This window comes from Epinephelus fuscoguttatus, linkage group LG3 (assembly GCF_011397635.1).
Source record: "Epinephelus fuscoguttatus linkage group LG3, E.fuscoguttatus.final_Chr_v1".
In the NCBI taxonomy this organism is placed as follows: Eukaryota; Metazoa; Chordata; class Actinopteri; order Perciformes; family Serranidae; genus Epinephelus; species Epinephelus fuscoguttatus.
In genome coordinates, this window is record NC_064754.1 from 32,199,077 (window position 1) to 32,271,165 (window position 72,089).

Sequence of the window (72,089 nt, forward strand, 5' to 3'; positions counted from 1 at the left end):
TCCTGTCCAATGCTAGCATGGCTGTAGACCAGCATGGTTGTCCGTGTGTGGAAATCTAAGACAGCTAGAACATACATCTGTCAACAGACTGTTAGTAAGTCTGTACTGGATTGTTGAAAAAGACAGAATGCGTATAAGAACGTGAATTCACTTTTATGTATGCAGACAATCCACCTGCCTTTTTTCAAAATCAATTAATGGGTTGTATTTTTGTTTTGTTTCCCACAGATGTGTGAAAGACACACACACAATGAATTCTATTGCTCTATCATTATTTGTTTCTGTGTGCCTTGTAAGCTCATATGGGCTGAGCATCTTGATGTAACATAGGGCTCTCAGTTGCTTTTAATGGCACTAATATGTCCAAATTATGAAACCCAATTAGCTGCAACATGCCTCTGGTGACTGCACCAACTGGAATGTTGTTTGGTAAGGAGTTCCCCAAACTTTTCCGTGCTAAGGACGCTCAAATAGATGGAACAGAAACCTTTTGGTTTGAGTCATAGAAAATGTTCATTGCTTTAATGTTGCAGATGGCAGGCCAAAATGAGCGTATGATATACATTACTTTATATTGTACTGCTGGATAAAGCCTGACTGATATTATAACTTAATTTGATTATATTTTGTATTGTTCTGATTCTGCAAAGTAACTAGCAACAAACACCAACTTTCACCCAGGCTAGTGGTATTCATGTCCTGTGAGATTCTAAAGCCAGACCCTCTTCTTTTTTCCCTAACCTTAACCACATGCTTTTGTTGCCTAAACCCAACCACATTTGTTGTTGGAGGTAAAAAAAAGTCAACTTGCAGTGTTGTACCAACGTAGGGCGATTATTTTTAAAGAGACTGTATGTAAACAGTAGATTTTCTGTGAAAACGGTAGTGTCTTTTGGAAGAAGATAATGCATGTAACAGGCATAACCACCCGGTGTCCCAGAATGTCAGGAACCAACACAACCAGGGCACCTTGCACGTCATATCTGGATGTGGAAAGTCCATGCCTAAACATCAAGATGTGACGAGGTTGGAGTGAGAATGTGTTGAGTTATGGGGCTGACTAACCAATTTTGTGCATTCTCTCTCAACCAGTTTATTCAGCCAGTTTTCATTTAGTTGTGGCACTAATTAGTTAGAAATAAAAAATACAAACAAAACCAAACTTTTCATTCCAGGTTTTTTGAAGCCCCACTGTCTCATTTTGGCCCTGGATAATCAGTCTCATTTTTCTCCCAACTACGACACCCCTGGGACCATGAACAAAATTTCATGGCAATCCATCCAACTGTTATAGATATTTCAGTCTGGACCAAAGTGGTGGACCAACTGTCCAACACTGCCATCCCGAGAGCCACTTGTCTGGCTGAAAATGCCAAATATTCCCTGGTTCCAGATTCTTCAGTGTGAGGATTCACTGCTTTTCTCTATTTTGTATTATTTTAAATTGAATACTTTGGGGTTTTAAACGACGAGTTGGACAAAGAAAGCTTTTGATGACATCACCTTGGGCTCTGGGAATTTGTGCACATTCTTACTATTATTTTCAAAAGTATATTATCAACAGATTAAACAATAATTAAATTAGTTGCAGTCCCATGTTTTTCCTGATGATCAAAGGACATTACAGTCAATGGGCAATCTGCATCATTTAATTTCCATTTGGAAGACATTAGCATTCGTTTTGCCATTTAGCTGCCCCCCTTTAACATACAGAGGAGCGGGTGGTTGTTGTGGTTTGCCCCCCAGGCTCAGATAAATGAGCTTGTCTTATTAGAAATGTTTGACCTCTGTCCTCGTCTCTCTTCTGGAAGCCTGAGCTCTCCATGGCTTTATGACCAAGGTTGTCTCCTTGTTTTGACATGGGTGTTGCCTTTTAATTCCTTTAATTGGAAAGATTGCGTGAAGAGTAATGGTCTGACCTGTCAGTGTAGGGGGAGGCTACGAACAATGTGTCTGTAGGACATCCATACCCCTGAGCTATAGTCTCTCTGAAGTCTTTACTTGCATACTGTGACCGGTGTTGCCTACTGGGACACATCACTCCCTCCTGCATTCCTCTCGTCTCCCTCGCTGCTGCACGTGACCTGACTGGTCCAGTGGCATGTGACCTGTTGGGCTTGTGTGATCCTCACTGAGAATGAAAACATGCTCAAGCCTTAATAACTTACAATTCTACACGTTAAATCTCTTGTGTTGCCTTAAATGTCTGTGCTATGAAGGAAAGTTGCCCCATGCACTACAGGGGGGCAAATGCAACCTAAAAAGCACAGCCTACAAAACTGCACACAGTAACCTAAACTGGGGAATCTGGGCTACCATTCTGAAGAGGATGAGGCTGGGCACATTTCAAAATCCACTCATTTTTGTCAATTTGATAGCGGTGGCACCTTCCAAACTCCAAATGGGACTGCTCTTAAATGGGTTTCCTTCCTCTACAGCTACTGTGCCCCTCACCGAGGGTGGAGAGGTGGGGCAGGGGCGGGAGGGACCTTCAGAGATTCCCTTGTGCGTTGGACTTGAAAGTTTCTGTCTCTGTGAACTTTACATCAAACGGTCATAGGCTGCTGATGGCTCTTTGAAGTGGCAGAGAGGGGGTATCTGAGCTGAATACAGGCCTGTGCCTCGACATGTTCCGGTTTAAAATGGACTCTGCAGCAATGTAAAAACAGCTCAGCTAAAGGTCTACTGAGAATGGCACAAGATCAAGGCTAAGGACTTATCTGTCAGTTACCATTCCTGTCACACAATGAAGGATCTATGGACTCACTATAGAGTTATCACTGTAGTTATTTAAGTTCCTCACTCTTGCCCCTTTCTCTAAGATCAGGGTTATTTACTGAGAGGCCATCTTGGGTTTAATGTCTTTCAGGGATAAAATATCAAAATAAACAAACAACTACTACTACTACTACTACTACTACTACTGATACTACTGATACTTCAGCAATCGCCTACCACTGATAAGCCTCTGTGGGCAAGGGCCAATATTTTGGGAGATCCGATGTAGCCAGCAGATATCTGGGCCAAGACTTCCTCTTCCATGCTCCAGTCATTTTGGCTAATCTTTATTAACAGATATCTGCATATGAATGCAGAAAATGCAGAGAAAATCAGATATCACTGTATTTTTGACTCAATACGTCAATATTGATGAGACGATACCTAGTGTTGTATTATGTTATCAAAATGTCAATAAATTGCCCAGCTCTGGTTCCTAGATTGCATTTCGGCCAATGCGTTCTGCTTCTCCACATGAACTGTGGACAATCAAACATGATTGGTCAATACTACTCAGCCTACAAACAGAAACCATTACACCTCTGAATCTTGTCCCATTGCCTATAGATTTTGCATACATATGGAGAATCTATTTATAGAGATTACTACTTTGGTAAATTTATTGTTTCTTCTAAGAGCAACCCAAGTGACAGAACAAACATTTTATGTTTCTGCAAACCTTGGGTAAGTTACATTTCACATGTAGCAAACATGTTGAAACTTAACATTTCTTAACATTTCAGTTTTTAATTTTATGTTGTCATAATGCTGTGGTTAATGTGTGGTCAGAAAAAAACCACTTGTTTAGCATTAGGAAAACATGTTTTGGCTTAAAATACTGGGTTTGGTTGCCACAAACACGGCTGGAAATGTCACTGGTCTCAACCGTCTGCTGGTTGCCAGCCGTCTCGCCAAGGTCTCACGCCATCCACCATCCCGTCCTCCTCTTGATGAGAGACTCACCTCATGTATATGTCCTCTGAACTATGTCACTTTAGAATTGTTGATATGATACATATGAAACGTACAAATGTAAAACATGCAATGCCAATGTTATTCTGGCTACTGGGCTGCTACTAATTACTGCTGCTATAATACTAGCATTACTACCAGGCCTACTGCCGTTACTGATACATCAGTTGGCCACTTTAAAGGTCTAGTGTGTAGGATTTAGTGTGATCTAGCAGTGAGGTTGCAGATTGCAACCAAATGAAGCTCTAGCAAAAGTTCAGTCAGGCAGGCAATACATTTTATGCTCAGGTTGTAAGTTTCTTTCTCACCCTGCTATTCACTCTTTGCACGTATGCTCACTCACTATCTCTAGTTGTCTTTGTCTCGGTAGGTCAATTGAGTCATCAGCTGATTCACAATCAACCAATAGCACAACCTCACGCCTTCTCTGTCATTCTATCATCTTACTTCTCCTCATTTCAAATATGGTTCTTTCTCTGCTGTAGTTCTTTCTTGCTGCTGTCGTGCGCGCCCTCCACCTCCCCATCACCACCTAGTCTTTATGGGTTCATCAGCCTCATATGCCTCAGCAGTCGGCAGCCTCAGAGTCATCAGCCACCACCAACATGTCTGGACTCCATAGGAAGATTTATCCTGCTGCTGCTCAGATGTCTCTCGATCATGAGCGCCAAAGACTTCTTTTAAATCTTAATCAGCACAAATCATTTGTTAATCTGTACACTCATATTCTGTATTAAATATTATCTTTACTTCATTCTTCTGTTCTCCTTGATTGACATGAAACTTCTTCATTGTGCCAAGTGTGTCGGAGTATTACGGTGGCCGACAATAAAATTGCAAAGCGCAAATGACCCATCCAGAGCAAGTGCTTGGTTTGTCCTCTCTGGGCTACTGTAGAAACAAACATGGCGGACTCCATGGAAGAGGATCCACTCTGTATGTAGATATAAACAGCTCATTATAAGGTAACAAAAACACGAAGAACACGGTGATTACAAACTAATAAAAACATAGTTATGAATATTAAATTCCATTTATGCCAATATATCCCACACACTGGCCCTTTAAATAACATGTCAGTATTTAAGTTATGTTTCTAGTAAAGTAACATGTCTCATGAGAATTAGAAACTGGGAATCAGTAGAGCTATTTGCAGTCAGTGCTCAATCAACAATAGAGGGTGTTGATGGCTTCACTTCCAAAGGTAATTTCTAGTTTTTCCACTTCAAACAATTTAGTCATTATGTCCACTCATCTTCCTGGTGTCATACAGGTCACACCCATCATTGTTATTTTCACTTTCTTTTACTGTGTTACTGCACTTCTTTCTATGAAGAGGACTTGTGGTGATAATAATATACCATGCCTGTTGTACCATATCAATAAAACATGATGAAGACATAATGTGATTCAGATTTTATTTCTTTACATTTAAAACCAATTTTTGAGCACCACTGAGAATCATGTGTGCAGATTTTTTTTATCAGTTGCCTGCTTTGAGTAAGATTAAATTTCAGTAACAGTACTTAAACTTTAAATAGTATAATACTGCTATAACTGATAGCATAGCTTTTTCTGTCACTCTTCTGCTACTCACACCATCATTACGTTGTATTTCCTAATAGACAAAAGTATATCAAACTCAGATTGTGTATAAAATAACATATTAGACTATGTGATTATAATGACACGTTGAAATATAAATGTGCCTATTTCTTTCTTTCCTTTTTTCTGTATAGGTAGAAAGTATTCCACTGACGGGCACAAGGACCACGCAGACTCCTCAGACAGAGGGGGGCCGGGCTCTCTGTTTTCCCATGCACCACCATCTACTGACATTGGCCACTGCTCCACATTAAACACCCCGCATTCATAAAAAAGAAAAAAGAACAGAGGAACCATCTGACAAGAGCAGCATCCCCTCGTAGCTGCCTCACTGTTTATTGCGCTCAGCACGTCGCCAGAGCAGAAGCCACACAAACTTAACAGAGGGACAAAATGGCCAAAAGTGAGATGCAGAGAAGAAGTTTGAAGAGTGAGGAGTTCTTTTTCGATTCCGAGGCGTCTCTCTTGGATCAGCAAGATTTCGAGATGTCTTGCCCTTTCAATGACGTCTTCAACTCCAAAGACTCCCACATGGAGCAGATCAACACTTTTCTGAAAAACGTACAAGTTTTGCTGGAGGCTGCTCGGTTTCTTGAGAGCGCCGAGAGGAAGGACGGAAGTGAGTTTATATGTGCTGCGTTTGATCCTTGTCATTTGCCTCTGAATTTCAGGAAAACAAGACTTCATTGACAATAGACTCAGACAACAAAGGGCTGAGTTCATTCAACTAAGCACCACTGCCTGCCATAAGCACAGCCTGCACCAGACTAAAACCAGTGATATACACATTGCACTTATAAGACAATATAAACACGTATGCTTTTATTATTATCTGGACTATTTGTATCTGCATTGTCTGCATGTTTTTGGCACTGTGCATCGCTTTGCGCCTGCACAACTCTCAGCCAAGGATTCTGTAATTTTTCCCTACAGCACCAAAAAAAAGCAATATGACATAATGAGTGTGTGTGGGTGTGCATGTTGGCTACCATTCCGATATGATAAATCTGACCACATTGCAGCGCCCTCCAACTCAGTTTCAGATGATGTCATTGTGTGCCCCCGCAGACTCGATCGAAAAAAAGCGACAACTTTATACATAAAACGAAAACGACACAACTGAATTATGAATCGGACATATGTAACACATAGAAATGCCTCGCCTGGCTGTTTTATTTCTTTGTTACTAACTTCTATCGTGCAAGAAATTAAGTCGATATCGGTTTGATTGCAATTGCTCTCTCACATTGCAAATACAACCTGGCCTACGTATAATTCAATGCAGATTATTTGTAATAAATGCAGTATTAATAGCGATTTTAAAAAATGAATTATTAATGATGTCCTCGTTTCCTTTTAACAAGTCATGATTTAAAGACACTGAGAAATTAGATGTTTTTCCGTCGCTTCCGCATGCGTCTGTCCGTACACGGTTGTTTCGTGCAGCAAAGCCGAGCATACGTGCTGATGCGCGTTGCAAAACTCCTCTGAGTAATATAAGCTATTACAAGATAACGTGGGAATTTTGCAGCAGCACATCGCAGCGGCTCAGCTCTTCTCTCGATTGTTTGCTTCCTGCTATTTGGGGGCGTGTCGCACTGGTTTCCACATGGCGCAAAGCTCCTCTACGATTGGTTAAAAGCGAGCTCAACCCTCGACGCCTGTCAAAGCCATCCGCCAATCAGACGCCCGGTCGGTGGCGACGTCATGTGTTGCTGGGCCTGGCTTCAGCTGGCAAGTACACCCCCACGGTCCTGGTGAATCATGGGATTTGTAGGGCTTTATTTTTTCTTTTGAGGAGAGAGGATTGGGAATAGTGGTGTGGGAGGAATTAATGACACACAATGAGTATTTGTTATTAGTCAGTGACACATCAAACAATCGATTTATAAATGATTGATGTCCTAAAGTAATTACTTTGTATGCTTTTATTTTTTATATAAAAAAAGTACCCATGAACAGTATTATAGGCCTGTCATCCAAAATAATGGTGATTTTTCTTTATAATAATCATTTATTCCAACATTCTGTTTCGTCATTGTCATCAGTAGCAGCAATAACCTTGATTAAACTTTGCAAGAATAATAATCACCACATAAACTTCAAATAATTTCTGATGACCTGTGGACTGTAACATGGTCACACAGACATATTTACTCATTATACTGGCCTGCCATAGTTACAGTTAAATCATAAAGTTCTAACGGACATGTTTTACTCGATTAATCGCAGTACATGCATGCTAAATTGTGAAAATGGCGAATTTCATGCATGTTTGACTCTATTTTCTAAACGCACCGAAAGACTCAGTTTCCCATAATGCATCGCGCACAGACCGGCCTTTCCTCCGCCCGGTCTCCGCCTCTCAGCTGTGCAGCTAGGTAAACAAACAGGAGAGGAGAGGAAACGAGTGGCAGCAGGCAGTTTGCTGGCGCTGGGCTTCCTCGGGGGGAAATTTTATATTGTTTGTATCCGTTTTTGTAAAAATTTAATACCATGTTTCCTAGGAACTTTTAATACTTTGATACGCTGGTTTTGACATTTTCTAACAACGGAAACTGGCAAGGATTGGCTGTAGCTTGCCAGCTTGGAAACACTGGATATTTTTTTCCTCTTCTTTTCGACAACGGCTGCTGATGAGCCAGCGGAGACACTGAACAAAATAATAATAATAACACGACGTTTTTTTTTTTAAATGAAATATCACTCAGTGTAGTTGTAACCGATGCACTGTCTTCCCTGTATTTAAAAGCGACCTGCCGTTGCTGCTGCCAGCGAAGCTAACGGTCCGTTAACCTGAGTATAGCCAAGCTAACGTTAACGGCAGCCAGCCTTAGGAGAGGATGACGGCTGTTCAGCTAATGAATATCCAAAGGTTATTGGAAGCTGCGGAATATCTAGAAAGGAGAGAAAGAGGTAATTGTGTGTTTAAATGTGTGTAAACGACGTTAACGTCTGCTTTGTTGACTGCTTTTGAAATAGCTAACGATTACTGCTGTCTAACTGTCCAAGTGTTGGCGTGTTACCTGTATGTTCACGTCGACCTGTCGCGAAAAAAGTGTCCAAACTCGGGCTGGTTTGCCAACTGTTAACCACATTAACCACAATTTTTCTTTCAACAGAGTGTGAACACGGATATGCTTCGACATTTCCGTCAAATCAGAACACAAACTACCAGAGGCAAAGAAAATTCCGGAATAAGAAGTTCAGCAGTAACCACAATAGGTAAGAAACTACTTTATTCTCTTGTGTTATCCCTGGTCAGTGTCAGCGCTGCATGTATTTGCGTTTACTGATAGTTGTTTGTAATTTAAACTGTCTTTTAGCTACATGTGATGTGTTGCAGACAGCATGTGATGATAACTTACACTCCCTGCCAACGCTTTATCGCAACGTTTGGTAAACAGGAGGCGAGCTGTCACCACAGGGTGAATACAGATGCTGGCAGCATGTTCACCGTCCAGAAAACAGACTTTATTCGATATAATAAGTTTGTATGGGTGTTTCCCAAACTTGTAGAAACGTATTTAATGCATACGTGTACGTATGGACGTCCACACCGCTCTTTGCCTGGCTTGGGGGGAGGGAGTAGCACCAACGACTCTACTGGCTTTTCATCAGCTGATTGTCAAACGGACTGCAGTGGATGAGGTTAGGGATCGTGGCGAAAGTGACGGTTCGAAAACGAAAAGACACGTTTGTAATGTTGTGCATTCCTCACAGTTCTAGCTAAATAAAGCCGCAGGCTTTGCTTTATTTTAAATGGAGTTATTTTGTAGATTTCGATGGCAGTCATGATTTTTTTCCCCGATGACAAATGTATTCTACACTGTGGGAAAGAGGGATAGCTTTGCCTTCTGCCCTTAAGGCGAGAAATGGCTATTTATGGCCGCTGTTGTTTGCAGACTTCCTAAGGTGAATGTGTAGAGTCCTTTTCAGGAATAATGATCTTTAGGGTAATCAGTAATTTTCTGTTTCACCTTTTTTTTATATACAATTAATTCCTACAAAGAAAAGCACGTTTGCAACATCCACATTTTCTCTCTTTTTGTATGCAACACAAAATCTAGCTGTTGATGCATGTTGTGAATCATATATTTAACAGTGTATTTTATTGTGTAGCTGGATGTAACACTGTCTGATAATCACATCATCGGCTGCCACAAAAAGATAAAAGGTCATCCCCAGCACAGTGTGCCCACTGATGACAGAAACTTGCGTTTAGTAGTAGGAGAACCAGGCGAGAATTTCCCAAGTTAACACCCATTGGTATTGTGTGTTTTTCTTGGTGATAGGCTGCTTACATTAATCTGTCCATTGACAGTCATACATCAAACGCAGCTCCACTCTCTCTCTCTCTCTCTCTCTCTCGCTCTCTCTGAGCCTTTTAATATTAATGTAAGAGCGGGCCACAAACAGGAACTGCGCATTACTCATCATGAGCGCACAACGCTGCCTAGTTCTGCATGGCAACAGTCATGATCAGATATAGGTCTGAGGCGGTTTTTACAAAGCTTCCAAAGAGTTGCCCCTAATATGGAAATTCTTCACGAGTTAACAGATTCCTCAGAACAACATTATTTTCAGTGTAAAATGAAATCCTCTGAAACCGAAAAGCTTTTCATGATGCATCTTGGCCCTTAATATAGCCTCTAAGGTGAACAACTCTCGAGGAGTAGGAGGGTGCACTTTTAGAAAGATTTTCACAAGCTTGAAAGAAAAAGGCACCAAGAAGCACAGAGAAGAGAAATCTTCTGCCAGTGCCCTGTACCGAGGCGTAAGTACAGTTACACATAAAAGGCTGTGCAGGAATGATGTTAGGTCTTGCTCTCCACAGAGACACATTCACAACTCACTCAGTGAGGTAACACCATTTAGCATTTAACACCGTTTCTCAGCCTCGTGATGTGATGCAGTTTATTTCATTCCCACTGGAACTACACACCTTTCAAACCAACAAAACAGCATTATTTGTATGTTCCCAGTGCTGTAAGGGTGGCTGATGGGGCACATGTGTGCGTCATTAGTGGTCTTATTTATCCAACAGTCCTATTTATGGCCTGCTGACATAGGAAGAGGAGAAATCTTGCTAATTAGTCGTGAACCATTTTCACTTCCTCGCAATGTCAGATTGCAGTGTCCGCAGAAGCCAGAGAGGTTTGAACAAAACACCTACAACTCACATCTAGGGCAATATATCAATATTACAAGTACACTGATATCGTGATATGAGACTAGATATTATTTGGATTTCATAATATAGTAAGTGTTGTATTTTCCTGGTTTTAGAGGCTGCATTAAAGTAAAGTGATGTAATTTGATTAACTTCCCAGACTGTTCTAGCTGTTCCATTATTTGCCTTTACCCACTTAGTCATTATATCCACCTTACTGATGATTATTTATCAGAAATCTCACTGTGTAAATATCTTGTGAAAGCACCAATACTTAACCCTACACTATTGTCACAATATTGACATTGAGGTATTTGTTCAAAAATATCATGACATTTAATTTTCTCCATATTGCCCAGCCCTGTTCACTCCTCATATATATTTACTTTGAGGGCATTCAAAAATGCATGTTAAAATGACTTATGTGAAATATGACAATATAATGATTACAATTACTAACAGTACTTTTTCTTTAAACCCAGTTTGCTGTAAGGCACGAGCCTGCCGCAGCCATACAGTAGCTACCTTCTCAGTAGCGTGTTGAGGCTTAAAGCGATGGGCTTATCTGACTCTGTCCTCTCCTGCCTACCGTTTATAGCAGGGCTGCTTTATCTCATTGACCCACTCTGTGTGTGCATGTATGTGTGTGTGTGTGTTTGTGTGTGTGTGTGTGTGTGTGTGTGTGTGTGTGTGTGTGTGTGTGTGTGTATGCACATGCACACATATGTGTGCATGCCTACAGAAGGAAGTGTGCTGCAGTTGTGTGTGGCCTTGAGCCAGTTTATAATCATTGTTGTTGAGCTCCAGACATGGAGATATCTGATTCAGGCAACAGGGAAAGCGGTCTGTGGTGATAAAAGCCAACGCGAAAACAAGCTGACTTTTTAACAAGAGGCCACACTAAGATGGAGTGTGTGTGTGTTGCTTGATTATGGGAGGCTTGTACCAGGGCTGACCTAAGGCCTCTCCCATTTCAGAGTAAAGGGACATTAGTGTTGCCCTGAAATAGGCTTCCACTTCTAGGTAGTTATTTAGGTATGGGAAAATCAATTTTAACTTTCTTCATCACTGTCTGTAATATCACCAGCTTTTAAAACTTGTGTGTTTTTACCATGTTTCTATCTGTTATGACACTGTCCTTTGATTCTCTGCAGTCATTTTGCATAAAACACTTAACACACTGCTTGACACGGCCACAATTGTAACAGTACCCCAAAATACATTGTCCATCATTCCTAAAGAGTGATAATTGGCAAAAACAAAAAAAGACAAAACAAAACAAAACAGCCCTGACGTAATTACACACTACACTGAATCAGATTGTGGCAAAATGCTCAAAAATTTGGAAGAGATTACAAATCGTGATGAGGGTTTCCAAGCAACAAAGGCACAGTGCAAGCACAGTGACAGCTGATGACGCAAATTATGCACTCCAAAGTATTCATCTTCTGCTAGCAAAACTATTGCTCTGACTCACACAGTTTCAGAAATCGGTGGACTCACTGCCATTAGAAAATAATTATATAGTCATGTAAAAGCTTGCATTGTACACAAGACCATGACTAATTATTTTCCCAACAAAGAAATCATTTTGCAACTGTGAGTCCATTTTTGAGGTAACATTTAAGAGGGTAGTAGTAGCTGAGCAGAAGAGATAAAGCTGGTTTTAAATTTATGTGTTTTGTGATTTTTTTATGTGTGACTGGTTGGCTGATGCAGAGCACAGTCATGCATGACTACTACAGGGTTGTAGAATATGTAAGTTGAATCCTGTCAAGTCAAGAGTGTGCGTGTGAGCACTTAGGCTCTGACAGGTTTTCAGGAAGTGGCCCGGGCCAGCTTACATGTGAGCCCTATGTTTTGCTGTGATAGCCAGCCTGGCCATACACCTTGTCATGCTAAATCAAATACACCGCCACAGTTGACTTCACATTCAGTCTTGCATACCCAACTACATGAAATCTAATGTATTAAAATGGAGACATATGGTGTTTTTATTGGTGTAAATAATTAAACTTTGAAAAAAATAATTTCCTCTCAGGCAGGGCCAGTTTGTACAGACTGGACTACAGCCCTGGACTGGTCCCTCTGTCTTATCCCTCTCTACTTCCCTTCCTACCCCTTTTTTATCTCCTGTTTTCTCCATATTTCCTGCCAAGACGACAGTTTTGTCAGCTCTGTGTTAAGAGAAAAAATAGACGAGGAAAGCGTATTGCAGTATTGATAACCCACAATATAGAGGAGTGCTGTGAACATGACTCAGGAGAGGTTGAGTCCATCATCCCTTTCCCTAAAACCGGTCCCGCTTGAGGCGAGGGGGAGTGCAGTTTGTGTGGATGGGAACTCGGGCCATTTAAGCATCAGGAGGAGGACTTGTCTCCCTTCAGTATGTTGCCACACAAAGAGACTCTTAGGGACCAGCTGATTCACTTTACATTATTAACAGAGCAATGAACCCTGACTGCTGCATGCACAGTGTGTGTGTGTGTGTGTGTGTGTGTGTGTGTGTGTCTGTGTGTGTCTGTGTGTGTCTGTGTGTGTGTGCGTGCATGTTCGCACTTGCCCAGCAGCACATGCACGCACGCACATGCTCAGTGTGAACTTTGGTGGCTGCTGTTACACACACACACACACACACACACACACACAGAGTAGTGCTGTGCATTATTGAGGAATAGGCTGTATAATGCCACAGTGAATGCCTGGCTGTCACGCTGACGTTTGTTGGCATAAAGGCTCCAGTGCAGTGGGCCTAGAGTTGGTCTCCTTTGGGATTAATTAATAAATTCATAAATCAAATTTGACAAGGTAATTCACTGTGCCTCTCTCGGCCCCTGTTGGTCTAGCTCGGAAAGTTATTATCTTAATGTTATGTCTTATTTCCCCAAACAGAGTGCATTGCCTTATTTAGGAGGAACAGACTGCCCTGTCCTCGTTGCAAAAGTCTACGTTTGCTCTTTATTTGACAACTTTTCTTTCCCGTCTTTGCAGGTCCACACACAATGAGCTGGAGAAGAATAGGTGAGTCTGCATTAATTTTTCAAAACATTTCACATTTAAATCATAAGAGCCCAGCCTGCAGGCACATGCACACCCTGCATTACATGTGAATAAGTCCATCATGTCCTACTTTCATTTTGCCCCGCTAAGTTTTTGCCCTTCCTCAAAAAAGCACTGCCTCTTCAACAGGTCCTTAAAACCAAAAGTAAAGGGTGACCCAGTTGTGTTCAGTAAAAGGCATTCCCTCTTCTCTGTCTTTGCACCTTTTTAGAGTTATGCAACAGTGTGGTTGCCAGGCTAAGGGCTTCAAGTTACAGGGGCAGGCAAGGGTGCATGCAGGCAGAGCTGGAGCTGAAGTCAAAAGTTCAGTGCTTGTATTGATGCAAAAGTGTTTTTTGATTGGTTTGTAGTAGCGGCAACAACATCAGCAGCCCTATATCCGAACAAAATGTCCTTTCAGTAGCTCTCAAGCCTGATCATAGTTCTGTTCTGAGTTGTATCTCTAAATTCAAGATAGTATCTACAGTGGAAGAAATGTGGGGTATTCAGGGAGACCTTGGCTTGTGGTAGTTTACCGCACCGTCTCTTCTGAAGAGACCAGAACACTCGTTTCTTAGAAGCCCTTATCAGATTGAGTTCACCACCCACATAGGGTGCTCGCTGGTGTTTATGCTCTATGACTTTGCAGGCTTCAGGAGTCAAGCCGTTAAGGGTTTTTCTTTGACACCATAAATAAGAGCGGCTAGACTTGCAGGATTTATGGTAAATGGGGAAAAAAGCTTGCCTTCCATTTCATTATCTCTGAGGGTGTGGGTACAATGAAAAGATGTGGGAGGCTGGATCCATTCAGTGTAATTACATATCACCTCGGCCTGTTTTTCTCACCATTCTCCCTGGCAGCCTCTTCTAAAAGGATGGGAACATTGGAAGGAGAGGCGTCCAGTGAGTTAAATATAGACGAGAGTTGATGTGTCATCTTGGTGCTCATACGCGATGCCACACAAGGCCAGCCGGTCGGTTGACTGGCCTCGGCAGATTGCGGCACTCATGCGGGGTCGCATTTTTCCAGTGTTCCACCCACACAAATACATTTTCAAAAAAAAAAGAAAAAGGTGCCAGCTCAGATGTTTGTTCCTACAACAGTGTGAAGGCTTTTTTTTTCGTCACTCCTTCTACATTCACAGAGCCAGACACTTTGTAGTATGGCCTGTTCCTATGGCCATTTATGGGCTACAGCCATCTCTGCCAATCAGAACAGACTAGTGTAAAGCCTGTAGATGGCAGAACAGAAGGGATCACTGCTGGCTTGGTTCAGAACTGAATTATAGTGACTGCAGTTATAAACCATTAGATAGATAATTTAATTTAGGTGAAATGAAACTCTGTGCATAATAAAACTATTTGGTTTTTTTGCTGATTTACTCACTCAAGTGCATTTGACAGCATCAGTTTCAAAGTTTTGCATCAGTGTGCTTTCATTCTTGTTATGAGTACAACATCCATTAAAACTTGCATCCTCTCCCTCCTCCCTTTCCTGGCTCCACCTTGCTGGTCCATGCAGACCCAGAGAGAGAGAGAGAGCGCTGCAGCAGAACACAGTGGACTTGGGAACAGGCCGTCCTGTACCACACCACTGTACCAAATCCAGATACTGACACTCTGTTCTTTCTTCCCCCTTCTTGTCTTCGTTTGCAGTGTGGTGTTGTTGCTTAGTAGTTGAACAGCACAAGACTAATTCAAATTTCCATTAGCAGAGAAAGAGGGTAAAAATTGAAATGGTAATCCATCTTTTTAGAAGCACACTTAAAGTCAGAATCGTTTATAATCCCCCTCCTTTTTTGCCAGCAGTTAATCCAATTCCCTTTAAGCACATGCCTCACTGTAAGCTATATGTATCAGGCATAGTTGTTCACCCAAGTGTGTCAGGCTTATACCATGATTCTACAACAGCAGCAGCAGCAGCAGATTTGGTTCCATCTCAGCAAACTTCCAAGTCGTGTAAATTGGAGCAAGCTCCTTTATGGTCCAGACTTACTGGGGCCCGTTTTTTTGCCTTTACACTTATCAACCCTGTGTATCTGCCGCCAGCGAGACAATTTGCCTTGCATGGCTACCACAGGTCCTGATAACCTCTGTGACGAGTAGTCTCGCTTTGACAGTGGAGACCACAGGACGTGGTTAAAAGGGACCGAAAGAGAGGAGGAAAAAAACCCCCACCACATTCCAGATGCTTACACTGTGCGGCGGGACCAGATAACGTGGTGGCTCTGCCGCTTTGATCATGTACCTCCTAACAGCCCTATTTCACTTCCTCATGTCACTACTAAATTACATTGCCTCAGTAAGGTTTAACAGTAAAAGGCTTGTATGCCCGCACGTCGCAGTTCCAGCGCTTTGATCTCACAGCCTTCCGCCTATTAGTTCCTTTTCTTCTAAACATGTTGGTAACAAATTCCCCAGCTCAGGTTAGATGTTGGGTGATCCTTGTTTGTTATACAGAAAAACGCAAAGGTATTCCATGGCCCAGAGTCGAATCTGTTATTCAATCTGTTGGTTTTTTTTCTTCCCTTTTTGGATGATGACTCTGTTTATGGATAATCAATACTACAGGCTTTTACTCGCTACAATAAATCCACAAGAACCATCGCTTATCATTTACCCTCCTCGTCCACAGCGACCTATTCATTTTAATATTCTTTATCAAGGCCAGGGTTATAATACACAAGGCAAATAATTTTTTCCCACAGCACAATATTGGCTTTTCCGCTTGATTCTTTACGAGGGGAGTTGGGCAAACAGTGTGGGTTAAACACCTTTTCAGCATGTGCCTGTGGAATATTAAAAAGGCTCAGTCTTGCCCATTAGAGGTGGGAGCAGGGTGTCCTTGGGTGGCATGTAAGTAGCATCCGTGAGGTCTGCCCTCTCGGGATTTGTTTTGGCTCAGTGGTATGTGAAATAGTAAATGAAGATAGTCACGCCTCATTTGCCATCAACTGTGGATCGGTGTGGGTGTTTTGGACAGTCGCTGTTTTTATTTTTTGTATGCGTGTGAGGGTTTTGAAGTGTATGAGCTTATCAGGATATATGGTTAGATTTTAGAGCTTACTTCTCCTACTTAACTTAAAATATCCCACTGAATGTAACTGCAGTAACTACAGGCCTATAGTGATAGAGAGTAGTTTTAGTAACATGTACTCCAGGCAGTAAAACTCAGCACTGAATATCATTGAATAGGTGTCACATTTTTCAAATGGTACATGACCCTGTTGGGATTGAAGCCCTTCATGTATTTCCATTCTTTTTAACCAGTGGGCTATAGACCCAGCACTGTTGTTCCAGCCTTTGGGGTTGGATGAGCAGTCAAACATGAATAAGCCTGGGCTACATTTTCTCTGGCTGTGCTGATGCTCCACGAAGAAAGCCAAACTGCTTCACCAGTCTTTCTGTTGTCTGCCCAGTGAGTGCAGCCTATTCTCAGGCCCTGCTGCAGGGCCTAAAACTGGGACCATTTGTTCTGACCAACGTGACGACTTGTAAGCTTTTCTTGGCTCAGAAAAGCAGCTTAAGGGACTTGATCTTTGGTCTGGTGAGCCCAGCTAGAGCACGCGCACGTGCTGGGGCACGTCCCCCCTCCCCTTCCACCCGGTGCTAGTCCTTAATAGCCTACCTTGGCTTTGGCTTAGCTAACAACAGTGTCAGAGGACGAGGAAGTAATTGACAGGCTGATGGGATGAGTAGAGGGATAGGTCAAACACACCTGACTAAGGGAAGCCGTGAGCATCACGCAAGCCTGATCCACACTCCCACTGTGTCAGCGTGCGCACAGTGAGTATTTCCGACCTGTAATTAACACAATGAGACATGAGCCAGTATCAGGGTGGTACTAGTAACTGCAAACAGTCTGAAGGTGACAAATTGTGGCTGTGGCTACGCGTCTGCTTCCTCTACCAACCAGTGTCGCAGGTGCCCAGCTGTTATGAGGTCGTATCCTTCCCCTAAAGTTAAGTCGGCTCATACGATAGTGAAAGTTCCTTGTTTAAGATGTAGTTCCTTGTTTAAGCCATGTACTTCACCACAGGAAAGCACCAACTCACTTCAACGTACTTGCATTTTCACTTGTGTCGTGTGGGTGTGTAGCTCTGAGTTGAGGTTGAGGAGGAGTGAATTACCCTGCATTGATTTCCCTTTCAATCGCACCTACATACTGGGTTGCCAGGTTTCTGACAGTAAAAGGTTCTCTTTTTTTGGATTTGCTCTCTCAGGGGGCCAGTCACATACCTTATTAAGAGAGGCACTTGCCTTTAACATCAAGAAATTGAAAAATCCATACCCCTAAAGAGAAACAGTGTAGATCAAATACACCCAGTTTTCTCACTTCCTAATACGCCTATTTGGGGGGAAACACACAAGCATCAGGGGGGACAGAGCACTGCTAAAGGATGAAATAAAATAGAAATGAGCAGACCTTAAATGTTCACTGTTAATATAAGCTCAACACTTCCTGCAGCTGTGACAGAGACTTCTTAGTAAAGACAGCTGAGCTTGATATATTGCAGTTTTTGTAGCAAATTATATGGAGTAGCATCAACAGAGAGACAGTCAGAGAATTTTTTTATTTGCTCTGTTGTTTCAGTGTCAAATGCTTTAATTTGAGATTGATAGCAGCTACTTGAAAAGTGCCTAGTGAGAACTTAAAAGCAAAGACTGCAGACCCGTACAGTTCTGTGGGCATATCCTGGCATTCCCAGTGGCTTGCTGTCAAATGGTAGAAGACAGTGTAAAATTAGAGGTCACCATTGTTTTGCCTCACATCCTCAGAAGCCATCCCCACACAGATGTTCTGCAGACAGGTGTAAAGTAGGGCTCCACACAGGGGATTGGAAGTTGGCACTTGAAGGCTCACCCATCACTCTGGGCTTATCTCGCTCTTCTGACCCTTGACTCGTGTTATCTTGGCGCCTTCTTGTTGTGCCCTCATCCTGCAAAAGTGCATCCACACAGCATTCTGTGGAAGGACAGTGTAACCAAAAGCAACAAGGCCGGATGGGCATATGGGCTTAGTCAGCAGAGCTTGAACCCGGGCTGTACAGGCTTGTTTTAATTTTTGTGTGACTGATATGGGAACATCTTCACTGATTTGTTTGTAGGTGTTCAAATTAATCAACTTGAAATTGAGGACTACATGTCCAGGCTGTGCTGCAGTATTCTGCAAAGTGTTTAGTTCCTCCCACATACTGTGCTGTTCAACCTGTTCCATTAACGGCATTGTGTCGGGCTTGTTGATAAGCCCACTTTGGGCCAAATGGATGAGGCTGTGGTTACATGCTGTTCCTGGAAGAAATGCTCCTGTTGTCCTTCCTTCTTCCTGGAGCAGCTTGTCATGTTAGCAGCAGAGCTAACTTAATTTGTACCTTAAGGAGGGAAGGAGAGAGTGAGTGAGAGATGGAGATAGAAAGAGGGGAAAATAGAATGCTTGCTAAAGACACAAGACAGACTCAATTAGGCTAAATCTGACTATGGCTTCTATTTTTAGCCATACAGCTGGGGAAAAAGGGGGAAACACCACTGCCTTCTGACCAATCATAGAGGTTAGCTTTTCACCAATGAGAGCTGTGAGATGAAGAAGCAGTGTGAGAAGTCCCCACCCCTGACTCCTGTATCAGCTGTCTCACATCCTTTCTCATCATCAGCCCGTATGCTGAATGTCACAATTTGCCATTTCTGTGTTGAGAACTAACATCACACCCCATCGGAGCAAATATGTGCCAGCTTTGTGAAGTGACTTTGCAAGATAAATTAGTGAGTTTAACTTAGGTGAGTGAGAAAGTGTGTGCCTCAGAATGTTTGGACACGTGAATGTGTATTTGCGCATTAAAGGCTGATGTAGAATATTTGGATTGCGCTCCTATCCTGGCCTTCTATTGGATGTATTAAAACACACCCACAGCTGTAAAGTGGATGTGGTCTTACAGGGCAACCCCCTCTCCACACACGCCTACCAACCACCCACTCCCCTCTCACCCCCCCATAGCCAACATCTGGCTGGATCTCCCAGGCTTTACACCAGGCCCATTTTAGGAGCCAGGCCATATTGGAGTTTTAATCCAAAGCCTCTGCCCTTACCCCTCGAGTCACACAGGGCTAAAATCCAGTCACATGATCCATATGTGTGTGTTTTAGAAGGATTTGGGGCATTTGCCAAAGACAAGTGTATTGATTACATTACCTTACTTTTAAGTGGTTCTTGTACAGTGCACCCAAAGGCATGTCCCCTCCTCCATCTCTTTTCCCCTCTGTCCCACGAAATCCATCCACCTTTCTCTTCCTCCCTCCTCTTCTCTCGCTCTGTTTCTATGGCCATCTCTTTCCTCAACTCCATCTCTTTGTCTCTTGCCTTCTTTCTTTCCCCTCTCTCTCCTCCAACCTTTGTCAGTGGAGCAGATTAAAAGGCAGTGTGCACGTGTGAACTAATCCGTGTGTTAGTGATGGGCTTCAGCCCCAGAGTCTCTTGGCCCCGCCGCACAGCTAGCGCATCCCCCCCTTACTCCCTCTCTACTCCGATGAACTCTGCACGTGTGTGTGCGTGTGTACGTGAGTGTGATCACGTGTTTATGTCTGTGGCTGCTGCTTAAAGAGGGCAAATTTTCTGCACTATTCTTTTATCCCTCTTCTTTCAAACTCCACTGTTGTTTGCTTCATCTCCGTCTCCTCTGTTTCCACTTTATCCCAATCTGTCCTCCATCCCTCCTCTGCACTGTTGCTATGCATAGCGGATGCTGTTTGTGGCTTGGAGTGGCTTCAGCAGGTTTAGTGTGACAGCAGCATTGGTCTGCCTAGTAATCAACTGCGTTTTGCTTTATTTACCACTTGTGGCCTTAGGATTGGTTGAGCAGAGGTGGGGTGGGTTCCCGCGGGGCCAAATTGATTTCTGAAGTCCCATTTGCATTTTATTGTCCCCAGTTTCCAGTGCGGTTTCAGTCCTGAATCCATATGCGTTTTTACAGTGAGCTTTACTGCCAATCGGAAAGACTGTCTCTCTCTCTCTCTCTCCTCCACACACACTGAATCTCTTTTTTGGGATTGAGGTCACAACTGCTTGCATGCTCAGAAATATCAAAGTCCCTTTTCCCACCCACCCACATGCAGCAATGCATTTTCACCCTCTCTGCATTTCTTTTTTTCGTTCCCTGCAATCTAACCAGAATATGGGTCACCATTCAGCGTAGTTCCTATGGAATCCCAAGACTTGTTAATAATTGTTTAATTTCTCAGACGAGAAGGCGGTTGCTGTGTGTGGGAGGCAGATGAGCAGTCCCCTCATTCCTCAGCCCTGTTTGTCAAACTTAACAATTGGCTGTCAGTGTGGACAGTGTAGTAAAACCCTCAACGGATGATAGAACCGTTAGGACGTGGGCCACTGGCTATCATACCCCTCAGGGAAGACGGCACCCGTGTTAGAACATTTTCTTCGAGCTGCGATTGTTTGAGTGCGTTTCTATCAATAGACACAAAGTTCCATGTCCTTGTTTCTTGCTCATTTCATGTTCACTGTCAGGTGGAAGACCTTGAGATAAACAGAACTTTTCTAGCCCATACAGTTGAAATAGACACAAAACACTTAACCACTGTCACTGTCAAAACAAAGGACGTACTATTGGCTTAGTTCATGAGTGCTGTGTCCTTTGTAGCTCCATGAGTGGGGTATAGGTCTTTATCTGTCAGGGTTAGGGGTTAAATTTCCACTGGTGTCACTCATGCATAAAGTAAACGCACTCGTGGCACACCGGATGAATGTGCTCAACACAAAGCATGTGCGTCTTTCATGTGTTTTCTAGTATTTCATAGTATTTGGCTAAACATGCGGTATTGATGCAAGAAATCTGAGTCAGAACTTGAAACAAGCAAGCGGATTTTAGTTGCTTGCCATTGGTAAACCCAGCGGAATTCCTGACAGACTGGCTCTCGTTTGTGCCCATGGCTAGTTTCTGGGCAGATTACACAGACGGAACACTCCCCTTCCTCCCCCACTCTGTATATATCTCACCCTCTCTATCTCGCACTGACTCTCTGCATCCATCCCATCTGTCCGTGTTTTATAAAGGAGATGAGGGACGCATCAGTCGGTCAGAAAATAGAAAGCCTACCATTGCTTAAGGGCAAACTTACACCACACCAGCTTAAATGTACAGTGCAAGTAGTTGCTTATCTTGGCCACAGTAACGAAGATGTCATTTAAAGTCCCATAGGTTAGTGTTAAGGTCCCATTATGGCTGCTCGATTATTGCAGAAATCATGGTCAGTATTATGATCACAATTATTTATTTGACTTTGGAAACATCATGCATTTGCAACATGATGCAACATCATGGATTTATTTCAAGTTTAAATATAATTCAGCTGACAATCTGGCTTGAGGTGAACTTGACATCCCACAGCCTGGCTGAGAGTGAGTACAGGCTTTTAGGGAATGGTGAAAGAGCACTGCTCTGAAGGAAAGAGGTGTGCTGGATATATGTCACAAAACGGAATGTTCCTTGTAGTCATTTGAATCCAAAATCGTAATTGAAAATAAAATTAGATTCATGGACCAGACCAGCCTCATTAACAGTTAGTGGCACAGTCCAACACTCTGTCCAGTGGGCATTAATGACACTAAATGTGAGTAAAACATCATGTGCTATGCATGGGCTAATGCCAGAACCATCTGTTAAATCATAAATCATTCACAAAGTTGTCAGCATTAAGGAAACCCAGAATAATGATTTCACCATCCTAATCCAAACCTGTTCTACATATAAGCTTGTCTCCATCTGCATTTGTCGTTTCCTGAACCTGCCATTTATAGCTCAGATAATAAAGCTGTAGTTGGCTAAAGCTCCAATTTTGCAGCCAGGCTGTTGGCTCTTTGATGACTGTTCCAGCAGTCAACCTAGTGAGTGGTAGTTTCCCCTATTAAAAAAAAACCCACTCAGTCAGGTGCCACTGTCTGTATGGGTAAACATGTGACCTTGCCTGCAACCCGACAGCAGTCATGTGAGAGAGGGAGAATGACCCCACCCCCCATAGGGGGCATAAAAAACAGAGAATCCTAGAAGAGGCATCTTTAGCAGAAAAAACAGCCCTGCTCTTTGTGTAAACTCAGCGATCCAGTTAACAAAGGTGGTGAGCAAACATAGAGAGCCGTTGTGTTTCCTGTAGTGTGTTGTGTGTGTTGTTTTTGTTGCGCTATAAAAGCTTTATGTGTGTGGGCTACAGTGCATATAGGACATTATTGATTTGATTTGAATTTTTTTAACAACTCAAAGGAGTATGATGACAGGAAAATTCCAGAGGATAGCACTTGAAGGCATTTCTAAAAACATTTATTTCCAAAGTGGAAATAGCAAACAGTGCATAGAAACACAAAAACATCATTGCAAACAAACCAATTACATCATAAACTTACTTGCCTCCTTTGCAACTCCACATGTATGGTTTACTTTTGAATTGTCTGCCATAAAGGTGATCCATCAACCCTCCACCTTAACTTTTGTTTTAAAAAATGTCTTTGTTTGACTTTGTTTAATAAGCGGGGGCAGGTTATTCCATAGGGAGATACCAGTATAGAAATATGAGCTTCTTGCTTTACACAAGGAACAGTGCATGGCATAATGCTTGTTCTTGTGTTGCAATTTTGTTGTCTTCCAACCATGTCAGTTTGATAGTTTGCTTTTTAAACATTATTTCATACATATGGTTAAGTCTCAGTCGTTAAACTCAAACTTCAACAAATAAGTATCTAACTTGTTTTTTTCTACGGGTCTTATACGGTATGTATCTTAGGAGGAGCATTGAGTATGTATCTGATTACATTATTCTGTATTCTGTATTATTCTGCACCTGCATTTTGTTTTTACACTTCTGGGTAAGCCCACTATACCATGTGGCGCAAGCATAGTCGAAGTGGTACGGGATTAACAAGGCAACTAAAGGTTTCTTCACTTCAGTATTTAAAAAAATGGGTGTAATGATGAAAAACTTCAACTTTTGTGCAGTTTTAGAGAAGATTGTTGCTGCAATTTCAATCCTCAAAGACTGACTGATGGAGAGAGAGAGAGAGTTTTGGATTCAATAATAATTCCTTCACACTGTACCTTAATTGCTTTGCTTTTCGTTTACTTGTGTTTAGTGCCAAATAGAATGGACTCTGTCTTTCCCAAATGTAAAGATAATTTGTTGTCAATCAACCAGTCTCTTACTAGCAACAGTTCTCTACACAGTTTCCTATATTACTCTGGTGCCCTTACTGGATACCAGTAAGGCAGAATCGTCTGTGTGAAGCATCATTTTAGATGTCACTGCTACCAGCGTATCATTTACATAGATTAAAAACAACAATTGTCCCAAAATGGAGCCCTGGGGCACCCCATGTGATTTCCATAACTGTGGACAGGGCCTTACCTACTTTACACACCCGTTTCCTGTTTGCGAAGTAGGATTTAAATTAATGTACAGCTGTGTTTTTAAGGCCCATACATTTTAATTTGATTAAAAGAATACCATGATCAATGGTATCGCAAGCCCTCCTATAACATGACCATACCCATGTTAGTTAATTTCTCACCCTTCATTTTTATGCAGTCAAAAAGTATTTTGTGTTTGAGTCGATTTTCTTCTAGTTGATTATATACCAGTCTCTTTAATACTTTGGAAAGTATGTTTAAGATTGACCCAGACCTGTAATTGCTAAGTTGGGTTTCACTCTCTTTTTAATGCAGAGAAACAACTGGCTATTTTTAGATCATTTGGGAACTTTTCATGTGTATAGCAAGTTTCAAAATATGCATCAGTATTTTTGCTGTTATGCTGGCACTATCTTGTATAAATCTAGCAGGCAAATTGTCTCGTCCAGTTACTTTAGAGATAGTCATTTTACAAAGAAGGTCAAACAATTGCACTCCATTTCACTATAAATTAAGCCAAATGCAAGTACGTTATTGCATTGTATAACTGCCAGGAACACAAAATTAGCTGAAAATGTTCCATGCATACAAGACGCCAAATGTGCAATTAAAGAATTTTATTCCATTAATCCACCAAACATCAGGGGTGTAATTTCTTTTGAGTTGGGATCATCTGTCCTCGACATTTTGCAGCAATTCCTACAGTCACACAGCAAAGCAGCATGAGTAACTCATATATATGCTGCCATGTGGGTTGACCCCCTCTCCATGTATATTGTATGTTACCATCTGCAGCATATGGATGGCTATGCCACATGTTCACATGTTGTTCCACTATACATGATCTGGGAGAGGGAGCCTTACATGTGATTCGCCTTAGCGACCGGTCAGGACCATTTGAGCAACCCAGTGTCTCGCTTACTATCTTTAACTGTGAAATAATGGATTTGGAATGTTTTGGAAAATAATGCTCAAAGCAGAGAAAGAAAAACATCTGTGCCCACAGTTTCTGTTTGATTTAATTGCCTCCCACCACACAGTGAGATCATTTGCCGCTGATTTGATGTAGTGCTCCATGGACATGGCTTAGTCTACTTTAAATGAGGCTTTGCATTACAAAATACTCTAATCACTCCAATAATCTTTGACATTGCTGAGAATCATGATTTGCGGCTGCTTTAAATGAGCCCTGACACTCAAAGAAGAGTAAGGCAGAGGATGAACAGTAGAACTCCCTCACGAAGTCAAGTTTTTATTTTTTATGTTTTTTTTCCCCTAAGAGGGCCCGTGTAATGATGTCTTAATTTCCTTTCGCATGTCAATTTAGGAGATTTACCGCTGAGACAGTCATTGGTGATGTGTAATTAGTGTAATAACTGGGTGAAGGGTCAAATTTCCTCCCCCTCTGCATGTATTAGAAGTAGGTCAAATAGTGTGTGTGTGTGTGTGTGTGTGTGTGTGTGTGTGTGTGTGTGTGTGTGTGTGTGTGTGTGTTAAATGGGTTTGAGAGTGTGGGATTTGCCAGAGAGAAGTGTATTGACTGGTATCTGGGCTGGAAATCTGACCCTCCCCTTTTAAGAGCACGTCCAGTAATTATGTCAGACATCTTGGATGGCCTGAGAAGTTATCCATTATTTATGTATTCACAAGTTTGGAATCTAGGGCAGCCATTTTTTTTTTCTCCATCGCTTGTGCTTCGACTAACGCTGCAGGTTCCAGAGGACTTTGAATGAGGAATAAGCAGAAACTCCACTTGCTTTGTAGGTGCTGCTTTCAGCTGCTTTTGGTTTATGAAAAGAATGAAAAAATCCTACTCTGTCCATGCCACTCTTCAGGCCCAGGTGTTCTTTTATTGGCATTTATTTTATGCACACATAAAGCACACTTACATGAATATGTATTTTCCCTTTTTTCTGCTCAGCTTCTTCCCCTCTCAATACTCACTGCGCACAGAAAACACCATGCATTAGATCTGCACAAATTTCAGTCTGTTTAACGGACACGTGAGATAATCAATTGAGGCTTTTAGTTTGTGTAAGGAACAAAGAAAAGACAGAAAAAATGTCTGGATGGCTCCCTAATTGCCATCAAGTATTGTCTTCAAAGTGACAGGATGCAAGTGAAATGATGTTTTGTGTAATTTAGTCAAAAGAAGTACCTTCAAAATAACATCACTGCAAAACAAAAAGGAAATTCAGATGATGTGTGCCCTATTAAAAACAGGATAAGAAAGGAAAATACTGGAAGATTAGATGTTGTTAGCATCACAAAATGTAGAACTTCAAAAACCAAAGTGTCTCAGGAGCTAACTCGGAGACTATAAGGTCCTCATGTGTATTCATGTGCCAATTGGCAAATTGTTGATAATGGATAAAAACATATGGCTTGGTTTGAGAAATAAGTTTGCACATTTCAATGTTGTTTTTCTTACTTCGTTTTTAGGATATTGGCTACATTTAGTGTCTTATTAAGTAAGTATTTCCGATACCAATATTAATATCAGAGACTCGTAGTGCTTGCTTACAGGCTGAATAAGTTGTTGCAGTCTGGAGGCTTGTGTTTGACCTGGCAGCAGCAGACATTAAGTGGACAACAACTAGGCTACAGGCTTTCTTTTTTTTATTGCTTGTGGGAGAACCTCCTGTGGTTGGAAAGACCTGTTGTGCAGTTTAAAGGAATACTTCACCCACAAAATGATTATTCGTATAATCACTTACTTACCCTGTGTTACCTTGAATTCATGAAGGAAACTTTGTTGTTCTCGCATGCCTGCATGATGAATGACGAATCCATGAGAAGCACACCTGAGCAAGCTTAGGCTGCTTACTCGTCCGCGTGTGTCAGACTGTTTATGTGGAGGGGTTTTAAATAGTAAGGTTTAAGAGAAAATGCATGTTCTTAAGAAGAACTGAGTTTACAACTGGATAAATTTAGACTTGGATTATACTGTACGAGTTGTGTGAGAGTTTGTAAATGGATATTTTGATGTAGTTTTGCTGTTGTTAAACATGGACCCCCGTGATTTTAATTCATTAAGAATTTTCTCCTGTTTGGATTCTGGGTTCATCATGAAGTCATGCGAGAAAATGTTTGTTTAACAATGTATAAGACAAGACAGTCTATGTTTTGGTATTTCAGCAAGACTAAGGGTGTTAACAATACCCTCACACTTGTCTCTAGCATTATCCTACTAGAGTCACTGGAATATTTTCAAGACACTACTGTGCTGATTGCTCTTGTTGTCTTGATGGAATTGCAGCTTGTTGCTGCCACTACACTTGTTTCACGTCACACAGAAATTTAAGGGGCTATTTGTCTGACACTAGTTTTTGACTACAGAGATATCAGATATGTGTGTGCATGTATGCACACAGAGGTGTGTGTGTGTGTGTGTGTGTGTGTGTGTGTGTGTGTGTGTGTGTGTGTGTGTGTGTGTGTGTGTGTGTGTGTGTGCGCCCTTCAGCGCCTGTCCAAAGGCACATGCACTCTGCTTGTGCGCATGAGATGATACAAGGACGAGGGAGGTTGAGTGCAGTAGAGCTGTTGTTCGTTGTACTGACAAGAGAGAGAGAGAGAGAGAGATGTACATATGATGTGCGTAGGTTCTGTAAGAGCTGTGGTGGGCAGCTCTCCCATACCAACAGGGAGAGCTTCAAAGTGCTTCTTTAAAAAGGACTCTGCTTCAATCACATTGGAGGCAGTTTGACGCATTTCAAGAACGACTGAACCCGCTCACAGTGAGATGAAGAGCGGTACAGAGATGACGACGGATTTGTTTTAGTATAAATGTTTCCCAGTGTTACTTAAACTTACAAATGAGGCAGGGCTTTGCGTTTGAATTCGGCTGAACTGCAGCAAGGAAAGGAGACTGAAAGTAGTCGAATTTGGGAGAAAAGGGCAGGTCTTTCTGCACGTGATTCAGGGGGGGCCCGGGATGAGAGAGGAGGGTGGATGAGGAGGAAAGGTGTGGTGCAGTGACCCGGGGCCGGCTGGCTGCTCGCTCACATGTCAAAGCCAAAAGGCAGAGCTGCCTGCCTGCGTACCCATCTGGGGCCCATCAGGAACACAAGCCACAGGAGCACACACACACACAAGCATGAAAGAGACACACATGCACACACACAACACACTGGTGAAGTGGAAGCGTCTCATTGTCTCAGGAGGAAAGGGAAGGCTGGCTGTGTCTGTGGCGAGCCTGCAGGTCGTGCCTTTAGGATTTCGCACACTTTAAATCTTCTATTTTTGATTGTGCATAGCAGGGTATTAAATCAGCTTCTTTATTTTTTAGAAGACATTTTTACCTTGGTCTGTTTTTGCTGAATGCCGCTGATTTTTTTGCTGAATTTTGCGAATGATGGAATTATACTTGCAATGTGCCTATTGAAATGCATGCTTCACCCTTATTTCAAAATAATTTCATAATGTTTCAGGGTCATGTCTGAACCAAGCCACCATTGATTCAGACTTGATTGTGTAGAAGTATGAAAATGAAATGACCATCTTCATTAACAAGTGGAAACTAAAAGCTCCCCATCTCTATAGTTCTTTTATGAATGCTGTTACAATCCGCACACATTTACACTGTAAGTTCCAGGCAACTCCTGTGAACTCGTGGGAGATTGGCCTTAGATGTGGTTTCCTTTGAATAGCCAGTAACATTATGAATCGATCTGCATTAAGACTCTAGTTCACAGAAGCTCACTGCCTCACTACCAGAGAGAGCGTGGGATTTCAAAAGCAGCTGTTAGCTTAGGTATACCCGCAAGGCAACAAAACGAAAAAAAAAAAGACAAACCAAACAAAAACAAAGTGAAACATGCTATTATATTCGCTTCCTTCCCAGGAATCTCTCACCACAAAATACGAGGCAAAACAAGGCTTTTCTGCCTGTGTTGTCTTATTGTCAGTGAGGGATTTGATCTCCCTGCTGTGCGTGACAGTTTGGAGCACAGGTCCTGGTAGCAACTGGCCACGTGTTATGTAATCCGCCACAGATGAAGAGATCCCCGTTCAGGCAATGGCTCGCTGTGCCATTCATTAGACACTGGAAATACTGAGGGGCAAAGCTATAGCTTTCACTATTAGTCTGCATTAGTGATATCTCACTTTATGTTGTGTTTATGTACTGATGTTTTCCACACTGTCTGTTATCATAGAGATCCTGTCATTCATTGCAGTTGTGACTTTTGATTTTGATTTTTGTTGTTTTGCTGCAGTTGATTATTTTCAGTACTTGAAGGTGTGATTGTTTTTTAGTTGTTTCGTATGTGAAATTGGCTTTTTATAATCATTGCATCTATGATTTTTTTTTTTAGTCTAAATGATTGTAATATGGAGCTAAACATGGCTAACTATCAATACAGCTGTTTTTGCTTTTGGATCTTTAACTAGTAGGCCTGCACAGTATACTGCTAAAATACAACAAATTACTTGTTGAACTAAAACAATTAAAGCAAATTATTTTCAACAGTCTTTAAACAAATTGAACATCTGTCTGAACCGACCTGAGTCTGGAAGAGTAGTAACTGAGTCTGTCCTGAACCTGACATTCTGTTTTTTTATTTTCCAACCAACCCATCCATGACACAGTTAATGTAAGTTGAAGAAAAGAAAAGCTGAAATAGCCTTTGTGTTCTGTTCATGCTTTGTCATGTAAATAACAAACCTCAGCACTGAACAAGAAGCAGCCCAACACAGACATCATTTTTATTTATTTTTACACTATATTTATACCTAAAAGAACATGAAGCACAACATCAAGGCAGCCAAACCTGAAAATCATTTGTATATAATATAATATTTCTCCAAACCTGGCCCGGTCAGTTGGGCTCATGTCAAGTATACACGGAAAAGAAAAGATACATTTTTAAGTGCAGTTTTCTGCTGATACTTTCTTTTAGCTAACTAAAAAAAAAAAAAATCAGTAAGTGCAATTACACATCACAAAATGTCTTTTGCAGTGTGATTATCTCATAGGTTGACATCGCAATAATATATGTAGTCCTAATCACTAGAGAGTACTACCCTCAGGAGAGCAGTTTCACCCCTGATGAAAATGAGGTCAATTCACCCACATTAACAGCAACCTACTGACACTGCCTGCTGACCTGTGATGTCACATTCTTCCTGTTAAGTTTACTTGACCGATCCTTAGCTTTAGCAGCTGAGGACATGGAGTTATGGGGCTGCACAGTAAATCCATTGCAGTTTATGTAACTAGCACCAGCCTTTTCTAAGAACTGGGGAAACAGTAGGCTCTGTTGCTGTGTTACGTGGCTACAAGGCAGAGAGAGATTCTGGCTGCAGCACGCAGGTATTTATGGTCACAAGCCGCCACTCATATCGTAAGCTGCAAATGGCTTAAGCTCTTTGGCCGTGGGTCGACATGATAAACAAGCCTTTTCAGGGATTAGGGCCCCGTCTTGGGGGCATCACCAGTAGCTAGTAACTTATGACCTTTAACCCCTAAGTGACACGGCTAGAGATAGTGCTGGTGCAGACTAACATGATAAACCAGTCTCTGCCATTATCTTTAGTTTTGCCTGCAGCTCTGAGGACATAATCGTTTTTCTCCCAGAGTGATTTCTGAAATACTAGCCAGCTGAGAATAAGAGTTCCAGTTGTTTGACTTCCCATTGCCAGGCAGCCCGACGTGATGGCAGTGAATTACACTCTAGCACACACTCTCTCTTCTCCTTCCCTCACAGTCACACTCTGTTCCTCCGTCACTCACTCTTATGCTTTTCGGGGGCTCCTGTAGTTATCAGAGTGCTCCACAGCAGAGCACGTCATGCACCAGAGATTAGGACAATATGTCACGCAGACGTCTCACATGTCTGCCTATCAGTAGCCGCCAAGACAGTAGCATGTGGTCACACGGTGCAGAATGTTGCTGTGAAAAGAACAAAACTAGGACTCAAAGTGCTGAAGAGGATGACAGCATGGCAGACTCCTCCTCTGCCCCCTCCTCCTCATCATCATCATATGGGTGTGAAAAGGTGTTTGTGGTTTGACACTGACTCGGCAAAAAGTGGTGATTCAGCAGCCCGACAAGTGACGCCTCACACTGCACTCACTAATCGAAGTCTTAGTCCTAAGCACCATAATGGGATATTTCGGTCATAGACAGAGTTAGATGGTGATATTCTGCGGAGCCTGTGCGGCCAACGTGCCCCTCCGCTTCCTCTGTACATTCATCATGTCAGCTGGGTCAGGGAGAAGGGGAGAGGGGGAGGGTGGGGAAGGACAGGAGTGGCTGTAAGTGGGGGTTATCTGAGGTTGTCTGCTGAGATGGTTGTTTTAATCTCGATGGGAGTCGAGGAGAAGATGGTGGTCTCTGGTGTCTGGAGTTTGTTAGCTCGACGCCTGACAGGCTAGACGGACATACGGGCCCACACATGACCAGTGTGTCTAGTTCTGTTCTGTCCTCGCAGCCCTCTATATCAGGCACTCCCTCGCCCCTGTGAGTGGAAAAAATGTTTGTGACTAAGGAAAAAGTAAGAGCGCACAAGATGTCCTTAGTCATGCATGAGTGTTACACACATTTTACTGATTAAAAACGGGACGCTCAGCAGCAAGTACATGTTTGTTCTTGCACGTAACGTGAAATTATATTTGTGTCAGCTCTTCAGCTCCAGCTGCACAATAAATTATTTATTGGCCTATCAGCAATGTTTAAACATTCCATGTACATGGCCTACTTAATTTGAAAATGGTTAGCAGTATGCACTTAATGCCTGATTTCCTCATGATCAAGTAATAATCATAATCGCAGTGTTGAAAAAAATGATCAGAATTGAAATTACTGAGACAGATATTCTGCCATGTTGTCTGCTCTGTAGTGTGTCCTAGACGTCTCCCAGGTGGAACTGTGTGTACCCCCCTCAGGCTGCTGTAGAAAGAGTAGAAAGTGATTAATTGCCAGCTGATATCTGTGTGTGACTGAGAGTGTGCATGTGTGTGTGTCGGGGTTCAGATGAGGCAAACACAGATAGACGTTTCACAGCTAAAGAGCAAAGGTGGACTCTGCTCCCTCCTGTGGATAAAAGTGATTACACACACAGATGACCTGAGCCAGACTCATCATCGTTACCAAGTCCCAGGTTGAAAACGTGTGTGTCTTGTGACATCATCAAGGTATAGCACAACAGACGGAACCAGGGCACCTCCTCTTTAACTCCCCAGACATGCAGCACTTGTCTCGTTCATGTAGTTTAAGCACCACACACTCACGCATACTGTACTGGTGTAATGGCTTGCTCTTCTCTCCTGTTCTTATCGGCAGCACTATCCACGCATAGCTGAACCTTCCCTCCTCACACACACACATACTTGCACACACACACACACACTGACATGCACACAGACGGATATACTCTAGCCAGTGCTCACATGTCTCCACCAGTCTTAAAGCAGCAGAGCATAGCAGAGAGCAGTCTGGCCCGGCGTAATCAGTGCAGTGAATTCCTGCTCCGGTCCCCTGGGCTTGTCTCCTCTGGGCTCCCCCCAGAGATAGTTCCTGAGGTCCTGGGTGGCTCCGCTGAGTCCACTGATTCTTAATGTCTCTCCACTTTTCCCTTCAGGCGAGCTGAAAGGGCAGCTCCCGCTAATGGAGCGCTGATTGTGTTATAGCCACAATTATCACTCTTTACCTCTCAACTCGGAGCCATTAGCAGGATAGATAGTACCCCTGGCCTGTCTGCAGTCACAGAATAAGGGACTGTCAGAATGATGGAGCATATGAGCCAAGCAGGGTCTAGGAAATGCCGTTACACCTTCCCCCCCCCCCCTTCTTTCAGCTAAGACTTGTTTGTAATGTAGGCGAGAAGGGTAACTAAAGCTGGGTGCAAGAAATACCTGCAGAGGATTATGTGGGACGTGAATCATATGTAACCTGCAGTGTTGTTGAACGATAAGCTGGGGATTTACAATACATGAGCCAGGTCTGCAGCTGTTGGATCCTCACAAAGAATACAATGTCTTCTAATGAGCCTGCATACCAAGACGACAGAATGTTGCTTGCATTTAGGTGCTGAAGTGCAGGTCTTTTAGAAGAAAATCCAGAGATGCTCAGCAAATACTATCAACGGATGTGAATACGTTGGGGGTTTTTTTAGGGATTGGTGTAAAGTCATGTAAACATCTTAACGTCTATGTTAACCTGTAATCTATGCATCAGAAAATAAAAGAAATCAACTGAATAACACAAGGGGCAGCTGGTTTAAACAGTGTTTAGAGTGAAATTTCCCTTAAGAAACCTCCTGACCATTGATATAAGGTTGCAGTGCAGATCACATTTTCGTTTTTCATTTTTCACACTGTTTCTGTCTTTTCTCCGCAGACGAGCTCACCTGCGGCTGTGTCTTGAGAGGTTGAAGGCCCTCATACCCCTTGGACCCGACTGCAACCGCCACACCACCCTGGGCCTGCTCAACAAAGCCAAAGCACACATAAAGGTACGGGATGATTAGCCCACAGAGAGCTGACGTCACGTAAATATGAACCACAGGGCGAAAGAAGGAAGTGAAGCAAGCAAAATAGAGCAGTGTTCGAGTCTGAAACGCATTTGACCCCAAAGAAATAAAAATATGAAGTATTCTGCAACCAAACAGAACAAAGATGAAAACAAGACAACAATGTATTTACTGCTCAAATGAGATCAGAATGATAGGCTGATACAAATACACTAACATGCACTGCCATAACAATAAATAAACCCCTGCTTGGATTGTGTTTGTTTTGACCTTTGCTGCCAGATTCAACTATCGTCTGCTGGGATCACTCTTGATACGTAATTTATTTGTGTTGCTGCAGGGGCAGGGAGGCCGTGGCACAAATGTATTTGAGGGGAACCTGATTACATTTCCTTATTGACAGCAGTGTGCATTTTTATCGCAATTTTCAACGACTAGCTGTTTTCATTTCAAAACCCTTAAAGGGGCTGTATGCGAAATTCACAGCATATGAGATATCTGCACATGGTTCTCAACATGGAGGAGGCTGAGCCGGCGGCTTGCAGCTAATGGTGCTAACTCCATAAACAGAGCTAATCAACAACAACAGTGCTGACACAGCTAAAGGTGTTAATCAGGAAACGAGAGAGTGGGCACTACACTTACATGATGCCATCCTGATATCAGCTGTAATTATTGTATGAGTGCAGTGCAACGCGGTGGTGATGAGCTAGCAAGTAAGATACACACATGCATTAACAGTTTACCACAACAAACTACAGTAAAGGTCAGATTACAGCACACACACAGGTAGCGTGACTTCATTCTTTGCCCAGGACGTCATTACTGCACCATATCTTTACAGAGCAAACGCTAGTTTGCTGCTATATTAATGCTCTGAATGTCACATACAGGACCTGTAACACTTGTATGGCTCACTTTAGTTTATGAATGTGTAAATGGTGTAAACAGAATAAATCCAATGAAGGGTAGACCTGAAGTACATCCATGAATAATTCCATCCAAATCTAGATGTGTAAATTTAATACATTTACCACAGCATTAAAAACTGGCTCATGCAAACAAACTTCAGCCAAAACGTAGCCAGCATTCAGCTGGTCACTGGCGATAATTTCCCTGCCAGAGCATATAACACGTTAAGACATCCTGCTTCACGATTTCCAGTCCACTTAAAAAAACAGGCATGTGACTGGCAGAGATTGAGCAGTCTGCATGGGAAAGGCCTGCAGTAGCGTGCACTCACGTAACTGAGAAGCATAAAGCTGATATTGTTGCCGTGGCCCCCCTCCCACTACTGCCGTCATCACTCTGCACTTCTGCTGCTGTCAACTTGAGTCTCTCCATCTCTTATTGACGGCCCATTGTTTTGGTCCGTCGCCGGGAGTCACGCTCGTCACTGTCGGCGACCGTGACATAAGGCTACAAGGTTAGAGCACAGCACATGGCTGTATCAGTCCCTGCCACGGCCCTCGCTTATATTGTCATGGCACAAGGCGGAAAGAGGCAGCGGGTAAAGGAGGTGATACGGTGTAAACAAGGCAGGTGAGGGAAATCATCGTGGGGTTTCAGAGCTGGCAGGAGAAGGGCCAAGGGACATGGCGTGTTTGGTGCTGAATGCTAAAACAGCTGCTGTTTGTTTTGTGCCGCTTGTATTCTGAGAGCCTTTTATATGAAAGGAATTTCTTTATAGTCTAACATCCATCTCTTCTGTATCTAGGCACTGTTGTTTAAGCGGTTCTACCAGCTTTTCTTCTCTCACTCTTATCTCCTCTATATTTCTTCACTGCCACGATTGATGTGTGCAGCCATCTACTCTTCTTGTGTCTCACTTTTCTTTCTCAACGTGATTTTATCTGGCTGTCCTTTACTCTTAAACACTTGAACTTTATCTATACATTCTCATGTGACCCTGATCCCCACACACAATTAACCTATTATCTGCCTCCTCCTTTTCTTTCTCCTGACCAGAAACTTGAAGAGGCAGACAGGAAGAGCCAATACCAGCTGGAGTCCCTGGAGCGGGAGCAGAGACACCTCCAGCGCCAGCTGGAGCTGCTGAGGGGCGGCAGCAGTGCTGCAGCCCAGAGCAGCCCAGGGGAGGGGGAGAGGATACGCATGGATAGTGTGGGCTCCACCCTCTGCTCCGACCGCTCTGACTCTGACCAAGGTGAGTGAGGCCACATTCTTTAAACAGGATTTTAATTTGGCAACTACAAGGCCATCAAACCATCCATCTGCTCTCGGGCTAATATTACCACATTAAGGTTGTACCGGTCAGAGCCCCTCTGGGACTGTATGTGAAATGAGGTGAAAATAATCAACTCAAATACCTGGACAGAGGTGTAAGAAGTAAATACATCTCGAAAGGTTTGAAGTAAACTTTGGTTAGGTGAAGTATTATTACTTTATGTCATTCTGATCTGGTTCCATCTCGGTTCAACCAAGTGAAACTCAAATTAACAGGATACTCATTTATTTACATGGACCGCTGCGATATAGTGATGTAAATGATGTTATAAAGTATTGTGTAGCAGTGCTGGTGTTGTTTTTATTGTGGAATTTGTTGACTAAGAAAAAATAAAGAATATCCCCTGCCTTATCCTTAAAGCAAATCTCATTATCCCCACACTAATGTGTTGTCCACTAAAGAGTTTTGTCTCTTTCTCTCTGCCCTCTCTCCATTCATCTCTCTGTCCTTGGCTGCAGAGGAGATCGAGGTGGACGTGGAAAGCACGGAGTTCTCCCATGGAGAGCTGGACAGTGTGAGCACAGCCAGCACCAGCGACCTGGACGACCACAGCAGCTTGCAGAGCATGGCCAGCGACGAGGGCTACTCCTCCTGCAGTGTCAAACTTGCCTTCTCCTCCTAGAGCCCCGCACCACTTGCCCGCCAAACCCGCCTGCCCTCCCGTTCGTTTGTCCATCCAGCCATGCCTACGTACACACACCCAGTCACCTCAGACGACGGTCACACCCCCCAGCGTCTCCGTCGTTCCTGCCTCTCAGCAGCTCCAGCTTCTTTAGTTGCCCCCCACCTCCATCCTGCGCTGCTGTTTGAGGAGCTCCACTGAGAGCTTTTCCTCACTCCTGAACTTTGAGCCGCCCCGACCAACACCGATACCAGGGACCCAAACACAGACGTGAAACTGCCAACTGATTTTAATTTTCTTTCAATGGGAGATCAGAGACTTGATTGATTTAAAATTGTTCAACAACTTCAATTTTAAACCCATGCAATTGAAATGAACGAAGTGTCTGAATTTTTTTTAAAGAAACACAACCCCTGATTTGATCCAAAATGCACTTAAATTCGTAGGATATTGAAAAAATTCAGAGTTTCTGTTTGGTTCTCTCTCCTGTGGTGTGTGTGTGTGTGTGTGTGTGTGTGTGTGTGTACATGCGTGTGTGTCTGTGTGTGTGTGTGTGTGTGTGTGTGTTGAGCTGGTCCTGTGTATCCCTTCTTAACGTTCTGGTGTTGGGCCTGGATAAACGGGAGCACATCTAATCTGGACTATCATCAAGACTGTGGGTGAACTTTGCCATATCAACACAGCTTGAGCGTGACTAACGTCCCATCATCCCTGAATTTAACCCCCGTCTTATTGTTTGTTTTCATATCCTCTGCTCGACACCGCAGAAGCTCGGACACTCAAATTGGTGCTATTGTGAAACAAACCAACGGGGAAGCAGATCAGATCCACCACTGCGAAGCTTGTAAAGCAAAACAAAGTGTGTCTGCAGTGATTGTTTCCAACCAAGCACCGAGGAAAACAACCAAAAAAAAAAGAAAAAAATGGAGGAAAAAACAACAACATTCCTGTCGAATGTGGGTGCTCAGTGCATTTTCAAAGAGTGGAAATTGTAACTTGTGTGTGTATTTTCTGTTTTGGTTTCTCTCCCCTCGACAAGCAGCTACAAAAAGCTATCCTGCACTTGCCTACTTTAGAGCTGTCCATAGAAACGGCACAAACCAAGAGGTAAAAAAAAAAAAAAAAAAAAAAAAAATTACAATAAAAAAAAAATCAACAACAGCAACAAGGAAAAAGTCCAAACGACAACAAACTTTGGAATAGATGTCCATCCTGTCTCCAGCAGTAACAAGCAATAACTCTTGTAGTCCTTTTTGTCTCGTCAGTTTGAACTCCTTCCCGTTTATTTTTTTTTCTCTCTTCTCCCCTAAAGACTGTGTGACCGTCCAAAAAGCAAATTTCTTTTCTTATTTTGTACATACAAATAGCTTAATGAATTAAACCTTAAAAAGGAGTTTAAAAAAAAAGTTAGAGCTCATGGATAGAACTATTGCCTCTGTTGCTGTTTGACCTGTGTTTATTGTGCATTTTAAATTACATTTTTGGAACGATTTTATCCTCTTCAGAGTTGGCGGTGGATGTGGCATGGACGCTATCACTTTGTTCGGTTTGCTGGTGGAAGTTACTCATTCTGTTGCTGCGCTGACGGAGAAGAAAAGTTACTTTTCAAAGCGATTATAAGAATAAAACAGAACAACTTCCCAGTTGCAGAAAAGAAAAGCGGACCCATTATGACTTCTGTGGGAGAACGCTGAGTTTGTGTGGCACTCTTTTATTTATTTTTTTTCTCTTGTTTATAATGTTCATGAATTTGGGGGGGAAATAAGCTGTATATGGCATTCCACTGGTGGTCAGGTGATCTGCGGAGGGAAAGCCTGAAGTGTGGGAAGGAGAAAACGGGTTGTATGATGTCAATGTTCGCCATCCCAATTCCACTGGCATTAAGAATTGCACTTCAACCACTGTTTTTATTTTTTCTTTTCCACTATCATTTTCTCTCATGGAGCTCACATGGAACCTTTTGTATGTGAAAGAAAATAACAACAACCTCCCTTTTAAGATATTTATTTCTCAATCCCTCAAAGAACACAAGCAAACAGGGAAAAAGAAGTTAACTTATTTTGGTTCTGTCTTATTTTACTCCTCTTTTTGATGCTTATTCCTCATTCCTTATTTTAAAAATTGTATATTTTATGGCTTTTTTTTTTTTGGGGTGGGGAGGGTGGGAGGGGTAAAGAAATGTAGCCATTTTGTTTCTTTTTTTCTGATGTTTAACTCAATGGACACTTGAAATGTAATTGGCCCCTAAGCTGCTCCTAGTGCTGAGCCTCGCCTGTTTAGAGTCACCAGCCTTGTCCGGAGCCGACCCCCCTGACAACAGCCTGTGAGGATAAATGCAGATCTAAAACAATAAGACAGGCAAAATGGCTTCCCTCCATAACCAGCCTTCAAGGTGAAACATTGGCCATCTTGTTGATAAGTTCTCCTGTCTGGGTTGTTTTTGGGTCTGTGCTGACGGAGGGGGGTCATCTCTGCACAAGGTTTATCGATAGCCTAGACTTTACTGGCAGATATTGAGCCAGCTACTACACAATAACGGGGGTCTAAAACTCCACTTTCCTCTATTAAGAGGATTGTAGTCTCTATTAGACTTGTGTTTTAGTTGACAAAATGTGTCTTACATTTACAATTCAATGCCTCCGACTGAGGATTTAAAGAAAAAAAAAACTCGACATAAAAGAACAAATCCTTTGGGTTCTCTGAAGGACATCATTAAGGTGTAGAGTTTGACATGTAAGCTCTTGGCGGAGCTACGTTGAGGTTGTTGGACTTGGCACTGAATCAGAAAGTCACCACTTCTGGTGCTTGATTATTTAAAAAAAAAAAAAATGCCAAAACCACCTCAGAACACCTCAGTGTCCTCTCTCTTCATCTCTCTCTCTGAGGGACAGTTTACATTTATTCTTCCCCTGTTTAAGTTATTAACCTTCAACTCTTTTTTTGTTTTGTTTTCGTCTTCATATGTTGGTTTTATGAACCTGCACTGCTGACAGGAAAGAAAAAAGAGGTCCCATGTTTGACAGTAATTGAATTCCACTCCTCGTGCGGACCTGGATCACATCCTAGTGTTTTACCCTGCTCGGAGTACAGTATATGTTTTACTGCATTGGGGCGACTCTGATAGTGTTGGGTTTTGTTGTTTATCACTGAAATGTGTGAAAACTGTCTGGCACTCATTGTGTTGTCTCATGTGGCAAACTGCTCTGATCTTGTATTCCCAGACGGGATAAAACAAACTATAAGAACTGATTAAACTGAAGCCAGGTCTGTCCTCTCTCATGTGAGTGTGTGTGAGAGCATGTGAGTGTGTGCGTGTGTGTGTGCGTGCTACACGTCTTACCAAGGCTGAGCTTTAGAGAGGCACCTGGTTCATGACTAGTCTGCACTGATCTCAGTTGGGCTGGTTCCCATCTACTTCTCAGTAAATATCGGACGTCTGTGTATTCGTCATAAGAATGGCGAATATGTCCAGCGTCAGATAACGGGGAGTGAAGGTTCTGTCACATAATTTGCAGCTATTATTTTGCACTGAAAGTAAACTGAGCTTGACTGTCAGCTCAGTGCAGACTGGTCCTGGATCAGCCCAGGTTAGTTGGGATGTCTGACAAAGAGTTTCTGGCTATGCTGCAGATTCAAAACAATAGCATATCTTCATAAGCTGGTGATCACAAAGCTATATTTTTACCTCTGTGTTTAAAGGTTTAGACATGCGGTCCTGACTGTGGTTCAGGTTCACTTTCCAGGAGCGTTGAGTTCCAGTTTTGCAGCTTATCGGCCAGAAGTGTACCGACCAGCCACGACAAAGTGGAAGTTACAGTGTCTTTTGTAAACCACACTCCATTCTGGCGTCTGGCTTTTGAGCAAACGGGTCCATGGGGTCGAGTCAGCCCAACCAAACGAGCAGTCCCACGCAGGGAGTCCTCCTGTTGTTCTGAACCTGTGGCCATCCTTTGTAAAACATGCAGTCTGATGATGATTCTAGCCGTGTAAGTTGAAGATGCAATACTTACAATAAAAACACCAAGATTTTCAAACCTGAATGACTCAGCTGGCCTCTTTGTACCAGGCAGTATTTTAATGCTAAATGTGCTGTTTTTATCTTATTTAATTTCCTGTATTCTACAAGAATCCCCCTGTCAAAAACGTAATATATGTTTAAAAAAAAAGGTGTTTTCTAGCTCGGGCTAGCTCAATATTAGATTTCACAGCATGGTTAACGTGGCAGAAAGAACCCATGATGAGATGACGATATTATCACAATTTCTACAGAAAATTTAAGAAAAAATAATCAAATTCATCTTGAACTTTGTTAATTGTACTTTTTGTCTCTTTTTGACAAATGTTTCACACTCGAAATATGAGTGTAGCAAGTCTGTCACCAAGCTGTACAAAAAGTACAAAAAGAACAGTTACACTTAATGGATAGTGAAAAGGCAGCCAGATGGTGTTGAGGGAGGGAGACACAGCGAGAACAGACAGAAACGGAAATGATTTAAGAGGCGCTGGAATATTTACACAATATAATCATAAGTGTATTATTAACATGGTTTCAATATGTCATGCTCAAATAGTTTAAATAGTTATTTTCAATAGCAAGATATCGCCACACCCGTATTCCTAACATTGAGGCTGGGACCTCTTTAGTGGGTCATAAGATGATGATGGGAAAGAAACAAATATTTTCTACTCAAAATAAATGTTGTTCAGAGTTTTCTTGGATCATTACATTTACACCGGATAATTTTACCTTCTCATGCCTGATAATATTACTAAAACTAAGCAACACATGAAGCAAAAATGACTGGTTGAACTGTTCACAGCTTATGGACAAATGCAGCCTGTGCAGAGCAGTCACAGTTCGATACTGCTGCATTTTAGTGGGTCACAAACCACAGAAGTTTGGAGCTACTGTCATAGAACATGTACTACTGATAAGATATACAAGCTCTCACAATGTTTGTCTCATAATGATCTAAATTTTAGCATGAAATTTAATTCTTGGCCTCGGAAATATTCCTAAATTAAAGTCCTCTTGCTTTATTTTTGCTTTCAACCAAATGTCACAGTCAACATCGGAAAATGGAGTTTGCCAATTTGATAAAATAAAGACAACAGAAGAGTTGGACAACTGAGCAAATTTCACCTGTTGATAAAGATGGAAAGACACAATTGAACACCCGAGGAAAAAATCTAGTAAGTGGCCATTGAGTAAAGAAGTTTTTTTGTCAAAGATCTCAGTCCTGTTTTTAAAGATTTATTTCCCACCCCAGAAAGCACAAAATGCACTAGTGAAATATGCATATCTCTTAGATAAATAATAACTAATACATGTTATTTATAGAGCGCTTTTCATGATACTCAAAGACACTTTATATTAGTTAGAAATGAACACTAAATAAAATAAAATAAACTTTTTGTTTACATCATCCTAAAAAATATCTCTAGTAAAGTAAGGTCAGGAGCTGTCAAATGGTCCATGTCATGTTGGTATATGACATAACATTTAGTGTGAAATGATTAATATTAGCAGCATTTTTTCAATAACAGCAACAAGAACAACAGTAATGTCATCTTAAAAAGCTTTAAAGTCAAAGTTCACTTGTCCCTTGCAGCTATCATTACTTCGTATTAATAAAACATCTTATTGGAAGGTGGACAGCCACTGCTCTGCTTTCAGATGTCACATGAGTCAAAATAGTGTGTGAGTACCTCCAGCAGACTGCACGTGCCACGAATCTGTTGAAGATCACATGATGTCTGTGTGATCAAAGCAGTCTTGTGGGGAGACTTACAGATTTGCTTTCTCTTTAACAGACCACATGAGCATCCACCACATGTAATATTCCTCTCAAGTGATCACAGCTCGTGAAAAACAGTTAAGAGGCTCGACCTCCCAAGTTGTGCAAAACCACAGCGTGACACCACGGTGAGAGACACAGTGATAATTAAGACGTTGTTGCCTCAGTGTCATAAAGAACTCACCGTCACTACAAATAATCTGGTTTGGATTAAAGCTCCACGTCGACTGTGGCTGACTTATCAGCACTGACGAACAGACTGTTCATCTGTGGTGCTAATGATGTCTGAAAAGTTAAAAAAAAAAAATAAACATGTCACATCTCAAACTGGAAACAAGGGTGTCTTGAAATGGACACATTGTTTTAGGGTGTGTAAAAAGTCAAAATAGAATTTCATGTCTCATTAGAGAAAGTGGCAAAATATATTCCCTTAAATGTTCACACCCATTTTTAAGAAATAAATTTAATTCTGAATATATATGCAGTATCTTTATCAATAAATCACATTGTGGTCTCACAGTTAAACTCAAAGCAAAGGCAGATGAAGCATTTCATAGCACTTACAGCACTATAATGTCTCACATATGTGTGTATGTGGTTTGGGGAGTTTACATTACAAGCACCATTTTAAATTTGAATTCAAATATATAGAGAAAAATTATACAATAAACTCATTTTTCTGTCCTGTTTCTGACCTTTCTCTCCTCTTGAAAGCTGTTAAACTTTCATTCTCTGAGGGAACATTACGAAAAAGACATGTTGTTGCTTGTGTAGTGAATATGGGAGCCAGAGACAACAGGCTGCATCCAGGCAGGGTTATCAGGGTCATGGTCAGAGAGATGCTGCCACCTAGAGGACAAAAACAGTCAGTGGTTCCTGGTGACATGATATACTATCTGCACGTACAGTGAATGATAAAAATAAAACCATATTTAAGAAAGAAATAATTTGTATTGAATGCACCCAGCATATAGGACCATTCAGCTGCTGCAGTTTACAATTTTCCAATTTTATTGCAAAGCACACTGGACAAAAATTTTAATGCAATACTTTTGTTTTTGTTCCCATTTTTCATTTTAAGTTAAAGATCTGAGACTTTTTATGTGCTCAACGAACCTATATATTTCTCTCAAATTCTGATCATAAATTTGTAAAAATCATGGTGCTGATTAAACAGTATCATTACTACAAAAGTGTGCCTTTGGAGAGTTACAGTAAACTGTGCTGTTTGATCCAACAACACAATGCCACAGATGTCACAAGTTTTGTGGGAGCGTGCCTTTGGCTAGCTGACTGCAGGACCATCCACCAGAGCTGTTGCCAGTGAACTGAGCGTTCATTTCACTTCCACAAACCATCTCCAATGCCATCTCTGTGAATTTGGCAGTACATCTAATCATCCTCACAACTCCAGACCACGTGTAACTGCACCAGCTCAGGATCTCCACATCCAGCATCTTCACCTGCAACATTGTCTGAGACCAGCCACCCGAGCAGCTACTGCAGCAACTGGTTTGCACAACCAGGAAATTCTGCACAAACCATCAGAAATCGTCTCAGTGAAGCTCATCTGCATGCTCATCATCCTCACTGGGGTCTTGACCTGACAGCAGTACATTATTGTAACCAACTCGAGTGGGACACCTTTGATGGTGTGTGGCACTTAAGAGAAGTGTTCTCTTCACAGAGGAATCCTGGTTTAGGTTTTACCAGGCAGATGGCAGATGGTGTGTCTGGTGCTGTGTGGTCAAGTGGTTTGCTAATACTAATGTAACGTTGCGAACAGAGTGCCCCAAGCAGTGGGGTTATGCTATGGGCAGACATAAACTACGGGCAACAAACTGTTTGCAAAGAGGTACCATGACGAGATCCTGAGACCCACTGTCATACCATTCATCCATCGCCATCATCTCATGTTGCAGCATGATAATGCATGGCTCCGTGTTGCAGGGATCTGTACACAGTTCCTGGAAACTGAAAACAGTTCTTGCACGGCCTGCATATTCACCAGTCATGCCACCCACTGTGCATGTTTGGATGCTCTGGATCGGCATGTACGACAGCGTGTTCCAGTTGCTGCCAATATCCAGGAACTTCACACAATCATTGAGGAGGAGTGCACCAACATTCCTCGGGCCACGATCAACAATGCTGTTTAATCAGCATCTCAATATGCCACACATGTCAGATGATGATCGTGAAAAAGGAGAAGTGCTCACTAACATGGATTTTTAACAATTTTATGACGAAAATTTGAGAGGAATTTATCTATTAAGTGCATATAAAGTCTTAGATCTTCAACTTAAAGCTGTGAAAATGGGAGCAAAAACAAAACTGTTGCATTTAAGTTTTTGTTCAATATATCTCTGTGTATGGGTGACATCACTATTCCAGACTATATTACTGTAACAAGGCGCAGCACGAACCACTGGGAGGCACAAGAGACCTGGAAATGATCAATAACAATTTGTTATGTCACCACTAATGGACTGTGTTTCTTTTATATCAACACACTGACAAAAATCTGCCGAGCTGTCTGTGTGTGACGGTGCTGCATTGATCTATTGTGTCAATGATTTTTCTTTTCACAGTAATTCCACCGAGCCTGGCGGGAGGTCCCAAAGATTTCCACTCAATCAACCTTTATAAAAATATTTTGGAGAGACCAACATCTGTGTTTCACTGAATTTTTTGTTATCTTTCAGCACAAGCTGGGAATCTGCAGAGTTTTTTACCCACATGCAGCTAAAATCATTTCTCAGGGGAAAGTTTTGCTGCTCACAACAATCTTTTCTTTGTCTCATCAGAAATAAATCAGCTTCTTTCTCAAAGATGACTAAGTTGTGATCTGTTTCTCTGATCTATTTCCGCTCTTTGGCTTCTCAGAGTTTTCTCAGTTTTACCCACAGATAAAATATGCAGAGTTGATACTTGAATTTGATCACTGAGACAAATTTGTGAAATTGTGAATTTATGCTTTAATGCATTTATCAGCCAGTCAAGTTTTCTTTTGGACCTAACTGTTATCTCAGCAGCTGACTATTTCAGACCAACACAGAATACTGCAGTGAGAGAGGGGGAAAAGCATTTTAAGATCTTAAAATTAAGATCAGAAAATCTCATACTGATGTTATATTGAGCTCTGCTATGTCAAAGAGAAATAGGCTGGACAAAGAAAAGACTTTATTTTGAATTTTTCTTTCCTCTGGGTTTTCCAGCCTCGGTGTTGAACAGAGGATTGAATCTGGCATCGGATTTGGGTCGATTTCACATGAGGTCAGTCCCCTATCTGAGTTGTGGCTATGTGACCTCAGTCTGAACATGTAGAAAGCTTGTCGTGTGCCACAGAAGGCTGGACTGGAGGGGACTGATATCAGCATTAAAAGCCTTTTTTTAAAGCTAGAGACTCATGGCCATGGCGGGATAATATGACCATCTAACAATGCGACTGTATTTTATGTGAACAAACCCGTCCATCAGGCGTGAGCATGAAAAACTTTAAATGCATTGACTCACTTCATAATGATCGCATGAATCTTGTAAAGGTTTAATTTAGTGTTGATCTGAGTTTAGCCCAGGTGAGCTGAGATAACTTAACTGGCAGGTGCCAGATCAGACAGGGAAAGGAATACTTTGGGGTTTTTTTAAGTGGGTTTCTATGAGGCACTCATCCATCCATGTCAGTGTATCACACACTGTAGACATCAGTCAGCACTCCCCCAGTCTGGAGAAGCAGCAGGAGTGCTAACATGAAAGCTAAGCAATGTACTGCTGTGGATGAGGGGCAGCAGCAAAACATATTTTAGCCATCTAAAAAATCTGTAACAATTTAAGTGTATGCTGTAATTATAGTATTTTTACCACTCTACCTCTCTGTCAGACAGCCAGTTCTGACAGGAGAGACATTATCGACTCAAGTCCCCATCTATGCTCTTGTCAGAGCCTTCAGACTATATTGTCAAAAACAGTAATTTTGGCTTGTTGAACTCGGGAGCTGTTGGTCTACCGCTGCCTCCGTCAAACAGTTTGTGTGTGATTTTAGTCACACAATAATATGAACTAAATCGGAACCCTTTTAAACCCCAAGTCACACAGTAACACAAACAAAATAACTGATGGAGGCAGCGGTATAACAGCAGGTCCTGTGTTAAGTGATGTGAAATCATTGTTTTTGTTAATGGAGTCTGGCTTTGAAGGGAGCGATATAACACATTAAGTTCCCCAATGGATAGGCACGTCTGATGGCAAGGTAAAGAGGTGAAAACATTAAACCTGATGTTGATTTTTATTTTTTATTTTTTTGGTTAGGTGGCTTAAATAGGTTCTGCTGCTGCCCCCCTCCACAGCAGTCTGCTGCTTAGCTCCAGGCTGCTACTCTAAACTGGAGGCATCCTGACAGACATCTACTGTATATCATATAGTGAACATGGTTAAGTACCTGATAAACCCCACTTCAGAGGATCCCTTTAATAACCATAACACGTTTAAATCAATTTTACATATATTATAATGAAAACCATGAGCAAAACCAAAACTGACACCCTGGATGTCATATTTCCATCCAGAGTGTTACATCTGTGGTGTGCTCCTGCAGGAATGCTTCAGTTCAGATGCAGGCCCATGCTAAAAAACATAAAGCAACTACAAGTTTAACCCATGTGATGCCCAAAATCGCTTTATGCAGTGTAGAAAATATTGGGCAAATAAGTGAATCTAGCTTTTAGGACATTCAGATCCAAACAGAGTTTAAGTGTGTGTAATACAGAAAATAATAAATGGAAGAATCAGGTATAAGGACCTGAATGTAACAAAATGGAGCTGCATACAGACTCCGCAGGACTGACTCTGACTATCTGAACATTATGTTCAGATCTGTTGTTGTCCACATCTCACTGCGCCACTAGGCTGCACAAAAGCACTGCGAATCTCACGGCTCAACATCCTGACTAAACTGTGACTCCCACGTCAGAGCGCCTGTGAGAGAGAGGGAACAGTATGAAAGAAACAGCAGGGCCACAAATATTTTCATGATAAACACTGTAAGTTTGTGCTTTGCAATCACAACTGTGACAGCAATCAGACATCAGAGGATTATTGATTCAGTACACTTATCTATTTGTGGGGGCTGAATGTGTTTGAAGTTTGAGGAAACGTCACTGCCACAGAAAATGTACACAGCTCTGGCGTCTTTTTCTTCGGAGGAAACCTGTGTGTTGTGTTACGCAAGAGCTCTGAACATCAGAGGAATCCCAGTGAACCCCGTCAAAGTTTCATCACTCATCGGAAGACAAAAACCCACACAAAGCTTTCAGAGGAAACATGATCACCACTGTCGCAATGATGCTTGTTTTGAAGGTTAAGTTACACAGTCATTATAAACTGTGTATGAAATCAAATGATAATAAAATGTAAGGCAGCTATATCAACTCAACTTTTTCATGTTCAGGGGTAGTCAGGAATTTGAAGGACTGTGACAGAAGTAGGCAACAACTTCAACACATTCCCCACAGGCAGACAGTCAACACATCATACTGTAGTAAAGAATCTGCTCAAAGCCACAGAAAGCTCTAAATCATGAATATTTAATTAATTAATTATGCATTAATTGTGCCCCTAAGCTCCTAGAAATGTGATTTGTTGTTTCCCGACTGTCTTTTCACTTTTAGGTTTCTGCACGTGACGTCAACCAAGACTTTCCAAGTTGTTCTTCCGACTTTAGGGGATGTTCATGTAAATTTTCTCAGTTGGGAACTCAATTTTGCTCCGACACGACACAAATGTAGGTTTAAATCTAAATGTCACATTAGATATTACCAACTTCCTATTTCATTAGTGACTCTTTGTGGTGGATAGTAGCTATCAGAGACTCATAACACTGACACACCAGGTGAAAGCAATGAGCTGTTGATGATTGTTCAGAGGAGATGAGAGTCACTCAGTCAGAAACTGGGCTGATTTAGGGTTAAACAGTCTGTGAGCACGCTTGCACCATGCAGTCGTACCTAAAAATAGAAGTGTGATTTTTGGAAAGCATGCTTTTATTTCCCAGTGGGTTGCACTTCAGTCGAGGTCACCTCTTGCTCCTTCAACACCCAAAGTCCTTGAGTCCTTTGGATGGCCTGAAATGTGTGGGGGTTTTTTTTGGCGGGCTTCTAAAAATACCAAAGCAGCTTTTTGCACGACGTGCTTGAATTAAGAGCACCCAGATCCGCTGATGGATGAAGGTCCTTGATGTCACCATGGGTCAGGTGCATGCGGGTATCCCACGCGGTCGCTGCTCTTCATTAACATCTGAATAACCAGTTATGTGTGCAAACAGAAGTAAGTAGGCTATGCTGCCCAATTAAAAATGTTTCTGGCATACTTTTGCTGGATTGACATAAGAGAGAGTGACTGTTGGCTGGCTCTGTGAGGAATGTCACGGGCGTTCACTCTGTTCGTGAGTCATACTGTGGATTTCATCTCCATATTGTAGTTGTTGTTGTTTTTCAACTCCCTTTCGCTTCCCTTGCAGAGAGGCAACCAATTACTGTGCCGATAGTGCCGAGCAGTGGGAATCCATGAGGGAATGCGAGGGGTAAAATGAAACGGGTCAGTGCATGGGGATGAGGGTGTGGGGATATGCTAAGGATGAGGCGGGGGTGGGGGTGGGGGTGGGGGGTTTCCTCCAGTGATGTGCATGAGTCATCGTCCCCACAGCGACTGGGCTTCTGACATCACAGCGCCCTTATCAGAGGAGGAAGGCAATTCCCCACAAATGTCCTTGACTGCTGATGGATGAGGGAGGCAGGGGGGCAGGCAGGCTCACAGCACAACAAATTATGCATCACATCCCTGAGGTGACTGGCGGCATGTAGTCAAGACCTGAGGTGTGTTGTAATTTTGAAATGAGGAGGGCAGGTGTGTGTGTGCAGTGGCGTGTCTGTGTGTATCAGTGTGACGGACACTGAGCGTAATTGTAGTTGCAGGGAGAAGGACTGGTTTGGAGGCTGGTCGACGTCACGCCCTGACCAGGCTCCAGGGCACCCAATCATAATGAGACTCTCTCCCTCTCTCTCTCTCTCTGTCTCTCTGCTGTGGGGTTAGTCATGCTGTCAGGATGAGGAGACCCAGCAGGCACGTAGGTCCCTCCCTCACCTCACGAAGTCCAGCCTCTTCAGTCCTTGAACACAAAATCAAAAAGCCTCCATGGAAATTGTGCGCGTCTGTGACCTGTGAGTCACCCACACAAAGAGAAGAGAAATCGTCGAGAGGTTTCAGGCGAAGTTTCTCATTAGCAGCTTGTTTGCCAGTTGCATTCAAGACATATCGAGCAGAATGAGAAGGAGCTTTGACATATAAAGAGAATGTTTGAATAGATTTCTCCACAGCGGCTCAGAAGTACAAAAAGGCCAATTATGCCATTTTCTCCAGCCTGGGATGAAAAACTCTCTAAATGTGTAGTTGCTGTGGGTGTTGGGGTCACGTGGAGGCCACGAAACTCATGTTGAGACCAACTGTAAATCCAGGCCTGAAGTGTGACTGATGTATGTTAACACTGTTGTGTAGTAGACAGTATACATGTCACTTCTGATTGTTTTTCTGCTGTTTTTAAACATCCACAGAAATCAATCAGTTGGCACCTTGCACAGAAAAGCACAGGTGTACATTTTGGGGGTGATAGGAGACAGGTCCCCCTCAATATTTAAAATGTGTATTTGTCTCCTGATGAAAGCAGCAGATGACATTTATTTTGAAAAAAATAAAGACATTTACACCACAAATTTATGCCGGATTTATACTTCTGTGTCGAATCGATGCTATCCCTAGCATCGCCGTAGCCTGACATGCACCTCCCCAGAAATGAAACTACACGTCACGGCGATGCAGACCCCCCCTGTCTATTTTTGTGAGTTGAGGTCATTTCTCTCAGTGGAAATGAAGCTTTTATTTACTTTAATTTCACAGATATGAAACAATAAATTGTGAAGACAAGAAGACAAAGAAGTTTGCCGTATAGCCAGCTATTGAGGATCAGACATATTTGTGACTCCTATGATTCTTTTGAACAACATGCTAAACATCTTTGTGATGGTTTTAAATTGAGGGGATATGAGGAAGATGTGTTAAATGATCATTTAAATAAGGTGTGGCAATTACAACGTTCTGATTTACTTATATGCAGTGGCAGAAACAAATCACCAGAGCTGGGTTTGGTGTCGACCTATAGTCCCATATCTAAAACACTAAAACAGGTTGTGAGTAGATATTGGCACATATTGAATAGCGACCCACAAATTGGTGCTGCATTCTCTACTCCACCAAGGTATTTTTATAAAAGATCGGTCAATCTACGAGATTACCTCGTGAGGTCAGATTTGTCCAAGAGACCTACCCATTTCATGTCTAAAATTCCTTCTGGAAATTTTCCATGTCATAATTGTGTACACTGTTATTCTATGATCAAAGGTAACACACTTTCTCATCCAGAGTCTGGAGTTGACATTAAAGTCAGAGGCAGAATCACATGCAATACAAAATATGTTGTTCATCTGTTAAAATCTCTGATTTATATTATGTTGGTAAAACAGAACGTGAGTTAAAAACTAGAATCTGCGAACAAAAGTGTTCCATTTGTAATTATGACGAAAAATCCTCCGTTGCGAGACATTTTAATAGTCATAAACACACTGTAAGTGAACTACACTACATGGGCATTGAGATGGTTAACATGCCAAGCAGAGGTGGTAACAGGGATAAGATCCTGCTTCAGAGAGACATATTGGATCCATTTCTTAGACACACTTATCCCTGTGGGTTTAAATGAGGAAATCTCATTTGCATATTTTTTATTAATCGTCTGTAATCCTCATTAGGTTTATTTAGGTTTATTTTTGTTATTGTATTTTTGTATTATTTCTTTGTTGTTAACTTTTTTTTTGCACGGTCATGTGACTTAGTCACCAATTGACTCACACTGCTGTGATTTACAAGCTGCGTCAGTCGGGTTGATTTATAATTAACGCACTTGTGTGTGCTGTTGTATTGTTTGCCAGAGCACACTGAAGAAGGGCCAGACCCAAAACGTCTGTGTGGTAAAATAAAATTTGATAAACTTGGAGTGCTGTACTTCTCATCTTTTTGAATTTTACACTTTATTTGGAATTCGGCACCCAGTTTTTTGATTCTGTGAGTTGAGCACATCGTCTCCTATTTTTGAAGACAATAAAGCTTCCACAAAATAGCATTTTGTTTTGTGTGTGATTTATCCACATATGAGTAGAAGAAATCTCTGCTTGTCCTGGCTTGTGCTAGTAACGTTAGCATGTTATATTTGTTTGGAAAACCTGTTTAGTATGAGACAGCTGTTTTTCCTTTGAACCTTGTGAGTTGTAATGGAGCCAAATTTTGTGACGTTATCGCTGTTAAATGTTGCTGTTGTCCCTGGCTTCATATGAGTAGAGGGAAAGTCTGCTAGCTGCTAGGCTAATTTATACAATGTAAAATGCCATAGGCTTGTGCTTATAACATTAGCATGTTGTATTGGTGAGGGAAATGTGTCCAGCAAAAGACAAGTGCTTTGTCTGTGAATGCTGCGAGTTATAGTGAAGCTGATTTGTGTACTTGTGTTTGAAATTGTCTCTGTTATGTTTAATGTGTTTTGACCATATATAAAAATATTAATATATATAATATATAGTTTTCACGCAACTAAACTTTACAGCACTTCACAGAAACCTCTGCTGCCGACTAGCATTTTGGAGGTGTAACTGCAGGGTGACGCAGACAGACCACTGCACAATTATAAATGCTCACAACGGCGTAGGCCACATGTGTAGGCTTCAGTGTAGGCTCTGCATAGAGCTGACACACAAGAATAAATCCCACTTAATGCAGAAAAGGCACAAACTGGTGCAAAAATCATCAAAATGCAAGAAAATAAGCATATGACAATCAAAACTTTCTAGCAAAGGATGCCTAACCCCCCCCACCCCCCCACCCCCAACTAAACCTATGCCTTGCAAAAGCGCTCAATGTTCTTGCAGTAATGTGTTTGAGGAAGTGTGCAGCAGCTTAATGACAAAACAAGTGGTCCCTGTATCACATGTGCACTCCCATAAATACATTTCCTGTTTAGCAGGTGGGAAAGCCTGAGGAGACAGGTGGATCGTTTTAAAGGAAGGCCGTAGAATATGCTGGAGCATATAAATCAAACTCATGCAAATTTCATTTCATGTCTGCCTCAGGAAGATTTATTGGCATATCACGTATATTTGCACCTTTAATAAAAAAAAAAAGTAGATGAGTATTTTTCTTATTTTATGACCACAGAAGCGCCACGCCCAGGAATGTTTGCTCTGCAAGTACTTTATTACTTTCATGCCTGTTAAGTCGAGATAAAATCTGATTGAGGAGTAAATGAAGGTTTCTGCATTTGTTCTCCGCCTCATCTTCTGTGCTGCTTTGCGTCACACAAAAGGGACAATTGTGGTGTGTTGATGCCCCTTTCCTCTGTGTTTCACCAGGTAATTCAAAAACTGTCAGACAGACAGACTTGCAAACATAGATGGAAAACTAGAAGTGACAGCTGCTTCCACTTTACCAGTGCAAACCCATCTGAAGCTCATTTAACCAGGGACTGTGAGAGATAATTAAATCAGTCACCAGTTTAATATCCCAGCAGAAATACCAGTCTTTATAGTAGTCTTTATCAGCTGCATGACTTGTAGGTGAATGGTTTTATTCTTTGCTATTCTCTTCTGAGAATATGTGTAACAGAGAATGGCCTTCACTGAATATCCGCAGAGAAGAATGAAAAATGCCTTGCACACTTTCAGCTGTGTGATCACACATTATTAACATGTTTTCACCTTCAGGCATCGTGAGGATGCTTTAATTACTTCAGCTGTGCTAAAGGGAAAGAATTTGCTGTTTTTGCAGCCTGTATTTGACAGATTACACTGAAGGCTGACAGGAAATGATAGAGAGCAAGGGGGATGACATCAGACTAAGACATCGAGAGGTGAAAAACATTAAGAAAATCATCTCATCAAACCTTGATACCATTTTTGGCTTTGCATTTTAGGAGTCAAACCAATCACCAGAACAAAATGTTGGCATTGTACACTTCTACAAACTAAAGTTGTATAGCGGGACCTTAGTGTTTCTCTGTGTTTCAACACCACTGTGGTTACCATGTCAGGATTAGGCACATAAACCACTTGCTTATGGTTAGGAAAAGATCATCATTTGGCATAAAGTACTCGCTTTTTGTGGCCCTATCCCTGATGAAAAAACAGTGACAGGTTGTGAAAACATAGCCAGTTTTGTTGTTTGTTTGTCTCAAACAGTGGTCTACAGCTTAGCAGACATAATGCCTTGGTGACATGCAATCTCCCATCCCCTCCACCTACTGATGACAAAGTAAATTCAAACACTATGTCACCTTAGAAGAGTTGATACATACTAATGTAATGTATTTATGGTTTGCAGAAACGTAAAGGTAAACTTTCCTGCACACCATGCATATGTTAGATTTGTACGTAACATGTTTTGACTTTACATTTCTTTATCTTTCAGTTTTAAATTTTATGATGTCGCAACGCTATGATTAACGTGTGGTTATAGGTTTAAGTACAAAAACCCCTTGGGCTTAGGACAGTTACCTCAGCTTCAGCATAGATACTTATCGAGGCTTATGGTCAAGCTACACTGCAGGCAATTTGATTTATGTCTCAAGACAAACTGTCCACACTCACACATGGGTTGTGCGTGTTCAGACATCACCAAGTTATCTGCAGGGGTTGCTGTGGTAACGATGTGGCGTCAGCTACATTAGTGACATGACTTTTCATTGGGAAGCATGACAAATGGAGGCAAACAACAAAAATGATCGTTTTTAACACAGAAAACAGATGAATAATCACAACAGTCATACTGTGTCTGATTAATGCTTGTGGATTCATTTTATTTTTGTCAAGTCTCCAAAAAGACACTGCAGTTCAAGGCTGGATTACAAAGCTTCTGAAAGGGATACGATCACACCAGAGCCCTCAGTGGAACTGCACAAAGGTTAACGTTAGCCTCTGGGCAAAATTAAGTAAGTCTCTCATCCTGCTTTCCATATTCCATAATAAATATTAGTAACATCATGTCGTAAACATATGACATTTTCAACCCCAGAGTTGACTGTAGCTCTGTAGTTTCCAGTTTGTTTTTATGAATTTCCCTGGTGTGTGGTTGCATCGTATCGTATCACATCGTGTCGTCTCGTCTCGTCTTGTCTTATCTTATCATCAGTTCTATTCAAGGCTCGGTGGTGAGACCAACACATTATCACTCCACCCTCATTACATATTGAAGTTTTGGTCATTGGCTTTTCACATACACATATACAACGTGCAAGGTACTGTGGGTGCATTGGTTGTTGACATTATGGGACACCATGTCAAGTTTTCTTCATTCAAAATACACTTCCGATTTTACAGGAAATGGTTTTACATTCGGACTTTCACCACCTTAACTTTAGGTTTTGTCCCGTCATGTTTCCCTCTGATACCGTCCGGCCGCGTATCACACTGACAGTAAAGAACGGCTTTTTTCATTGGTGTGTGACGCCGCAAGTCACTGCCCAAGCGCGCATTTTGACGACTTCAGAGTGAGACCATGCTCGTGAGACAGACTCCTGCATGCATCTCAGCTGGAAAAACTCTGCTTCAGCACTGCACTAACATTTCACAGAAGACAATTTGAAATCCAAGTTGAGTGTCAAGAGTGTCCAGACTGTAGAAATCTGATTGGAATTACATTTCAAACCACCTCCGAATGTGTTTTGGATCCAAATTGCAAAAATCATATTTCATGTGTTTTTCTTTCAAAGAGAGGGAGGAGCTGAGATCATTTAAATATGAGGATAACAGTGCATATTTTCAACAACCTCTACTGGAGGATGTTCAGAGTGATGAACTTGGTTGTACACAAAAAGTGTTATAAATATTTGTGCAACAAATGAAAAAAGACAAGAAGTTCAGCGTGGCTCCTTTCCCAACCTCATACAGCGGGCCAATCACAGCGTGAAGTCGGTGGCAAAGAAAGTTACACAAATTGTCAGATACAGAATGCTTCTGATCCAAAGTCAGAAAGGTATGGAGAGGGAGGATTTCAGGAGCTATTCAAACCATCTGACAAGCTTCTGACGGAGTGAACTGGCAGTTTACGTGCACATAGAGCGGAAAGTGCTTGTCAGTGTGGGGGAGGATACTCAAGGTGAAAAGTTGCACATGGCAGCTTTAAAGCATGTGAGTGTGTATTTCTTTTACACTGCACATTATATAATTTGTTAATGATAAATTTTGAATTTGCTTTTCTATACACTGAAGCCCTTCTTTGACTAGCTGCTTCTTCTTTTGAGATTTCCTCCTGTGTGTGCGACTTTCAAAGCAAAAACATGCAAATGACCAACAGCAGCGTGCCAAGGTCATCCAGGTTACACTCACACACAGTCAAGAGGTTAATACATGACTAACAACCAGCGCTCACTCGCTTCCTGTCTGTCCTTGCAGCGTGACAGATGGGCGGCCATGACGAATCTCGTCCCTGCGTGGTTAAGGTCTTTGTCTGCAGGCTCCCCTGTTTTGCTGAGCAGCGTCTCTTTAGATGTGATTGTTGCAAAAAAATGGGAAGTAGCACTTTGCTGATGGGGGTGATGTGTTATTTCCACTGTCTACACACACACATACGCACAAATAACAACTACTGACACATGTAGGTGACACACACACTTCCATTGCGCTGACTCGGTCACGATGTCACTCGCCAAACAGACAGGCTGCCCTTGTTGATCACTCAAGGTTAGCTGGGAGTACTTTTGTCAAGCTGTCATTACAATCATGGAAGGAGCGTCGACTTCTCTTCATCTCTTAGTATCCGTTTCTCCTTTCCTATACCCTCTCTTTTTCTCAACCCTCTTTTCCATCCATCTCTGACTCTGTGTCCATGTCTCGTTCACATGTCTCTCTGTCTCCATCTCTGCGTCATGCAGTGTGACTTGTCACTGTTGGCAGCCTCTGGAGAGGTCACGAATGCACAGCTTTTGGAAGACGGCCGCGGGGATCCATCCCCCTTGCTTCACTTATCCTCGAATGTGCCTCCTGTCCTCTCGTTGCTCCATCACTTTTCATCCACACTGAATGAATCTGTGACAGTAAAGCATGATAGTGGGCACATTTTGAACAGGGGGGCAGAGAAGTGGATATTATACAGGCTTATATATTTGAGTCTGACAAATCAAAGGGATTTATGGGGAGTCCTGGCACCTCATTTTTCATCAAGCAGGCGATTAGTGTCAGATTATTATTGTATTCTTCAGATGAGGAGACATGGCAGAGACAATAGGCCTTTATCACAGTGGACATTTTGACCTAAAATATGACTTTAAAGAATAACAGTTATTATGGATTATGCATGAGGTAGTTTAGTTCCTGGATGAAAAAGATATATTGCAGTGTCCAAGAAGTAAACAGATTTCACCCAATGATCATTTGCATGTCTGTAACATGAAGTGTTGCACTTTAGGGCTTTCAGCATTTAATGTGAATAGTGATCAATTTTAGACACAGCCCCATTAAAGCTGGTATAATCTATATTTTTATACCAACACTTGAGGAAATGACTGTGTATATTGCAAAAGGTGCCACTTACACAAACTTATTATGCAGTTTCTTGCAGCACTATGGTGTTTTAGCCTCTTTCAGCCCATTGTTTTGGTATTACCATAGACTGCATAAAAATAACAGACGTAGCCACTGTGATGTCACCCATTTGTTTGTGGACTCAAATTTTGAAGCTTTGATTTGGCATGTAGGCTGTCGCCATCTTGGAATTTTTGAGCCAGAATTCGACATGTTTGGATGAGAGGGTGGAGCTGTGAAAGAGTGAGGGTGGGATCTGACTCATAGACTGCGGCGACACCTCACAGACAGCCTGTTATTCAAAGCGCCCACCCTTAAATGTGTGTAACTAAAAGCCTTAATAAAATTTAAACAGGTGAGTTCTGTAATAATAATTAGTTCTGTTTATTTCTGCTGTAAAGTTGGTCATTTTTAAAATGGGGTCCATAGCGACTGACTGGCTTCTGGAGCCTCATGTGGCCATTCAAAGACTGCAGTTTTTGGCACTCGGTGTCGGCTTCATTTTTCTGCCCTTGAGGTTGGGTTTTACAGCCACTGACTTTACTGGTTTTCTTCACCACTCTCATGATGTTGTTTCCAGTCACACAGAGCAACACTGTTTTAAAAAAGAGAAGCTCTAAAAAAAAAGTTGACTCAACTTTACCTGCTCAGCACCATGTGGCAGATGGACAAGGTTTCCAACTAGCTGGTAAACATAGGTGACCATTTAGCAGCTGAAGAGCCAGATATTTCCCTAGGGGGTTGGTGGAGACCAAAAACAGAGCTGAAAAAGAGTGAATATAATATTTACAGTCTCCACCTGGACACAAATTTCAGGTGAACACTGTCACCTCATGTCTGCCGGATGTGGAAATAGGCAACTGTTTCAAACCACATTTACAGCTTTATAAGGTGACTACAGCTTGTTCCACTGGCCTCAAGTGCCTCTGAACTCAACTGATGCAGGAGATTGTTTACATAATATGACTTTTCAGAAAGGTGAACCACTGCTGTGACCTAGTTTTACATCATGTGTGTATCCTTTGACATTTGGTCACTGGTATTTTAACATTCTTTGTCATTATACCCACAGAAATGACATTACACCCAGATCATTTTTTATCAATTTGATTTTTTTTTCCTGTCTGTCTTGTTATTTATTTTATGTTTTACTTTATTTAACTAGATACATTTTGTCCTATAAGAGACCTGGCCACAATGTCTGTCTCGTTTGTGTGCAACTTTCAGTGTAGGGATATCCTCTGATGAATGGCTCATGGCCTCTACGATAACAGAAATCTAACTTCCTATCTGTGTGTCTTTCTTTGTATGTGTACTTTTAGTGCGTAGCAGTGGGACCGCTGAGGTGGAGGAAAATGCTTCAGTTTAAAAGGGCACGGCAGGCAGAGGGGACTGAGCCAGTTGAAGCAGCTGCCCTGGAGATGTCTCAGATGATAATCATCCACACTCATGTTGTTGACTCAGACTTTCAGGGCTTGGCAGGTGATGTGTGCAACCGCAAGCCTGTTTGGGGAGAGAACAGCACTCTGTCACACACATCATGTCACATAGTTTATATTCCCTCATGAAAGAACACAGAGGATATATGGAAGTAGAAATCTAACTGCTCTGGTTCAGAGAGTGTTTTGAATGACCTGCGTTCATTCAAATACAAAAACAGTTGACTTTACCGAACATGCAAATCTTATTTCTGGGGCAGTAACAGCCCTGCCACCTCACACCTGGTTATGCTGAGGCTGATTCACCAGTACTGCACCTGGTTTGTTTTTATGAAAGCAGATTTATGAATGTAGCTCTGTGTTTGCGGTACAGGGAGTGAGGGTACGATTACAACAGCAAATATGTCAGCACTGAGGCATCATGGAAAAAAGCCTCAGCCACACATCATCTATAGGCTACTGACTCTCTGCGTATGTGTGCGTGTGTGTGAGGGGGTGAAAGAGATCGAAGGGCAACAGAAATAGACATGTGACACAGATAAAATCAAGGGGACGAAACATACAGCTCAGATTATATGATAATGTCTGATGAAATACTAAAAGAAAAAGAGGGGGCTGATGACTCACCAGTGTTGCTGGTATGTATGACAAGACACAGCATTAGCTCAGCCATGTTTCCATCAGTCTGTCTCAGTACTTTTCTCCCAGGCGCTGATCTGGGCTACCAGGGCCACCGCATGACGGGGCAGAGCACCGAGCCCGGGGCCATGTACTGGAGGATCTGTTTGTCTGCGTTTTTCCACAGCACAACCAAGTAGTCATGAACAAATCCTACATGATGGCCATAATGTATTATACATTACAAATAAATACATTATTATCGATGTATCTATCTACTGTAGTGTTCTGAATTGTTCAGCATTTTATTTGTCCTTCAAAACGTAATCCATGTGAGAGTATAACAATGAATAGATAAACCCATCCAGTTAAATGAACCCCACAATTTCAGTCTGGCTGAGAAGCAACCAGCTTTAAAGGCCACTGACAAGCATCATCTCACTTTTTAATACAACTGAAATATTATTACAAACATATTTTGTGTGTTGCAGCTATGAGCTACTATTTGAATTTTTAACTATGTCTATAATTGTGGATAACCTGATTGTGGACTGATGTGGGAGTGTATGATATGATTTATGAAGAAATTTGGAGAAAAAAAAATTAAAGATGCTTTGTGATGTTTGATGTCGAAGGGAAAAATAACCCATAATGCTGGCAGCTCCTTAGAAAATGTAGGAATCTTTTCACTTTTAAGATCGCACAGTACACAGACGGTGCTCAGGATGCAAGAAAAAACAAATAAACTGCAGTGGTGTATTGATCTGCAAACAGCAGCAAAGTGAGGCAGGAGACCTTTCCCTTGTGTGATGTACTGAAACCTGAGACAGCTGAAGAGCGAGGTCACCCAGTTGTGGAGAAAAACACATTTTCAAAATAAGCCCTAATGGGGTCTGGTTGTCCAGAAAGTTTCAGTTTCATCTGTGACACAACCCCATATCAAAACAAGGTAAACAGTTTTGCAGCATTAAAGCAGCATAGGCCTAATGCAAGAATTGGTATTTTTGCAATTTGATACCGCTTTAAGTTTTGACGTGGTACACCAATTCACCATACATACAGACCCTCAGTTACCAGCTGTAGGAACTTAAAATCAGCCAGTGCAAACCCCAGCAGTAGGGGTCTGATCCCGGACCATTCCAACTTCCTGCAAACTTTCTGTTGCTGCCATAATACAGGTTAGACTCAGCACTAAGCCACCAGCCACCAGCTCGCGGTGAACCCCAGTGCTAGGGTTTGCACTGGCTGAATTCAGGTTGCTACTGATGCTAAGTGAAGGTCCATCTTCTGAGCTGCTGCTCATTCTCCTAGTGGCAGGGAGTGAGGCGGATGGACCACATGGTGCACTTGCTTGCTAATTCTTGTCTCAGAGAGTGGGAGAAGGAGGGGCTGAGCGAATCAATGGGCTGCGTGCAGCTGTAAAATGAAATACAATTTTACCCATTTTAAGTTGTAGTAAAAAAAATGAAAATCAAGAGTGGCAGTCAATGTTGATATTATGGGGGGGCAGCCACAAATAAATCAGTGTATGAGCAACACTGGACATTGGCAGGCATGTAAACTCTGTTGTCAGGTTATTGTTTTCCCATCAACTGTGAGACTGATCACTACAGCAGGACAGTATAGACAGTCTGCATCCTGCATTAGTTTGCTCATTTACAATATATAATTCCTGCTTGAGGTTTGGATTTTTACAACAACAGTTCTTCATTTCTTCCATGATGTCTGTACAGAGAATACTGAGCTAGCTTCTTATAGCTAGCTGGTGGTGTGTGATATGGTGACGTTAAGCATTACACACTTCTCGTAGGAGATCATACCTGCTCACCAAAGTTACATCGAGCAAGAACATGCATTCACAGGGCACAGAGTGGGAATGACAGAGGCCCCATTCCCCCAATAATGTTGCTTTAAAGCACTAAAATATCCACGTTAAAGGCTCAACACCACTTTGCTTGTGCAAATGAGACCAAAAATCATTTGCAAAAAGGGGATGGTGAGAAAATGTGGTTTTGTAATTTGGGGTAAACAGGCCTCTAATTTTGGCCTACACACATTGCCAAACATCATCAGATTGAGCTGCTGCTAGCTGGTGCTGCAGGTCTCATTCTGAGCCGAACCACCTGGTCAGGTAGGGCTGGCTTCACACAGAAGACTTAGGAAGCTCCAGGAATTCACCTGCTGTGGAGGCGCTTTAGACGTTTTCATCAAGTGTCGTCTCTCACAGTCCCTGTTAGTGAAGTTGTCTGCCTTTTTCAGCTTTATCGCGGCTCCAACCCCTCAATTAACATATCTGCACAGCAGATGACTGGTATGATGACAGAGATGACGCTCATACGAGGATAATGACTAACTCTGCTTCTTCTGCGCCCTTAATCCTCTAGGATTGGCTGTAATACTGGAGCACGAGCATGATAATTGCTACGTCAACACCACCAACAGCAGCAGCAGCACTGCTCCCCCTCTTACAGTAGAGGAGGAGAAACTGTGTGAGTGGAATTCAAATTCAGTGTATCGTCTGTGCGCTGCAGGTACACAGCTCACACACTAACAGAGTGTGGACGTGTGCATGAGTGTGTTGTGTTTGTATCTACAATACTTGTGTGTGTGCAAGTGCATATAATAGCTAGTGTGTAGCTGTTTTGTGAAATTAGAGCTCATGATGGTGTGTATTTCTGTGCCTACACTCATTTGTGCGGAGTGCGTACTTGTGTGCGAGTGAGTTTGTGTCTAAATGTGTGTGTGTTTGAGGCTGTGTGGGTTTGAATTTGTGTGAAAAGAGTATCACAGACATTCCTTTGTTATTTCATGCTTCCTTCTCGCCAAACATCCTCCAACCAGCCGTGCCTCTCTCAACAACAACAACAACAACAACAACATGAGTAAAGCTGCCACCAGTCCAATTAGACGTGAGACTGTGACAGTGTAAGATCTAGTACGCCTGACACCAGGCGTCATTCACACCTTATCATATCACACACGACCACTAATGAGAACTCGCTGGGGTGACGGTTCCCATAATGATGAAGGAGTCACGTTTTCGCCCGCTCTATCTGCCTCTGATCTGCAGTGCTCTGCTCTCCGCCCGCCTTGGTCCATGTGGTGCTTTGTGGCTCCCTGACTGTGGTCAACAGGAAATGAGGAGGGGTGAATCACACTGGCAACACTGCAATGTCCTCACCACACATCTTAATGAAGCCTTTGTGACATGACTTGATGTGTTTTCTAAGAAGTCTCCACTACTTCATACCAATCACTGAGAGTGGAGGAGTTACTTCTCATTAACAGTCTTCTTCGTGCCTTGTCTTTGCCTGTTGGGGAATGTTCAAATAAAACACTGGGTTGTCTTGAGAAAAAAAGAACAAACTGCAGCCAATTACAGAAGATAAGAATCTGAAACATGCTGCATTATAATCACAGTAAATGTTTATGGCATTGAAGGACATTTAGTCTGATCTCACAAATTTTAAGTCTCACACTAAACAAACCCAATCACCAATGTTTCTGCAAACCACGGATATGTAACATGTTGAATCTTTGCTGTGGTTAACATGTGGTTATGTGTAGGCACAAAAACTACTTGGTTATGGTTAGGAGAAGATCATGTGTAGGCACCCAGTTTTGGTGGCACGACCATGAATGGAAATGCCACCGATGTCTCACTAAAATACACAGTTTTCTCACAGTGGTCTGCAGTTCGGCAGCCATCTCGCCTTGGTGTCAGACCATCCACCATCTCCTCCACCTCCTGATAACAAAGTGAGCTCATATACATGTAATCAGAGCTACACATTTTAGAAATGTTGATTTGATGTGTATGATATGTACAAATATATCTGTGGTTTGTAAAAATGTACAGCACCAACATTTTCCTCTGTTGCTTGGGCTGATTCAACAGTAATTTGTCACGATTCTGTAAAAAGTGGCAATTATACTAGCATCACACATTACCAACATTTTTATAAAATCAATGTATGTTTAGCTAGCTGGCCAGTAACTTACTTTTTGGTTGACTTTCACTGCTTCATAGTGTCATTCACCAAAATATGCAAACACTTTTTTGCTCAAGATTAAATTTAAAACTCACACAGACATCTCTTCACATTTACTTGGACCACCCCAATCAAATCTAATTTACTTGTCTTTGAATTTACTGACTTCTCTCTTGTGACTTTGTATCCACTTATGCCACCTCAAAGAGCCTGTTTACACCTGATGTTAACATGCATCTTCGGTGATACGATTGCCAATGCACAGCACTAAGTATAAGTGTAAAGACATAGAGTGATCCGATCATGCAAACTACATGGTCTGGGATACATTTGACTACATGTCAGTGTGTCCTGATGCTTCCCATACAAGGACTACGTCAGCTTGCTCATTCTGACCTTCCATTGTTTCGCTCTGTGGAAGGAGATGTGTTGAATACTGCTGATAGTAATATCTCCAGCTGTTATGATACAACTGCTAACGTGACTAGCAAGCATACTATTGAGGACCTAATAAGATGTGGAGGTAATAACTGTGCGCTGAGCCCTTTGACCTTTCAGTAAGTGACACAGGCAATAATGAAGTCTGAACAGTGGTCAGCTGAACATAATAGACACAGGTGTGTACGGCGATGTATCTCAGCTGTCTATTTTTGTTTGGCTCACCAAAATACAAGTTATTATCAGGGGTAAACAGGCTTTTCACTTTGTTTGGAGGGAAATGAAGATCTGTTCATACATTTGTCTGCCCAAACTCAAGCATTTCTGTCTGCCCAAACTTGAGCAAGAATTCACGTCATATTTTCATAAAATGTATTGACATTCATGTACATACAACACAGAATTACAAAGACTTACTCTGAACCTATAGTGTACTGTACTTTGCACACATCACAGACAGCAGAGCACGCAACAACACAGACAGGTTTATTACGTTCGTCAGCTCAACTGAAGCAAACTGGCTTTTGTGCTAACATTAGTATAACACACTTGTTGCACTGCTCAGTATGACCACGCAGTTATTTAAGTTAACAGAGAAACATTTCAGGAGATGCTTGTGGGGAGCTCGGCCTTTTCCACATTACACATTCCACACATTCAAAACAAATTCTTTCACTTATCAAACTGCAAACCACTGACTGATGATACTACCAAAGGTTGTATTCAGATAAATTTTCATATCATTCATGAGCAAAGATACAGACGCTGGCGTGAATGTATTGAGGGGTGAAACTTTTCTGCATCCTGAATGATGTGTGTTCATTGGTTAATACTTCCTTAATAAAACCTTATTGAAACTAAAACTATATATCCTTAAATATTCACATATTTTGACATTTTTCAGGCTGAAACAAACAATGTGAATCACACAGGTTTTAATGTTTTCACTAGCTTAGCGGAGTTATTGGTTATCAGCAGAGATGGGGACTCGAGTCATTGTGACTTGGACTCGAGTTGACTCGAGTCGCTGTTTTGATGACTTGTGACTTGACTTGACAAAAAATAAAAGACTTGAGACTTGACTCAGACTTGGAAGTTAAAGACTCGGGACTTGACTTGAGACACGATGACTTGAATGACTTGAGTGTTATTCACATCATGTTTTCAGTTTGAATATAAAATTAATCAATTAATTTAAAATTTAATGTTGATCACCTGGTAGGAGCGCAGGCTGAGAATGGCGTTGTCATGATTGGATCACTACCCTGTCAATCAGTCATGCCCTCTCTATGTACCTTACGTGTTTATTGGAGAAACAGGCCCTCTTACATCAGATAGGCATCAACATGTCAGCGGGAGGGGTACCGAGAGTTATTGTCTTCGGCTTTCAGAATTACCATTACTACGGCAAAAGACGAACAGCACAGTGCAAGACATGCGGCATAAACATCTCGGACAGCCAGGCGACAACTTCAAATTTTGTCATTTGAAGAGCCATTCTGCCCAGTAAGTGCTTGTCAATTAGCTAATATTATCTGGTTAGTCAGTAGTTAGCTAACGTTAGCTTGATACGATACGGGGGTGGGTCGGTTTGGTGGATCTTGTTTTTTAATTTATTTGCTAACACTAACCCCAGAAAACGTGAGTGAACATTCCGACCGGTTCATCACAAGAGCGGCTGTACATCTTATGAACGAGCAACACAGGGTTAAATGAGCTAAATGGGTGATTTTGGCCGCTGCCTTGGTTAGTGTGTGTGTGTGTGTGTGTGTGTGTGTGTGTATGCACATGGGGGTCGTCCCTGCAAAGTAAACATTGCAGCGATGAAGTCAATGTTTACTGACAGTTACTTATATCTTGTCTTTTCACTTTATTAAGATCAGATTCTGCAGGTGAAATTACAATAATAAGGTGACTTGACTTGGACTTGGCTTGACCTATTACAGGACTTGACTTGACTTGACTTGACTTGCCCAAGAAAAAATGACTTGGGACTTACTTGAGACTTGAAGGTTAAGACTTGAGACTTACTTGAGACTTGCACATGTGTGACTTGGTCCCATCTCTGGTTATCAGCCTCATAAATATGGGTTAACAGGGCCCTGCTACACTGACTAGTAGGTTGAGAACACTGTCATCAGCCCATTACACACCAGGTGGCATCAGAAGCAGTTTCACCTTGACCGCTCTTTATACCAGCATTACATCATCTTATTTACGCTGTTGCCGCAAAACAATAAACACCGCCATTTGATGAGCTGATAATGGCACTCTGAACCTACTAATCAGTGCAGCAGGACCCTTTAATTCATATCTGTGTGGCTGATAGCATTAATAACACCCATTTAATAGACCCTTTCAGAGCCGAGGTCACAATGACGTCTGTTAGTAAGCTGAGGCAAAACACAACTCGCCACCACAGGGCTGTAGGCTACATAGGCATATTATTATATAGTCTTGTTGTGTTATTGGGAGCCAAATAGAAGGAGTCATGGCCCAAAACTTAAATTTTATCACATACCAGCTGCCACTGCCCGTCAACAAAATGGACAACTATGGTTAAATGCGATAATACGAAAGGACTGAATGGAGATGATCATCAAAAATGCTGCATATTCAGTGCACACTTCATATCAGGTTAAAGAAGAAGTATTTACTGTTAGGGTTATCATGTCCACCTCATCAGAAATTGGGGAGGTGTTAAGAGGAATATTGGATTTCTCCGTAACACTAATTTTTTTGTGCATTAGCTAACCTTAGCTTCAATAGCAAAACAAACCAGAGGAAACCATTAAAGTGTCGTCCTCCTTTGTAAGACTGGAATAGTAATCAACCACAAAGCCGGCCATCCTGTTGGTCAGTATTTAAGTAACACTTGTGGTCCCAGAGAGTGAGTGACCAGACATGGTGTGTTCTTAAATTCAGTCTGATGCTCTACACTAAAAAGAGAGCCCTGTTGGTTGAAGAAACGGAGCGTTATATTTCTACATGAATTAACGAACAATTAAGTTAATCACACATTCACTCCGCTCTGCTGCTCCGTCTCCCCAGACAGAGTGCCTAGAGTGCGCTTTGCTACTCTGAGAGTGTGGCGCTTTTGATAACCAAATGGTATCCAGTTTGTGCCAGAGTAGCTCCGACACTTGGAATGAGTATTTTTACGAATGCACCACTCACATCATCTTCCTTCATTGTCTAAAACAAGCCAACAGAACTTGCTAGCTAGTGCTAGCTAAAGTCTGTGGAGAATTGTTTTGCCTCCAGCTAAGCCCTGCCCACCCAAAAACTATTGCGTGATAACATTCAAACCTGATGTGTGAATACCAGGATCATCGTATTTACAGCACAACTAACAATTTTTCCAGAGGGTTTTAAACTCATTTTTCTTTGGTTAAAACAAATAATTAAGGCAAAATACAGAAAGAAGTCAGACCAAATGAGCCAATGAGGAGTTAATGACTGTTCCTACCCAGGCAGCAATTCAAATGATGTGCTGTCCCCCACCAAAAAAACAACCAAATCTAACACACTGAGCAGGACAAAGCCTGATTTGATGGGCAGTTTTTGTTACAGGGCGAGGAGAAACACTCAACCTTTCATGAGGAGAGAGGAAGACGTGCAGAAGTGAGGTGGGGGTGATGCTCGGAGGGCAGGCAGTGATTTGGGAGGGTCATCTCAGAGGGTCACATCCTGTTATATCTTGCCAGTTAGGGGTGGTGGGTCACCCTGCCATCTCAGCCCCCAGAGGCCTGCCTCCTTCATCTACCGCTTGAAAAGAAGTGGGGAGAAAGGCGGCCAGAGCTTTGTGTTTTTGGTGTGTATGTGCACGTGCACATGCATGTGAGGGTTTTGACAAAAGAGTATGAGTCACCACTTGATTATATATTAAAGCTTCTCCTTGGTGTGTGCTGATTCTCTCTTTTCTTCTTCTTCCTTCGCTCTGCGTTTGTGCCTGAAGACTCTCTCTATCTCTGTCTAATTGGCTGACTCTCGCTTTCTCTGAATGTGTGTTAGTGCCTGCAGGCTTGTCACAGTCTCGCTCTCTCTTTTTCATTGTATGTGTGTGTTTATGCCCACAGGCTTCTCTCTCAGTGTGTGTGTGTGTGTGTGTGTGTGTGTGTGTTTCAGTGTGTTATGACTCATGTGTGCGATGCAGCACAGCCCATTATGATGTATTTCATGTCACCAGACTGACCTTTAAACACAGTAACTTGGTTTGACGTTGGACATAAATCTAAAGTTTTACAAGGTCTGCCAACAGTTCAACACTCCAAAATGATGAATACATTATTACAAACGTACCGTCTGTATTCAAAGTATCTGGATTTGGTCCTCAGTAGAAACAATATCTTCTTTAATATTAGCTTTATTTACCGTCCCCAGCTAATATTATTCTTTTTATGTGGTGTGAAGACAAAATTTTCTAATCTCTATTAAAATTGATTTCTCCAGGGTGCTATGCAGCCTGCTCCCACTCTCCAACACACATACAAACACCACAAACAAACAAGCGTAATCGTCATGCTGCCTGACGATATTCAGCCAAGACGTGTTTGGAGGCAACCAGTCACAGACAAAATGCCTCTGGAATGAAATTATGAGGCGGGGTTTTGACGCCTCACTGGACTTGTCATTACACTTGTTAGTAACCGTGACGCCAGCGGGCAGGTGTCCTACAGTGATGTCACTGATGACTTTGCATCAAGCAAAGTCATCAGTGACATCACTGAGGAGACAAAAGAGGAGGTTACGCTGTCTGATGCTGGATGGTGTTGAATGGCTGCGGAGCTGCAGCCGCCAGTGGCTTGAGCCACAGCTTGATATCTTTGAAGTGTTCACCATGTTTACTTCAAAGATTCCAAAGAGAATTAACTCTCAGGAAAATGAAATTTAATCACAAGTCACCACCTCAGACCTCTTATCATTACCAAAACAGAGCCAGTTTTTTATATTATGGTAATTGTAAGCCCCTGGTTGATGAATTGATGTTGATGAGAACAACTCATATTTAGAATTTTTAATGACTCACTAGGGGAAGTCATTAGCTTCGTTCCAGCCACATTTCCGATCTGGTTATCAAACAGGCCTGGTGTTGTGCTCACTGACGACTACTTAACTCACTAGCTACCAAGCTACATGCATGAAAAATAGCAGGGGGGTTTGGGGGGTTGTAACTCAGCTTCTTCAATTGCTGTGAAAAAAATGCTCTTATCAATCGCCATCACAGTTTCTGTGTCAGCTGGAAATGATGTCACTGATACAGTTGTGGCTTTGAGTTCTGGTCTTCGTTTGTTCTTTCACACATATCACTAGGTTTAAAGTGTGATGTGTGCTGAGTTGTTTCCAGCCTTCCCCGAGGCTGAACAGTATTTTTTCTTTGTTTACAAGCTCATTATTTTACTAGCCATTTACTATGGTATGACATTGCACAACCAGTGTGTTTTGTTTGTGTGTGTGTGTCTGTGTGTGACGCTACTCTATTGTGTAATGAATAAATGCCTTTCACTTTGCATAATAGGAATGCTTGAGCAAGCCATATTTCGGCTGCAGTCACTAAAACTGAATGAACTTTCAGTTTATGATAATGGGTCTGATCTTCAGCCATAACATTTGGTTTTCTCAAGTTGTTTTCATCTGTCTTTGTTTTAGTATTTGATTGAACTGTACATAGAGGCTGTAATCCTTAAGGTTTCAGTCCTGGTTTTAGTCCCTGTTTAATATTGCTGCAAACACTCCTTTACCTGCTTCTTTTGTAACAGTGCAGCCAAACAAACCCACATTGTTTTGGTGTTTTGTTTTGTTTCTGCTTAGGCAGAAAATCTGAATCCAGCTCTGGTATGGCGGACCCCGCCACTACCAATGAAAACTACTAAGTATGTAGAAACATTGAATGGCTACTGCTGATGAAATGACAAAAAAAGAAAACAGACCACCAATACTACCAAGAGTTGGGTTTTACACCATGAAAATCTTAAGGACTGTTGCTTCAACAAAGAATCACAGCAAGTGCTGACACTCTAAAAATGTGATAAACTCGTGTAAAGAAACCAATTTTGAAAAAGGTTGTTCTTTTGCTCATGCACAACATCAGTTTGACTATTTGAGGCAGACTGCATCCAATCACATTTCTTCAACATGACGAGCAAAAGAATAGAGCATATTGGTTTTGCAGTTTGTAAATTATCATATCTGGGAGGCCCACCGAGGCTTATAAACGGAGCGGCGCCTGTTGTGATGTGCGTCATCCAAGAACCTTTTGAAGACTCACACAGTTCATGTATTGACAGAGAGGCAGGAATCACACCCACATGTGCACAGACGCACACACAGAGACACACACCCTCCCGCTCTCATTCCTCACTATCTCTGTCACACACGTGCAGACGCTGCCTCTCGCCCGCTGTCTTACGCTCTCATACACACAAACACTTGCGTGCACCCGCACATAAATGCATGCAGAGCAGTGCTAACCAGATGTAGAGGTATGTTTAGTGGTGTATGATTCAGCCATCAGTGCTAAAGAGGTCTTCGTACTGTATGTGAATACAATCCTCCCCCTTCTCTTTGTCTAACCTACACCGCCAACTTAACGCTGCTTTACACGATGATACACATCCATACGCAAGCAAGGAGCTCAAAATAACAGCCCGCCCTTCATTTTACCGCTATGGGACCTAACTTTCTCTAAAGGTCCCCTCACAAGGGCTCATGGGAGGTTGCAAAGCAGAGGCGGTGATGATTGTGGCCTTTACCACCCTTTGAGAGTTTGAGATAACAAAACTCTCCCCAGCTGGAGACAAGGGTATCTGAGTTTTAGTCATCAAATGTTCCCGAGGGAGATGGTTAGTGCCCTGGGGCGCCAGGGCAGGTCGTCAGTGTTGCCAAAGACAGCACTGAACAGGAATGGCATCAGAATCTGAGGGTGTGTATTTGACACACAATGACTAGGTGTTTTGGTCAGACATTTCTGTTTAAGCAGAGATTTATTATAGACATCACAACGTTTGTGGAAGAGGTGTTTGTTTTACTCCCATGGAGGTTTTCCGAGTCGGAAGAGGAGAAGGAGGTTTCTGTAAAAGGTTTTGAAAATGTCATAGAAAGCCACATGAAAAGAGTGGTTCTTTAAAATTATATCTGGGCATTTTTGCTTTAAATTGATGGCGTATAGGGGAGAGCGGATGACATGTTAAGGGGCGCCAGCCCGATTCAACCCACGGAAGGTGTGTTTACACACGTCAGTTAGACCATGACGTGTCCAGGCAATGTCCTACACCAGGTCTTTTGTTTTTACCCAGTACCCACATAAAAGTTGTGACACATTTTAAAATATATTAATACAAATTCACAGGCACATATAAAAATGAAACTATCAAAATGGATACTATAAAAGCAAAATTAGCCAGCAGTGAATACCAAATAGTGGACAGCACATTGCCAAAGGCCAAGCCAGACATCTGGGAGAAACTTGGTGCCCACAGAGGCTGTGAGAATAATGTCAGAGGCTTTGCTACCCGTAAAAGGTGCCAAAAAGTATTTAATAGCTCCAAGCTAGGGACATCATTGTTGAGTAAACACATTGAAAGCTGCAGGAGCCCAGGTGCTGCACCAACTGACAGACACTTTTCCAAGAACACAACTTTCAAACTCCCAAAATAGGAGGACATGGAGGCCATAACCCAGTTAGTGGGGGAAATTTGTTTGCCAGGACATCACATCATTTGAAACTGTGATTGGCATTTGTGCCAAAACTGGCCATGTGGATGTCATCATGGCATCAAGTGTAGCCATGTGGAAGAGACTTCTCTTCTGCTGGATTTGGGATTTAAGAACGGAGAACACAGCTTAAACCAGGGAATGTGGATGATTTTCTTTTCTGCACAGAAACCTCAGGCTCAAGGGCAATAAAATGTCAGCATAGTGAGGTGATTGATCATAATATGAATTCATGCTTCCACATTGTTCCAATTGTATAAGTAAAATAAAAGCACTTTAAAGTGAGTGCCTGTGTAGCCTGTGTGTTTAATCACAGGTCAGGTCATGGGACTCATTCATGGGTCGGGGCAGGTTAACTTGGAGATAATTGCTGGTATCAGGTCGGTTTAGGTAGTGAGATTTGTGGGAGCGGGTTTGTGGTGCAGCTTTGTAAATCAGGACCCATGCAGGACTCTCCACAAGGTAAGGTTGCTTGGGTAGCTGTGGCTCAGGCGGAGCAGGCCGTCCACTAATTGGAAGATAGGCGGTTTTATGTCGGGCTCCTCCAGTTTACATGTACTGAGCCCTAAATAGCCCCTGATGGCCGTGCCAGTGACTGTGTACAAAAGGTTAAACTGATAGCTTGTATGATAGAGTATGAATGTGATGTAGTGTAAAAGCACTTTGAGTAGTAGAAGAGAGGCACTATACAAGTGCAAGTCCATTTGACAAATTAAATGTTTGCATTTACCCAAATTGTTTCAAGTCCACAGATTTGGGACATTCGGAGCAGTTGTTTAACAAATAAATGCACTTTTTTAAAAATATAACATTCATGTAAAGTTAACCTGATGAGATAACATGAAATTAGTGGTTAAAACAGTAACACAATAAATTTAATAATAAAAAGAAATGTAAGTGATGACGACAGAAAAAATGCTTGAATACAAAAAAAAAAAAATCGTAACTAAATGTAAACTTAATGACACAATGAAGTAGTTTAAACAAAAAATGTAAACAGATTCATTTACTGAAAAACAACAAATAGTTTGTTTATGCTGCAGGCGAGAGTGCCACAGGGCTAACGAAAAGAAAAACATATTCGCACTCTCAACAAAAACATCTGTGGC

At 42.0% G+C, this 72,089-nt stretch overlaps 1 protein-coding gene across 2 annotated transcripts; it reads left to right on the top strand.

Annotated features, from left to right (window-relative positions):
- The first annotated feature begins 5,608 nt into the window (after window positions 1-5,608).
- On the top strand, window positions 5,609-36,810 carry mxi1 (max interactor 1, dimerization protein). 2 transcript variants are annotated; one of them, XM_049571061.1, is made up of 6 exons: window positions 5,609-5,974; window positions 8,478-8,580; window positions 13,520-13,549; window positions 33,311-33,425; window positions 35,412-35,610; window positions 36,150-36,810. In XM_049571061.1, the coding sequence occupies exons 1-6, from the start codon at window positions 5,749-5,751 to the stop codon at window positions 36,311-36,313; spliced, it is 837 nt and encodes a 278-aa protein (XP_049427018.1). In that variant the 5' UTR covers window positions 5,609-5,748; the 3' UTR covers window positions 36,314-36,810. The 2 variants fall into 2 exon arrangements, with proteins under 2 accessions (XP_049427018.1, XP_049427019.1); XM_049571062.1 differs by lacking the exon at window positions 5,609-5,974 and adding an exon at window positions 7,749-8,271.
- The last annotated feature ends 35,279 nt before the right edge of the window (window positions 36,811-72,089 follow it).

Bases quoted from the DNA above. Each gene is read 5' to 3' on its own strand.
- mxi1 (XM_049571061.1), top strand. From the start codon at position 5,749: ATGGCCAAAAGTGAGATGCAGAGAAGAAGTTTGAAGAGTGAGGAGTTC. The intron at 8,581-13,519 runs GTAAGAAACTAC...CCGTCTTTGCAG, and splicing joins TTCAGCAGTAACCACAATAG to GTCCACACACAATGAGCTGG. The intron at 33,426-35,411 runs GTACGGGATGAT...TCTCCTGACCAG, and splicing joins AAGCCAAAGCACACATAAAG to AAACTTGAAGAGGCAGACAG.